A 60,948-nucleotide genomic window follows, 5' to 3' on the forward strand; every position below is an offset into this window, starting at 1 on the left:
TGTCATGCAGAACCTTGGCACGGATGCATATTTCAAATATTCATTTCGCCCGTCAAATATCTCTCTAATAGTCTGCAACTTATCTTCGCCTCTGCTTTTCCTCATTCCTGTCGTATTATCAAATCGAATAACCTGCAGTATTATTTTGACTCTATAATACTGTTGAATATTGGTCACCCGTTTAGTTTACTCCAAAGTTGTGAAACATTTTCATTTTTGACTTGTAAAAATTATAATACTAGCAGTCCCAGAGTCTTATTTATTTCAGAGTCATTTTCTTCATTCTGCAAAGCTTGAAAAACTGTGCGTCTTTGGTGGTCTATTTTCTAACAACATCAAATATTTTTGGACGCAAAATTAGCAAAAGAGCAGAAGACAGAATAAAAATTCCGCACGGCACACAGGATGTGACGCAAAATATTACGCCTTCGCATTCTACCCTTTTTAGTGGAATGAGGTTTTGTTTATCACACCTCTTTCAGATTGCATGAAATAAAAAATTTATCCCGATAGGAATTCCCCATTTTCGTATTTTTATCATCTTCTCAGCAAGATGAAGAAAAAGTCGCCCAAGGTTCAGTTCCTCTCCATTCTTTTTCAACATTTTAGGCTTCACCTCCACCGGAGTCACCACTACCCTCTTCCTGTCAGCGCTGTATGATTAGATGCCTAACATGTCCTTCTACAATCTTTAGATGAATGCAATCTAAATGTGTGTCACTATAAGCAAGCCTGTGAATAAAGTGACAATGAAATTTATCAATTTTTTCTTCCACACTTTACTTAGATATGAATGGAATATAACATTGTTTGTGCTACTCCTTTGTTGTGAATTGAGGAAAAAATTAGCGAAGCACTGTCTCATATTATGTTTCTGATATCATCAAGCAATTCTAAGAGCTCAATCATTTTACTAGAATAGCTAATTTTTACAATAATTATAAAAAATGCTTTTTATTATTACCTCAAAAATATCTTGATAGTTATTTTGACTGTAATATCCAAAGGGCGACGCCGATTTCTTAGTTCCTCAACTACACAGTGTATCAATTGTCACTCTATGAATTCAGTCACATCAATACCACATAACACAAAATTTGGTACCACTAAGCATCCTGTGAAGATAGGAATAATGAAATTGCTGTATATCATAGTAGATGAAAATCATTCCTCATCTAACTAATCCATCTGAAGAGTAAACGATTTCGTAAATGTGGTAGATACTGAAATAGTACATTAGAATGAAAGATTATCATCTTTTATATAATCCGTAGAGGTTTTTACTTACCATGTACGGTATCAAAATGTAATTATGGAGTTAAAATTCTTCAATGTCTTCAGTTAGATAGTTGGAATAAAAGCAAATGTCGGCAGGCAGCAAGACCACTCCAGCTTGCGAGCGTAACTTCTGACTGACCACCACGAAAGCACCTCAGATGCTAGATGCTAGAGCAGTCTCACATATAAAGCTGACAGATTATGGGACTGAATGTAGATAATTTACACTGTCTATGCGTCAAACCAGAGTAATTTGCAAAAACTACCCATTACGAAACGATGTGGATACATGTTTGTGACCGTATCACTCTAAATGTGACATTGTAAGAGCATATGAAAGGCTTCAAGCAAATCCATAAAAATTGCCCACTAATTGGTTATAAGTATCGCCTACGACTTTGTTTATAACTACATAAGCATTGAATCTCCCAAAACTACAAAGTAAATAAGAAAATTGCTGATAAGTTGAAATGAATTACCCATAGCATTGAAAATAGTCGACTGGGTCCAATGGACCCAGTCCGTCCACTATGTAACTTTGTAGTATACTATAAAATGTAATGAGCCCATTTTCGTTATTTCTTGCTATGTTTTAGAGGACATACATTTAGGAAAACTCACGGCGTCAAAATCTGTTTCGTGCATTTTTGACATAATTATAAACTTTCAAAACTACCAACTGGGTCCATTGGACCCAGTCCGTCGTTCTAGGGTTAATGGCCTCTGCGGCCAAAATCCGTGAGGGCGCTCGATTCCTTCTGGAGTCCGGATGCCGGTGCGATGGTTAGTTGACTTTGACCAAAAGTCACCAAAATGGTCCTCTTAAGGTCCTTGAAGGCCTTTTCAGGCTGGCGGAGTAAATCGTCGGGTTGTGGCAGGAGACCTTCTCGACTGCCGGGGGGCTGACCGGACAACGCTGTCAGGCGTCCTCAACGGCCGGAGAGTTGGCGCCGGTTGGCGTCGGTGCCGCGATCAGTGTCGCAGCAATGCTGGCTGACGCGGAGCGTCGATGGCGTGTCGGAGGGTGACCAAGATGGCAATGACCAAGTAAACCAGGCAGCTACCCAAGCTCTTAAGGAAGTAAGCATTTGGAGTCATTCCAGAGCAAAAGTGATACCAACAGCACCCGGTGTTCCCAGGCGGTCACCCATCCAAGTACTATCCGGGCCCGACGTTGCTTATCTTCGGTGATCGGACGAGAACCGGTGTATTGATTCAAAATTTTTTTATTGTTCTTTTCCACAAAACATTACAGACAAAAATTTTTTTTTTTTTTTAACATTTGAAATTAGACTTCTTTTTATAAACAAGACATAAAGGACATATGATACCACTAGGTTTGCGATCATCCAAAAACAAAATTCTTTTTTTTTTTTTTTTCCTTTCCCACAGGCCTGGGGACTCGAACGTCCGGCCGAACACAGCAAACTCTCCCCTCACCAGCCGGACGTCGATCCACTAGGCTAGCACTGCTCTTATATTCGGGATAGTAACCCGAGCAACAAAAATTTTCACAAATTCACATATTACGAGATTACAAAAAACTATACAAAAATCGTGAAAAATAAAATAACATATTCAGCATTTAGCTCAACACAGTCACACATTTAAAATATTTATTAAAATTGAAATTTCCCTTCGAGAAAGGGATGCAGTGTTTAAGGATGTTTTAAAATAATGGTATAAACTCCTGTTTCAATTCATGTCTAATGTCTGTGCATGGTATGTTGTTGATGTAATCTGTAATTCGGCCTATGTAATTACTCTTTCTCATTTTCTCCTCTAGACTTACTTTTATGAAGGTGGCAATTAAACCGACAAGGGCATCTCTCTTCGAAGACGGGAAGATGTGGAAATTTAAGTTCATCAAGTCTTTGTTGGATATGTTCCCTCCTCCAAAGGTGTCCCATTTCTTATGTATGGCCTTTAACTTGTGCCAGAAGATGTTTTTCCTTGTACAGCCTAGAATTTTGTGTTCAACGTCTTCTGTGTCTTGACATTTTTCACAGGTTGGAGATTTTGTGATGCCGCACTTGTACCTCATTTCGTTTGTCACAATAGTCTTGCTCATAATGCCGAAGAGATGGGGTCTTTGTTCCGTTGTCAGCTTTGCTTTTCCAAAGTTTCCCCAGGCTCTGGCCCCTGGTAGTGGGGTCCCCAGGGTTTTACTTCTGTCTTCTATCTCTTTTGCGTTTTCTTCCTTAACTGTCTTGTACGCGTATCCTGTTTTGTCACGTTGTTTCTTGATCTCTGCCTTGACATTTTTCAAATGTGGGTTCCTACTACCATGATCTATTGCGCTATCCAGTATGTTGATTCTTGTTCTATTTCCTGTGTTGTATATTTTGCATAAGTTATTTAGATAAATGATTTTAGCTTTTGTGCTGGCATCCTCTAGTCTTAGGCCTCCTTTTTCGTATGGCATGTAAAGTCTAGGTCTTGGTGCTTTTATTATGTAGCCTTTCCAGATGAAGTTATTTGTGGTTTTTATTATTGTTGCATTGTGCTTATTTGGGAGTGGCCAAGTGCTAGCATAGAACCAGAGAATAGGGTAAATCTGCTGGTTTACTATTTTCACTCTCGCTGCAATCGGGAGCTGTTCAAAATGTAGGCTTCCACACTGCCACTTTATTATATTGGTTGCTACATTCCAGTTTTTGTTAATGGTTGCGTTTATGTCTTTTTCCCAGATCATGCCTAAAATTTTTATAGAGTTTGCAATGGTCCAATTGTGAGTGTTCTCAATTTGTTTTATAGGAAGGAGTTTTGATTTTGTTCTATTAATCTTGATGCCTATTGTTTGGTATTTCTTTAAGATTTCGTTTGTTGTTTGTAATTCTTCCTCGGATTTTGTGAGTATTGTGATGTCATCTGCATAGACAATTGTGGAGCAGAGTTCTCCTCTTCTGTGTGTTCCAATTTTCTTTTTGTTGAATTCTCTGATGATAGGGTCCAGTGCCATTGCATATAGTAGCATTGACAGTGGGCATCCTTGCCGCACTGAGTTTGTAACTGTGAATTTTTTGGAAAAGGTATCACGGTATCGGATCTGCGCGGAGATGTTTGAGTATATGTTCTTCACAGATTTTATTAGTGTGGTGGGCAGGTTCATTTTCTCCATGTTATGTAGAATCCATTCAACACGTATGTTATCGAAGGCTTTTTCTAGATCTATTGCAAGGATACCTGGTCTAGTATCCGTGACTCCTGGGGCTGAGATCAGTATATCCCTGAGGGTTGTGGTTGCTTCTGTTGCTTTTCTATTTTTGATTCCAGCAATTTGATTATGGTGTAGGAGCTGCGTGGTTAGATGTTCTATTTTGTTTTTTAATATGTGTGCGTATATTTTATAATCTGTGTTCAAGAGTGATATAGGTCTATAATCTTGTACCTTTTTCGGGTTTCTTATCTTAGGTATTAAAGTTATTATTGCAATCTTCATGCTTTCTGTTGGGCCGTTCTCCTGTAGGTGGTTTAATATCTTGGTGAGGGCTGGTTTGAGTTCTTTCCAGAATGTGAGGTAAAACTCATAAGGGATGCCGTCCGGGCCAGGGGATCTTCCTTTCTTCAGTTTATCCCTTACGTCTTCTATATCATGTTCGGTTATTTTTTGGTTGTATTGGTCTTTGATTTCCGAAGTTAGTTGTTCGTGTATAGTGTCAGGCGGTATGTAACTATTATTCCATAGGTTGTATTTATTATATTGTTGTTTAAAATGTTCTTCCGCTGCGTCGATGAAATCTGCTGGGCTCATCTCTCTCCCGTCTTCGAGGGTGGGTTGGGTGAGTTGTTTTATCTCTATGCTCTTGTTTAGCGTGGCGAGGGTTATAGGTCCCCAGTCGTCCTTTTCAATTTCTTTCTGCCATCCCCTAGCTGCATATTTTTTTATCTCTAGTTCCAGTATTTTTTGTTTTAGGTTTTTTATTGTGTCATATTCCTTGCTTCCGTCATTGTTGATTTTGTCTGTTAGTATTTCCCGGTAGAAATTTATTGTGTTTGTTTCTGCTTCGTACATCTCCTTTGTTGTCTTCTGCAAGAGTTTGGTGATGCTGGGTTTGAAAGTTTTTTCCCACCAGATGGCCGTATCACCATCTACTGCTGGGTGGTTGAGGAGCCTCAAAATTTGGCTGCTTATTTCCTTCCGGGCTTCTGGTGATTTGAGTATCCTATCATCCATCCTCCATGTTCTTGGTCTCTTCTTCACGGTGGCTGAGGTTTGGTTATTTAAGGTGAGAATTAGAGCTGAGTGGTCGGATGTGGACATCGGGTGTGTTTGTAGGTTTAAAATGTTCTGTTTTAGCTGCTTTGAGGTAAATATATAGTCTATCCTGTTTTGAGATGTATGACCTGCTCTTGTGTATCCGGGGTTGTCTCCGTTTATATGTATTGCGGTGTCAATTGCCTGTGTACTGTTTACTAGGGTTTTAAGAGGTTGAGAAATTTGGTATTTGGTCTGTTCTGTGTTTGCACTGCTATCGTTTTTCCTGTAGATTGCGTTTAGGTCTCCTCCCAAAATTGCTTTTTTGTGAAAGCATTGCATATAAGGAGTTAAAGTTTCCATGAAGAAGATCTCCCTTTCTTTTCTTTTTTCACATCCTGATGGTGCGTAGGCGTTTATTATCGTTATGTCTTTGTGCATGATGCTCAGGATCCTTCCGGATTCATGATATCTTATATTCGTTCCTGGTAGTGCGTGTTTCATTAAGATGCAAATTCCCAAAGGGCCATCTCCAAAATTTTCGTAATTTTTATAACAGGGATCAGCCCAGACAGCGTCTCTATGGATTTCTTGTAATAATATTACATCTGCTTGTAGTGTTTTAAATGTGTTTATCACTATGTTTATTTTTGCAGGATTTATAATACCCGCTGTGTTAAATGTTACGATTTTCATGAATGTTTTGACGTGATATAAGTTTACCATCATATCGTGAAAAGGAGAAAACCAATAACAGACAAAAAGAAGATACAAAATTTAGTAGGAGAATTGAGCGTAAAAAATACATCTTTGAAAGTCCTTGCCTGGGTTCGAACCTGCGTTTTCCCACAGGTCTTGGCAGTATCCCGCGACACATCCCCTGGGCTAACTGGGCGCATGAGGCAAACACTGTATTTTTGGTCTTAAAACTTCCTCTTACTTTTTCGTGTTCATTTGTTTTTAAATTGAGCTCGTAATAGGAACACCTTATGGTCAGTAATACCAATAAAAGACACAAGGAAGATACAAAATTTAGAAAGGAAATTGAGCGTAAAAAACACATCTTTGAAAGTACTTTCTTGGGTTCGAACCTGCGTTTTCCCACAGGTCTTGTCAGTAGCCCGCGACACATCCCCTGGGCTAACTGGGCGCATGAGGCAAACACTGTATTTTTGGTCTTAAAACTTCCTCTCACTTTTTCGTGTTCATTTGTTTTTAAATTGAGCTCGTAATAGGAACACCTTATGGTCATTAATACCAATAAAAGACAAAGGGAAGATCCAAAGTTTAGAAAGAAAATTGAGCGTAAAAAACACATCTTTGAAAGTCCTTGCCAGGGTTCGAACCTGCGTTTTCCCACAGGTCTTGGCAGTAGCCCGCGACACATCCCCTGGGCTAACTGGGCGCATGAGGCAAACACTGTATTTTTGGTCTTAAAACTTCCTCTTACTTTTTCGTGTTCATTTGTTTTTAAATTGAGCTCGAAATAGGAACACCTTATGGTCAGTAATACCAATAAAAGACACAAGGAAGATACAAAATTTAGAAAGGAAATTGAGCGTAAAAAACACATCTTTGAAAGTCCTTTCTTGGGTTCGAACCTGCGTTTTCCCACAGGTCTTGGCAGTATCCCGCGACACATCCCCTGGGCTAACTGGGCGCATGAGGCAAACACTGTATTTTTGGTCTTAAAACTTCCTCTTACTTTTTCGTGTTCATTTGTTTTGAAATTGAGCTCGTAATAGGAACACCTTATGGTCAGTAATACCAATAAAAGACACAAGGAAGATACAAAATTTAGAAAGGAAATTGAGCGTAAAAAACACATCTTTGAAAGTCCTTTCTTGGGTTCGAACCTGCGTTTTCCCACAGGTCTTGTCAGTAGCCCGCGACACATCCCCTGGGCTAACTGGGCGCATGAGGCAAACACTATTTTTGGTCTTAAAACTTCCTCTCATTTTTTCGTGTTCATTTGTTTTTAAATTGAGCTCGTAATAGGAACACCTTATGGTCATTAATACCAATAAAAGACAAAGGGAAGATCCAAAGTTTAGAAAGAAAATTGAGCGTAAAAAACACATCTTTGAAAGTCCTTGCCTGGGTTCGAACCTGCGTTTTCCCACAGGTCTTGGCAGTAGCCCGCGACACATCCCCTGGGCTAACTGGGCGCATGAGGCAAACACTGTATTTTTGGTCTTAAAACTTCCTCTTACTTTTTCGTGTTCATTTGTTTTTAAATTGAGCTCGAAATAGGAGCACCTTAAGGTCATTAATACCAATAAAGGACAAAAGGAAGTTACAAAGTTTAGAAAGAAAATTGAGCGTAAAAACACATCTTTGAAAGTCCTTGCCTGGGTTCGAACCTGCGTTTTCCCACAGGTCTTGGCAGTAGCCCGCGACACATCCCCTGGGCTAACTGGGCGCATGAGGCAAACACTGTATTTTTGGTCTTAAAACTCCCTCTTACTTTTTCGTGTTCATTTGTTTTTAAATTGAGCTCGTAATAGGAGCACCTTAAGGTCATTAATACCAATAAAGGACAAAAGGAAGATACAAAGTTTAGAAAGAAAATTGAGCGTAAAAAACACATCTTTGAAAGTCCTTGCCTGGGTTCGAACCTGCGTTTTCCCACAGGTCTTGGCAGTAGCCCGCGACACATCCCCTGGGCTAACTGGGCGCATGAGGCAAACACTATATTTTTGGTCTTAAAACTCCCTCTTACTTTTTCGTGTTCATTTGTTTTTAAATTGAACCCGTAATAGGAATACCTTATGGTCATTAACATCGAACATATAGATAAAACCCGATTTGCATTTTCTATTTTAATCATTTGTGCATAGTTGTATCTTATCAAAACACATTCTCGTTTCTTGCCTTTGCTTCGCCATTGTGATGTGTCAGCCTGCTTTGTTCCCGCTGCTCGGCATTCCTCGCACCAAAGTGGGTCACGTAACGGGATTTCTCCGACTCTAAGGCTAAAAATAGCCCTCGGTGTCGTGTTGCTCCGGCCTCTGCAGCACGGGCTGCCAACCTTGGTGTGTAGAATCTCAGCTCTCGTCGATTCACCGGACTTCTTGCTCCCGTTTCCGCTCCCCTGGCAAGGCTGCATCTTTTGTCCTGTAATAAATTTTGAGAAATTGATATCAGTACAGCGTACTTTTCCTATTTCCCCCAACCCCCCCGAATTTATGTGTGATTTTCTGTCTTTCATTTCTGTTGTGCCTTGTGTTTTTTCGTTTTATTTGGCTCTCTCTTTTCGGAATCAGTGTTCTGTTTAAGAAATGCTTTTTTAAGTGTTTCTGTTTCACTTTGTAGTTTTGTCAGTCTATGTAAACTCATCTGCCCCCTTCTTGTTGCTCCTGGTTCTTCTTCTTCTTCTGTTGTTTCTTCGTCAGTCTCCCTCCCCATGGTGAAAGTAAAACCTTTCGGCCCGGGGAATGAGGTCTTGGGAACGGTCCATCCCTCTTTCGTTTCGGTCTCTTCTTCCTTGTCTTCTTCGTCTTCTATAATTATTTCCTCGACCTCCATTTCAGCATTTGATGTGTTTGACGAAGAGTCGTCTATGTTCCTCTCTCCCTCTTCTGTGCCTCCTCCCGACCCTGTCGGCGACGTTGAATTTTTTCTTTTTCCTCGCCTTCCGCTGTTTCTTTTTCGTCTTCTTCGTGTTGTGTTATTGTCCGACTCCATATTCACTGCTTCCGGAGTAGCTCCTGCACCCTCTGTTTTTCCACTCCCCCCCGAAACTTCTTCGATGTCACTCTTGTCTACTTTCTTCTCAGTCCCTTGTTGCTCTTCCACCGCCGGGATGTTTCCCCCCTTGGTTTCTTCTTCTTCCTGCGTGTTCTCGCTTTGCTCCCGCACCGCTCTCTCCACCTCTTCTTCCATTTGAGTCTGTTCTTTACCTATGTCACTCACTTCCATAGGATCTTCCCCCCTCACCCTCACGGCGTATGTAGAGTTGGTGCCCACACTTAGTATAAGTGGGCAGTTTATCCTCAAATGTGATGTCTCCCCACACCTAGAGCACGTCGGCTTTTGCCCGTAATAATATATTGCTGCTCTGTATCTAGCCACCTGTAGATACGACGGGATGTCTTTTGTGAACTCCATTTTGACGCTGCGGGCACCCGTGTAAGTGCCCGCTAACGTTTTGGGACCAGCCCAAGTGTTTAATTGGTAGTCGATTATCTTTCCGTAAGGCGCAAGTGCCTTCAACACCTCCTCCCTCGGTACCTCGATATTCAGCAGGTGAACTTTAACAATTGTCACTCTTCTACTCGCCGATGTTATCTTAACCTCCCTGTTGCCCATCTTCCTTGACTCGCCTGCGGCGAGTATTTCTTCCATTTTTCCCTCCGTCTTCAATTTCAAAAAAACCGTTCTTCTTTTGTTTGTTATTACTACCGCTACTGCCTCTTCGGATCGAACCCCGAGCTCTGACATGATGAAATCATGGATCTCTAGGGGCTGTGGTGCTTCAAAATTCTTCTCAAACTCCAAACATAGGGTGTTAACCTTTGGGTATTCCATGGCTAACCCCTGTTGCACTAGAGTTTAAACTTGTTAAAACACTGTTACGTGTGTCACACGTTTTTTAGTCGCGTCACAAGGTCGCAAAACTGTCCGAGCCCGCACTCAGCAAGCAAGGCTCCCGGCGATCGCAGGGTGCGATCGCCGGGGCTTAGAACCGGTTCCGAAATCCACGAAAAACAAAACACGATCGGGAGCTCTCTCTCTACACGTCCTCTCGCCTCGCGTATTCAACGTGGTATGATTCACAAGGTTTTATTAGTCATAATTCACAGAGTACAACAAATTTCAAAACACTTTAGAAAATGAAAGAAAAGCAATAAAAAATAAAATAAAAAGGCACCTCTGGCCAAAGAAAATACAAAGAAATTGAGGAAGTGTTTTAAAAAGACATAAAAAATAAATGGGCAAACTTGCTATGAACCCCAAACGGCACTGGGGTGCTTAATGTGAGGACAAAAAGTCAAAAACATATCAGGCCCATATCTTCTAGGATGAAAAAGTCAATGTCATTTCACTTGTTTATTATTTTTTTTCTGGAATGGGGTAGAAACTCACACACTTTTTTTTTTTTTGTTTTTTTTTTGTTGGCAGCCTAGCCGGGGTCGAACTCAACAACTTCCAGAAATATTTCCTTAAGGAAATTCTGGAAGTGCGGTGGAGCGCCCGCAAACGACGCCGTAGTGACGAAGCCCAAAAGGCCTTTACCCACTGGCTTTTTATTAAGAAGAAGAAAGATGAATTTACTTATTATGGCCGAAAGAACATAGTTTTTGAAGGAAGGAAAGAGTTTAAAATTAAGCGTCATAAGATTAAAATCATCCAGCCGGGCACAACTTCCAAAGGAATCTAAAAAAATAAAATCGATTTAATTGCCTTCCATGCCCTCGGGCTATCTCCACAGCCGAGGACATGGTGTGGCAGGTCGTCCATGTGGTTACATGCAGGGCAGAGAGGCGAGGTGGCAACCTTCATATTAAATAGATTAACCCTTGTGGGCAGAAGGCCCGCAATCACGCCGAACATCGCGCTTGCCACCCTCTCTTCCAACCCACATGCCGCCCAGTTCCTCCACGAGTTGGCGGAGGGGGGCGCAGGGCCTCCCTCCCCTTCCCCTAAAACCCTCGCGTACAAACGCTTGACTTGGAATGCCTCGCCCGGGCGAACAAGATCGGCGATCGCCCGCGCTGATGCGAGCGATCTTTTAAACTCGTGCGAGGCGGCACTGCCGGCGGCCCAAGCGGCCTTCAACAACGCACTCCTCTCCGGCGAGTCCCCACCCAGAACCCTGAAAGTTATCTTACAAAAGATAACCCGCGATTTTAAGTCGGCATTAATTAGGTCGAGCCCCCCCTTACTCCGAGTAAGATACAACTGTTGCCGTCTAACTTTACGCGGCATTTTATGCCATATCATATTGTTTGTGTGTTTAATCAGTTGTGCGTGGTGTATTCGTGTCAATGGGAAAGTGTGTGCCACATACCAAATCTTGGGATAAATCAAAGTATTTATGATTCTAACCCTCGCCGTCAGGGGCAGGGAAACACAAGTATATTTACCCACATTAAATCTTATGGTCTTAAGGACCTCTCCCCAATTACGGTCGAGCATGGCGGGAACTGATTTCTCCCACCATATACCTAGGATCTTGACTGGGTCCTGCGTCACCTCCCAGCAGGGATTAGGCGGGGGTGTCCCCTGCAAGACTATCGCTTTGCTCTTGGCGTGGTTAATAACCACTCCCCCCGCCGTGTACGCCTCAATTACTTCACGAGCAGTTTCCATCTGTTCGTGTCTGTCGATGAAAAGAGTAATGTCATCGGCGTACACAATCCCGGTATAAGTCGAGCCGAAGCGCTCAACTCCAATCCCCGCCAGCTGTAATCCTCTAATTAGAGGGTCCATGGCCACCGCGAAGAGGACCATGGACAGGGGGCACCCCTGACGGACTGAATTCCTTATTGGAAAGGGCCCAGAAAACCCTCCCCCAACCCGAAGACAGGCAGTGGCGTCAGTGTACAATAAATTAATAGTTTGAATAAAAACCTCCGGAAAAGCCATCCGTTTCAAGACAGTTAAAATAAACTCGATTCTAATAAAATCAAAGGCTTTGCTGAGATCAATAGCTAAAACTGCAAAAAAACGGTCATGGGTTGGCGTGATTAAAAGATCTCGTAACAAAGCCGTTGCATCCAGGATGCTTCTTAAACTGGATACCGCATACTGGGATTTGTGTAAAATCAAATCGGCAACGGCCGAGATTCTAGATTTTAAAATGCGAGTAAAAATTTTAACATCACAGTTAAGGAGGGCGATCGGCCGCAGATCGTTACACGACTTAGGCCGATCAGTCTTTGGCAACAAAGTAATCACGGCGGTCCGCTGACTTGGAGCCAACTCGCCGCCGGACAGATAAAAAACATTAAAAATCCGCGTCAACACGGGTGATAAAATGTCCCAGCATGCAGAATAAAACTCATACGGCAAGCCGTCCGAGCCGGGTGACTTACCCTTGGGGAGGGAGCGAAGAACCAGCTCCACCTCCTCCCCTTGGATCGCGCTCTCGAGCTCGAGAGAGTCTCTTTCTGTGAGGGTGGGCAGGACAGGGAGTGGGGGGCAAAGCTCCTCACTCCAGGCAGGGTAGCGGTCGTAGGTGCGTTTAAAATGGTTCTCTGCCTCAGGCAGAAGTCGCTTAATAGAGGCAGTGGCGGCTCTGTTTTTAATTTTAATGACTCGTTTCAACTCAGAAAGAGTGAGAGGGCCCCACCCATCTCGCTCCAACTCCCTCTGCCACAAGCGAGGGGAGTAGCGCTCAAGCTCGTGATTTAGAATGATTTTCTTTAGTTCACGCAGCATAGCATAGAAATTACTGGGCCTCTGGTCAGTAAGGATCAACTCCTTGAGTGCCTGACGATAAAAAGTAATCGTCCTTTGTTTGGCCTTTAGCCACTGCCTCGTGATGTTGCGCAGCATTAAAATAACTTTGGGCTTAAAAACATCCTCCCACCATTTCACAACATCACTATCCGGGTCGAAGGCGTCAGCCAGCTGAGCGACCTTCGCCCGGATTTCCTCGCGACACTCACTCACCTCCAGGAGAAGAGTGTCGAAGCACCAAGAACGGGAGGTGGGGGTGACGGGGTTAGGGGAGGGAGGGGAAGGGAGAGGTCAAGGGAAAGGGCACAGTGGTCCGAAATGGACACCGGCAATAAATTAGGGGTTCTGGGAAGGGATTTCAGGGCTTTAGATAAAAACAGAAAGTCTATTCTCGATCTCGAGGTTGGGCCCGTGCGTGTAAAAGGCACGGTGGCGGAATTAAAATCTAAAAAAGTATCCGTTAAACACACGGAATCAATAAGAACTTTAAAAACCCGGCTCGGAGGCTCCACCCTCCCCCGGGAAGACTCGCGATCCTCCCCGCGATAAATACAATTAAAATCCCCCGCGAGGATGGCTTTCCCTGTAAAAACATGCAAATATGGCAACAGTGTTTCATTTAAAAATATATCCCTGTCCACCCTCCGCTCAACATGTGCGGGAGCGTAGACGTTTACCACATGGACATCTAAAACACGCAGGGAAGTAATTCTCCCTGAGGGGTGGAATCTTACACTACTAACCGGAATGCCGGTCTTAACTAAAATAGGTTTGCCACGGCCCGGCCCATCACAATTGGTGAAGGACCGGTAGAGGGGGTCAGGCCAGATCACCCCCTCCATGGTATCCTGTAAACATGCAACGTCAACATTATGAAATTTTAAAAAATTTATAATGACGCTTATCTTAAGGGGGTTAAGGACCCCCGCAATATTTAGAGTTAAAAAGATCATTGTGGAAGCCAGTGGGCAAGTACACTTACGAACTGTCAACAGGCATGCTGCGGAGCGCGATCGTCATTTTCTTTCGCCGCGATCTTCTTTTTGCGGACCCCGATCGCGAGCGGCTACGGCGTGAGGAAGTCTTCGCTGCGTCGCTTGTCGGTTCGTCACTCCCGCTGTGTTCAGGCGTCGTCTCCGCCTCGCTGCCACTTACCCCCCCGCTGGGAGGGTCGGCCGCCTTGGAAGTGGAAGGGGCGGTCTCGTCGGCCACCGTCGTCCCATCCTGGGTGGTGGGGGAAGGGATGGGGGCACTCTCGCTGATGTGGGAGAGGTCTGAGAGGGAGGGGTGGGGGGAGAGGGAAGCCACGGACGAGGTTGGGGAAGAAACCAGGCTTATTTCAATTGGTTCACTTGCCATTTGAGAAGGGCTGTCCTTGATGGCGTAGTCGGTGTCGTCTACGGCCGTGGCAGCGGAAATTTCCACTGCCTCGTCGTCCGAGGCGGATTCTTCGGGGGGGGGGACCACGGTCACGGAAGCCACAATGTGCTGCCTTTCTTCCCTGGCCGGGGCCTTCACGCGTTGGGGGAGGGGGGGGAACTTTCCGGCTGGTGCCGAATAGATCCCGTCGCCAGTGCCGTCGTGCGTCTTTTGTTTCTTAGCAAAATCAGCGGCACTCTCGGGGACAATAGCAGAGGGGGAAGGGGGTCGTTTGGAGGGCAGGGCACCGGAAACAGCCGGGTCATCCTCCATGAGGGCCAGCTGGCCGGCAATGTCGGCAACTAGTTCCTCGTCCTCGGCAGGGGCGGCAGTTGCGGCTCCCGCGACGTCCGCAAAACGGCGGCCGATGTCATTTCGCGGGCAATTGCGCCGGAGATGTCCTTCTTCGTGGCACCGGGCGCACGTCTTCTTTTGTCCTTCGTATAATACGAGGGCCCGGTGCCCACGGATGCCTAAGTAAGACGGGATGTTCGTCTTTACAGCGACCTTAGCGAAAAATGTGCCTGTTTTTGTGCCCGAAAGGACATCCTTTCCCCGCCATACTCCCTCCCAGCAGGCCTTTACGTCACCAAATCTCTTTAATTCCTCGATAACCGCCGAGATAGGCATTTCAAGCGGGAGGCACATTACCTTCACTAGGACTGGTGCCTCCTCCGCCGAGTCAATTGTGGCGTCCATGACGCGCGCCGCGTTCGTAGGGAAGGGCAGCGTCCTGGTTCTCTTCTCCAGAATTCTTTTGAGGGTTGCGTCATCCTTCAACTTCAAGTAAATAATCCTTCGATTAAAGGCGATTTGTACGCCGACGACTTCTTCAGCCGCGAGGCCCAATGTACTCCTCACGAAGAGGTGGACCTCTAGCGGCGTTGGAAAGCGACTCTTGTCATCGGTAGCGATGACAAGGGTGTTGACTCTTTGCACCTCCATGGTGCGTATGGAACTTTGGGGGGGGCAGAAACACTTGTAGAAAACACAGGTGCGTCAGTAGCCCTGCCCGGCGCAGACTGCGCGCAGGCAGGAAGAGTGGCACCCTCTGCCACTCACCGAGCACGTGAAAAAAGAAACACACTTCTTGTGGAAATAGCACAAAAAAGGAAAAAACAGTCACACGAAACGTCCGTCAGCACCTCGACACAAAAACACAACGCCAAAATCACATGTTGAAAAGTTCGTCAAAACACGTTCGGAAAAAAACAAGTGCCGATCGCCGGCGAACCGAGATCGGCGGTTGGAGCGGCCTTATCGGCCGGGAGAGTTCAGGCGGTCGGGCTTCCCGGGAGCGCAGCCAAAACACGTCCGCTCTCGAGGGATGGCCGTTGGCACCGTTTTTCCCTTGTGAGAAGGGTTATTGCCGATATTACGGGAATTCCGTCTCCTCCGAAGAGTTCTTGTAGATACTCTAGATCGAATTCCGCATCTAGTCCTCGAACTAGAAAGGACATAGTTCTCTCTTCAGGTAGCGCGTATGAAACTACTTCAGCCTGTTCCTTGGCCAGCAGTTCTTTGAGGGCAGCATGATCTTCCAGGGTGTCGAGGTGGACTCGCGTGAATTCACGGCGAATATCTTGCCGGAACTCTCCCTTGACGACGGATTAAATTAGTTCTACTGACTTTTTGTAGTCAGAGATCCCGTAAATTAGGAATGGCGGTGGCCGTTGGCGTCGTGGGGGACGCTTAGGAGCTTCAGGTACAGGTAGGATGGCTGCATCTGGTGCCGGCTCTTCGGTAATTGCCGATTCTTCTGCATTTGCAAGGGGAGCATACTTATTGTTTGTGACGACCTGCTTGGCGGGTTGCACAGTGGGCGGAGAAGCGCGGCCTCTCTTCCTTTTAGTTTTCTTGAGGGTAAAAAATTCTCCAGAAGGAATATATGCTTCCGAAACGTCCATGCGGTCCTGAAAAGGGCCTTTCAGGATCTCGTTAGGGCCTTCTAGAGAGTGCTGCATTGTTACAGCTGAAGCAGCAGAAGCGGTAGACGCATTTTGGCCTCTTGGGAAGAGGTTGAAGTAGATAAGGACCCCAAGAGGGCCGGTGTCAAGGACCTTAGAAGGGCCGTTGAGCTTTCCTCGCTGTTGACGGAGGCTGGTGACTCGGGGGAGTCATATGATGGTGGCGCTGTGTTGCTGTGGCCTTGGCGCAGGTCCTTAGCTGCCATTCGACTGCTGTAAAGCGTCGGATGGCCGTCAAATGATGTCTCGGTGTCACAGCCAGTTGACCGAGATGGTGAGCCGGTGGATGCTGTGGCCGCCATGGATTCCATGGCGGCCAGATGATTCGTTGGGGAGGGCTGTTTGGGGCCTAACACCCTAACGAGGGGACCCGGCCGTGTCCCCCAGGCGTGCAATGAGTTAGACTCTAGTGCCTGGGGTAGCGGCCGAGACAACCTGGGAGTGTCGCTTTGGGCAAAGGCACCACTCGGAGGTGATAACCACAGTGACCGGGTTCGAAAGGTAGGTACGAGCCCAGTCAGCTGCGGCCCCCCGGGCGCCCCTTTAGCGACGGGACTCAGGAGTGATGTCTCTGCTCCCGACGGAAGCGGAGTGCTGTGGCGTGAAGTCCAAAATCGTTGTCCGTGAAGGCAAGGTCAAGCAGGTGGCGAAGGTCCAGGCGAGCGGAGTCGAAAACGGTGGCGTAGTCGCAAGAGAGCGGCGGCAAAGATCAGATTAAGCTGTGGTCTTTTAATTCGGCATATGCACTGATGGAATGGCATTGTTTGCATATATACGGAATATATGAGGACATTATTCCATTTATATGCTCATTTTATGTACATTTTATGCACAATTTATGCCATGGATGTGGCATAAAATATATTCGTATATAATCATGCCCATATATACCATTTATATGCACCTTTTATGCACAATTTATACCGTAGATATGGCCTTAAATATGTTCGCATATTATGCCCATGTATACCATTTATATGCCCTTTTATGTACATTTTATGCACTATTTATACCATTGATGTGGCTATAGGTATATATGCACATATTATACCCATATATACCATTTAAATGCTCCTTCTATTATATTATGCACATTTTATACCACTGATGTGGGCTACCATATAGTTGCGTATTATGCACATATATACCACATCTACGTTCCTTTTATGCACATTTTATACCGTTGTTGTCTGCTAATATGCAGTTGCATTATATATGAAAATTACATAAAAATAGTGATTTCTGGAAAGGAGGAGAAATTTAATGAATCATTCATCTAGAGACAGCATAGGTATATTGCCCTAAAACAGGGCACAATCCTCCTACCTCAGCGTTGTATCACAAATTTACAAATATTCAGTTAGAGTCCTATATCATCGCCAATTTGGTAGAAATGACATCTAAAGGCAAACATTCACCCTTCCATTATCGTCACTCATGAAATTGTGATTAGAAAGCACAAAGTATGTCACACGAATTCACAATCGCAACACTCGCGATGATTCCTTCCATAACATCTGCATGGGTGAACATCTACGGTCTTTTCTCAACGAATGTATTATAAATGGTCCAAAATGTGAATCCAAGCCACAAAAAGGTCTTCTAATCCCATAATTATATCTGTTATAGTCATTGAGTTGTGGCGAGGAATCGCGAAAACGATGTAAACAAGCCGTTCTTGAAAATGCACTCCTAAACAATAAAGATAATATTGTCACTAATAATCACAAATTAAAAAAAATATATGCATATATGATCAAGTACGTGATATCTTCAAGGTGAAAAAGCAGCTCCCCAGTCAGCACAAAAGATATTTCACCCCATTTTTACCCAAATTTTACACGGGTAAAATTGTGGTAAGAGATGGGTAACCTGCATGGTAACAGGTAAAATTAAGTGGTAAAATTCGGGTAATTTCATGGTAAAACACGGGTAAAATTCGTATTTTTTCCGGGTAAAACTTTCCAATGCGACATGAGAGCCATCTGTGGAGCTTTAAAATAAATAAGATGCCACCCCCTCTGTTGGCGCTATTGTGAACTAAGTGTGAATTGCATTAATGCGTTATAGGAATTTTTTTATTTTAGTAATTATTTCTCTTCAGCAAGTGGTTATTACCTTTTATATATGTTGTATCTTATATTTTGTTACTTTTAGTTATCAATAAATAGGTATTCTTCAGTGTGAATGTCGACGTTGTTCGCGAAATGAAATTGAATTGAAAAATACCTGTAACTAAATTTATAATTATGACATCTACAGTAGGAAATAACCACTTGCAGAAGAGGAACAAGGTGAAAAATAAACTTTATGTACAACATAGGGAAGTACTTAGGTACCCGTTGAAAGAAGAATGACCGAAATAAATAGAAACAGAATTTTAAATTGACGGTTTAATACTAACAAAATTATTTATTTTAATTTTATACAAGAATAATATTAGACTTGGAGAAAGTTTTCTGTTGAACAGTCGATCACATTGTCTTCCACAACATATGCCTCTAGACTCCCTATCCCCTTTCCACCACTCAGGCGCAATCTAGCCAGCCTTAACCATTCCCCAATGCTCTTCTTCATCATTGAAATGTCGATTTCTGGGCCATTTCTGTTTTTCTCTTTTACAACATCATAAATCATGAAAATGATGTTAAGACAATATCTGTAATTAAAAACAATTAATCTGGTAAATCATCAAGTTTAATGACAATGCTGATGTACAGCGTCATTAGGCAAATGTGATATGCTTACCAAATATTAATCCGATCAATCACGAGAATTCCACCTCAAAAACCACCTTACACAAGGACTTCCCCTTCATACAGAACTTCAAAGCCAGTTCATTAGTCATCAGTGATGCCTGACAAGAGTACACTGTTTTATTCAGGGCAGAATTGACATTTTTATGGGATAGCCCCGGAATAAAAGCCCAGAAGATTGATCCTTCAATAGCTGGAACTAAGTATTAATGGTTATGCATTAGATGGTTAAATCAATGTCAAATGATGAGAAAGAAAACAAAAATGATAATTAATAATAGTAGAGGGTTACCATATACTTTCTGATTTTTGGAGATGTTAACTCATTTTGTAAAGACTAATTCATCTATGGAATTGACCGGAAGAGAATAAAGTTCTCTAACATCTTCAGAGTCTTCACGGTTTCCTGATCATGCATTCAAATTATCTAATTTTATTAAAATTGTATTTATAGCTACCTCCAAGCAAGAAAGTTTTTGGAGTTCCATTACCATGTGTTCCACCACCTTTTTTTTCTAAGTTATCATGGCATCGGCAAAAATTTAAAATACATAAGAAGAAAGCATTAAAGTTTGAATAAAAAAATTATTTTTCTCTCACTAAACAAACTAGACGCAACATCAGCAAAACAAATGCCAAATCATATTATGAATGCTAAACTCTTGAACCATTATTTTCCCAATCACCTGACCGGTTCAGGTGCATTTCCTTCTGAGTCTGGGAATGCAGGGGTTCTTTCATTCTTTCTACTCTCTGAATAAGAACTTCTTCATTGGTCTCCTCAGATGTCCTAGAAGTGACCGAAACTGCTTTCCCAGGAATGCCCTCTTTGAGGAAACACCCTGGTGCAATAACTTAACTGCCTGCAACTTTTTCAGACGGTCTTCATGATATTTATCAATCTTTTTTTGCACCATCACAGCAGAAGGATCTAAAAAAATTAATTTTCAATATAAATTACCTCATCTTTTGAAAATACACAATTCAGAAACTAGAACATAATAATTGCCACATTACAATCATTATCACTGACCCTTCAAGCCATTATTTTGCCTGGCTTTGCTAAGTGGTACTGCCTTGGGAGCTGGGGAAATCAGTGGTACCTCTCTATTGACCAGAACATCCCCTTGAGGGGTCTTTTTAGATTTTCCAGTGGTAGCCTTTACTGCTCTGCCAGGAATACCTGACAGAAAACCTTCATTGGAAGAAACACCCTCATGGGATGTTTTCATTCCCCGCGAGTTTTTTTTAGATTTTCGTGAGTTTTTTTTCTTTATCATTAATGGGGCATCAGCTGCAATATAAATTTTTGATAGAGATAAATAATCTTTTGAAAATAAAAATGATGAAAAATTAACCTCTTTAAACCTAAAAAATAAAAGCATTGCATAAAAGGGTATTTGCAGATTTTAGGAAAGCGATCTTTAAAAAAATTAAACGCTAATTATGCCTAATCCCAAGTCTGAGAATAGCGAGGTAATTGTTTAGTGAGTCATCAGTTATTAAAATTTGCAAAATTTATGTTGCCCTGAAATAGCAGGGAGACACATACACCTAAACGCGATTTTTTAAAACCACTTCACCATAAGGTACCGCCACGAAATTCGCGTGAGTAATGCCTTATTACAGCGCCTATGCGCCACTATGTGGAGAACACAGAATTTGTAATCTATATGTGAGTAATAGGGGATAATTAATTGTTCCCGTAAAGCTAGAGAACTGGAATTTTTATTTTGGGTAGGCAAAAAATTGTATGCAGGAAAACCCCTCGAAATTTCACGCAGCTTCCTATAAGACCAGCGAAAAAATTATTTTTTTTTTCTGTAAATAGCATGTTTTTGTTATTTTCGCATATTTCAGCAGTAACTCCGTTCTCCTATGACTCATCGCTAAGGAATTTATTTGGATGATTGTGACCGTAGCCAGTACACTCATGAAAACCCCTGGAAACCCCCCGGACCGCCTTCAAAACATCGTCATAGGCTAAAATACCACAATCACGGCTACCATGCGTCGACATACTGCCACATTATCCCCCGGCAGCCTTTGTAAACGATAGGGGATAGCTGGTAGTACGCAATGCTTGGTGAAGAGTTAAAACCCGGGCGGCGAAGCTGCCCCCACTCCACGAACGACGGAGCCACTCCGAGGAGTCAGAGGCGCGGAAAAACTCCGAGAACCCGCGGGTGGCGAATCCGCTCCAGCACAAGGAGCAGCCGAATGAGCGTCTTACGAGGGGGAAGGGCGCCGAGAACCCTTGGGCGGCGAAGCCACCCACAGGCGAGGAACGAAGAAGCCCTTCCGAGAAGTCGACGTCTCGGGGGGACATCAGTAAAACTTGGGCGGCGAAGCCGCCCCATCACGAGGAAGGGCGATGCCGTTCTCAGGAGTCGACGTCTCGGGGAGACTCGGATAACCCTTGGGCGGCGAAGCCGCCTTTCCACGATGAACGGCAAAGCCGTTCCGAGGAACTAGCGCGTCTCTGTCTGAGGGCTGCCTCAATACCTGGGCGGCGAAGCCGACCCCAGACGAGGAACTGCGTAGCCGTTCCGAGGAGTCTCGGGCGGGACGGCGAAGCCGTCCGTTGGGGGCAGCCGGCGAAGCCGAAAAAAGCCGGTTTTCGCAAAAATAGAAATTTGTTAAATGGCAAGTGGGTTCAACTCAAACCATTGGCATTTTAAAATTTAGGGAACGATTTCCTCAGTTTAGCCATTCAAAAAGACTACTTTGACAACAACTGCAACAGAATTTAGGGACCCACGATTTGTCTTGGTCACTAATTTTACACCTCAAATAAAGTTCATAAGACTTTCACACAATTGCAGTCAACGCTTTCCTTTGGTCTTTAAACATTAAATCTCCACAGGTGCTACCAAATGAATTGTCAAGATATTTGCAGGATCGCTGAATGAAAGCGAGAAAACACTTTGTCGCTCGCAAAATGCATGCTGAATCGAACACATGCTAGAAAAATAAAGAAAGAACTTGGAAGTTTATAACCCGACAGGCAGGAAAGAGTGTGACGTACTGAATAGACCACTGATTTATTTAATAAATGAACATTATCAAGTGCGACAGCCAAGGCACTTTAAACGTGTCCAAGCGTGTCAAAACATGTAGTGAATAACTTTTGCAGTGTATTTCCCAACGTTTTCCAATGTATTTAATGGAAAGGTCTCAGCTCTTACTTAAAAAGTAAGGAGGACAACGAAGTCAAATCAAGAGCCCCCAAACGCTGTTACAATAATATTTTGACAAATCTGATTTGTGTTCAGGTTTTTTTGACAGATCTTTACACCACTTCTTAGAGGGGAAGGGGTATATGAGTGGTATCGCTTGTATACCCCCACCCCCTCTTATATTTTACGTCATACTGATCCTTTACAAAATGGGGATTCCTCCTGCTGTCACTTTTCGCATCATCTCCAATGCCACTGCTCTATGTCGTTCCCATGATTGTCAAACATTGCACTGCCATGGCTCCATATGGGCATGCATTCCGATTGGCTGAAATGAGGTTTCAGTGACGGTTACAACAATGGGAAAAGCACCAAACGAGTGATGGCAATCCTCTTCGCTGGGGTGATCGCGAAAAACAATTGCGCACCATGCTCACCACAGAGTCATCACTTGATTTGACATACGGAATGATTGCTGAAGTGATCACTCACAATTGACAAAAAATCATCGTGTGATTCATGATTTAATGATATTGGAATAATCCGCGGAGGACTGAATTTGTGTCGTAGAAAAACTGCGCAAAACAAAGCAGAAGTACCTACGCTCACCAGGTCATCAGTGGCCAATGGGTCTGATGCATCATTTGAAATTCCAGCTGGATCTGACGTGTAGAGCACAGGAGAGTTCCCTTCACTCGGAGGGTCTTCATTCTCATCTTTTTGAGCAAACTAGAAGATAAAGCTGAGTGCCAATCATAAAAGGTCAAATAATAATAAAACATAGCAATAATAATGCAAATGCTAATAAATAATTACAATAGACCTCCTTTTTCACATTTGATTTCATTAATTTCTGGCCCAGATGAGGCCACCACCCAGCCCCCTCCTCTGGACCAGGACACGTGAGAGCCTAAAGCATGTTGGCACAAGATTTTAGTGACCAACTACTATAAAATGGCTGATACGACCAGTTTATTCGGCACACCTTGGTGTGTAATGCTTCTCCATTTGCTAGCCACAGCGGAAGTGGGTAAAGTCTTCTCCTTCCAACCTAGAGGTTACATGATCGCATCCAAACTTGGTGGTTTTCCCCACCCAGGTCTTGGAATACATGCCTGTGTGGCACTTATAGTGTACCTCCCCCAAAATTTCTGGAACCCCCCCAGAAATACCTCCGAACTTATCCGCAGAACTTCGCGCATAAAGTTCTTAGCGGTCCTAAGGTTTTTCGGGCAAAGGCCCTTCGACACAAAGTTTCGGAAACTCTTAAGTCTCGGAGACTCTAAGTCTCGGAAGTCATGACTCCGGAACTCAGCCCTCCGAAATCTGCCAAACGAACCAGCCATACCTGGAGATCAAGAATTGTATAGGTAGTGCGGCGGAGGAATACTTACTCCTTGGCAATCAAGGGGAAATGGCTGCTGAGGCACAAGTATGCAGTTTGGAGTGAGAAGTACTACCGTTGTCCTATCACATCTCTCTCTCCCTCCAACACCCCATCCAACTATTTCTCTCCCCTCCATAAATTCCAATGAATTGCCTCTATCGGCCATCATCCGACTTGGTGATGTCTCCAACCCAGAAGATTGAGGGGGAAATTCCGGCCTGTACGCGGTTCCCCCCTCCGGTTCCCTACCCCGGCTGGGATGACGGATGTTTTGCAGTGGTGCCAGTCAACAGAGGCGCCTTCAGTGCAGATTATAGCTGATTGAACATCGCCATATTACCCCTCCACTCCATGGCAAAATCTCTCCCCTCCACCCTGACACGTCTCTTGAGTACGCAAACCCTCTCTTTTGCTCGGGCGCTTGTGGTGGACGGATGGTGTGACTGATATGGGTGATTTTAGCAAAATTATACAGCTTGTACCTAGTTTGGTAATGTTTCCTACGGGATCATTAGTTATCATAGTTTTTTCTGTAATAATTCTGATTTTGATTATTTTTACTTCTAATAGATATTGATTTAAAATAATTCATAAATTTTTGGACAATTGTTTCATGAGTGCTGATTTCTTGTTTGTGGAGTCTTTCCCTGAACCAGGCCCTTGTGACCGACGATTGAAGTTCCAAATGCATGGGGCTTACGTGCACAATCTCCAGGATTTAACGACGCAACGCCGCAAGGTATATGAATACCTCGCAAACGGTGAAAAAGCAGGCACATAGTTTTCTCGGCCGAAAACCGGAATCCATTTTGCTGAGACCATGATTACAGCTTGTTAATGGTCATTTGTAATTGCCTTCCTGCAATGGCGACTCTAGACGATCGGCAAAATATCGCCAGATCGTCCACAAATAATGATCCCGTACCGGTTCATTAATACATTCCACTACATCATCGATTGATAGGGCCAAGATACATACGATACTACATAAAATGAGCTGAGCATAGCGCTGCACTGGGACAAGCGAGTTGACAAGAGCGTTTTCTGCCCCAGAATTAATTAGTTACCAAAAAATTTCCAAGGGTTTTCAGAGAAATGCAAATATTCCCTGAGTTCCTCAGGACTTCCTTAAGAATGCTTGGTTTTCAGGGTTGCTGGATACCCTATCAAACTAAGTTAGGATCACATCTACCAACAACAGACCTGCCAAAGTTCTTTTCTTCTCTGCCCCATCCCAGCTGAGTTGAGATGCAACATTGTCAGTCATAAACCGTGTTAATATTCTTTTTGTTACAACTGCAAGATGAATTCCCCCTACACGACTCTAATAAGTTACCTGTAAAATAAATAAACTACATGGTAAAAAGTAATCCATAAATGAGTTAGGCATAACTACTTTCATGCGAACAAGCCTACAATATTAATTTCATGATTTTTGGCCAGGTTCAGCACTAACTTGATGCCACAAAATTATTTTCATGAAGTTTATAGTAAACCAACAAGTCAAAAAGACATCTCAAGCATGAATATTAAATGAAACATAATAAACTAGGACTTAAAAACAGGCCTACCATATCACTCTTCACCGACTCATTGCCAAGAGATCCAATCAATTGCTCCATATATTCCATCGTCCGCTGTGGAAAATTTTATGGTATTGCTCGACGTTTTTGTGCTGCAAACCCCATCAAGTATTGCTTGAATTGATTCACTGTTCCGAGCTGTAGTTGCTTCAACACAGCTAATTCTCTCAATGTCTGTTTCCTGTAATTAAGGGAAAAAATAAATTGTAAATTTCACAATTTAAATAGATGATTTCAGGCTTTAATACGAAGTAGGCTCAAATCAATTGAGGAATCCGAGTAACTAGCAACAAAATAAGCGCCTAGTAACATTCAAATAAGTGATACAATTTCCGAGGGGGAGGGGGGCCTCTTCGCGGCTGGAGCGATGTTTGTTGCGATCGGTCTCTGTTAATGATAGCTGCTGGGCTATGTCCGCCACCGTCTCTTCATCGTCGGCATGTGCAGAGGCAGCCGAGGCCGCCACATCCGCGAAACGTCTGCCGATTTCGTTTCTTGGTCTTTCCGGATGTGACCCTCTTCATGGCAGCGGGCACATGGTCTTCTTTTGTCCTTCATATAAAATAAGAGTACGGTGACCGTTAATATTCAGATGTGAAGGAATGTTGGTTTTTATCACTATTTTTGCAAAGAAGGTTCCAGTTCTCGTGCCCGCAAGGCGTTAAGATGCGCACCTTTCTAGGTAAAAATTTCGACGGAAAAGTGTGAGTCGTTCTCCTTAGGGTGTGGAAAAAATGAATATGTAATACCAACAGCACCCGGTGTTCCCAGGCGGTCTCCCATCCAAGTACTATCCGGGCGCGACGTCGCTTAACTTCGGTGATCGGACGAGATCGAACCGGTTTATTGTTTCAAATATTTTTTTATTGGTATCTTTTTTTCTAAAACAATTTACAAAGGTATTTTCAATGGGTTTGGTTTTCATCATTAATTTAAACAAAGTTGTCACATACGTTGGATTTGTAATGTGTAGTTTGCGAAAACAAAAAAGAAAAAATAGGTACATGTCATTACATCAGTTTTTTATTATAATACAGTACACTTATCTAAATAAATATAAATATTGTTTTTATTTGGTACAGACAATAAGTTAGTCAAGTGAAAACCATACAATGAAAAAAGAGAAAATAAACCAGAATTTTAAAAATCAAAAATACAGAACAAATAATGTTGCATGTGAGAATCGAACTTATTATCTACATCTCAATGGCCGCATGCGGTAACCACTAAGCCGTTTTTTTATTCAAGGTATTTATTATTTCAAGTTTTTAACAAGTACATAAATTCATGAGAAACTGATATTGCTTACATAAAAAAGGAAGGAGAATTGCATATAAAAAACAATTCAAAATCTGAAGGCGTTAATAATTGCTTGTTTTTGTTTCTATAAGCCCTGAAGGAGCAAAAAGAAAGGAAAGGAATGAGCACAACAATAAGCAAAAAAATGAGCATAGAAAAAGAATCTTTCATATGGGATTGCAGTCTAAAAATACAGTTCATAGGAATTTAGTGGTAAGTAGATCACTATTTAATGATTTCAAGTTTAGACTAGGAATGTTTTTGTTGTTTTTTCCAATTTGGGTATAACACTACCCAGGATCATGATCAACAATGTCATTAAAAACATTCTTTAGAAATGAACGAAAGTTCGGCGGTCCGCCAGATGGTGGTGCACACATCATAAAACGTAATAGTCCTTCTCCCACTGGCTTTTTATGCAGATTTAAGAAAACAAATTTAGAGATGATGGCCGAAAGAGTAATTGTTTTAAAGGAAAGAAATAATTTAAAATTTAGAGTCAGAAGTTTGAAATCATCAAGCCGAGCACAACTAGAAAAGGAGTCTAAATTTAAAAAAATATCTCTGGTAGCCTTCCATGCCCTCGGACCATCCCCACAGCCAAGGACATGGTGGGGCATATCGTCCATGTGGTTAAACACAGGACAGAGGGGCGTGTCAGCCAGTCCCATCATATGTAAATTTACCCTCGTGAGCTGAAGGTCCGCAATCACGCCAAACACATTACTAGCGACACACTCCTCCACCCTGCATGCCGCCCAGTTCCTCCACGAGTTGGCGGAGGGTGGCGCAGAACCCCCCTCCCCTCCCCTTAAAACCCGTTCGTACAAGCGCTTGACTGTGAATGCCTCGCCCGGGCGAACAAATTCGGCGACCGCCCGCGCTGATGCGAGCGATCTTTTTAACTCGTGAGAGGCGGCGCTGCCGGCGGCCCGTGCCGCCTTGAGCAACGCACTCCTCTCCGGCGAGTCCCCACCCAGAATCCTAAAAGCGATCTTACAATAGATCACTCGCGCTTTTACTTCGGCATTAATGAGGTCAACCCCCCCCTTATTGCGACTAAAATACAACTGTTGCCGTTTCACCTTGCGCAGCATTTTATGCCACACCATGTTATTTATGAGTGTAACGAGTTGTGCATGGTGTTTTCGTGTATGTGGCCATATGTGTGCCACGAACCAGATATTCGGATAAATCAAAGTATTAATTAATTTAACCCTAGCCGTCAGGGGCAGGGAGACACAAGTATATTTACCAATATTAAAATTTATTGTCTTAAGGACCTCATCCCAATTATGCTCGAGCATGGCGAGGATTGGCTTCTCCCACCATATACCGAGAATCTTGACTGGATCCTGCGTCACCTTCCAGCAGGGATTAGACGGGGGTGTCCCTTGTAAGACGATTGCTTTACTTTTTACGTGGTTAATTACCACTCCCCCCTCCGTGTACGCCTCGATTACTTCACGAGCAGTTGCCATCTGCTAGTGGTCGTCGATGGAAAGAGTAATGTCATCGGCGAACACAATTTCGGTAAACTTTTAGCCAAAATGCTCAATGCCAACCCCGCCAGCTGTAATCCTCTAATTAGAGGGTCCTTGGCCTCTGGAAAGAGAGCCATGGAAAGGGGCACCCCTGACGGACTGAATTCTGAATTGAAAAGGGCCCTGAAAACCCTCCCCCAACCCGAAGACACGCCGTGGCTTCTGTGTAAAATAATTTAATTACATTAATAAAAAAGTCAGGAAAGCCATTCGTTTTAAAGCAGTTAAAATAAACTCGATCCTTATAAAATCAAAGGCTTTGCTGAGATCCATAGCTAAGACACAATAAAAGAAATTTTCGTTTGGCGTGATGAAAAGATCTTTCAGCAAAGCCGAAGCATCCAGGATGCTACGTTCTTTAGGGACTGAATACTGGGATTTATCTAAAATCGAATCGGCAACGGCCGAGAATCTGTTTTTTAAAATTCGAGTAAAAATTTTAATATCACAGTTTAGTAAAGCGACGGTCGTAAATCGTTGTACGAATTCGGCCGATCTTTCTTTGGCAGTAAAGTAATCACAGCGGTCCGCTGACTTGGAGCCAGCTCGCCGCCGGAAGCATAAAAAATTAAAAATCCGCGTCAACACGGGAGTTAAAATATCCCAGCATGCAGTATAAAACTCGTAGGGGAGCCCATCCGAGCCGGGTGACTTACCCTTGGGGAGGGAGCGGAGGACTAACTCAACCTCCTCCCCTCGGATCGCGCTTTCGAGCTCGAGAGATTCATCATGCGGGAGCGTGGGTAGGACGGGGAGTGGGGGGCAGTGTGCATCACTCCAAGCAGAGTAGCGGTCGTAAATGCCTTTAAAATGTCCCTCCGCCTCGCTTAAGAGGCGATCCATGTTTGCAGTGGAGTGTCTATTTTTTTTTATCACTCGCTTGAGTTCGGAGAGGGACAGCGGGCCCCATTCCTCCTTGTCTATCTCCCGCTGCCAGGTGCGAGGAGAGTAGCGAGCGATTACGTGGGATAGAATGATGCCTTTTAGTTCTCGCACCATGGCGTAATAATTATCAGGCCGGCGAGGCAAGGTAATGATTTCTTCCAAAGCCGACCTATAGAATTTGATTGTGGCCTCTTTTCGTTTTCTCCACTGCCTGGACATTTTTTTCAACAGGAGGGTAGCCTTGGGCTTGAAAAAATTCTCCCACCATATGATTACATCCTTGTTTGGGTCAAAGGAGTCAGCCAGCTGAACTACCTTCGCCCTAATTAACTCCGTGTACTCAGGCATTTCTAAGAGGCGAGTATCTAAACGCCAGAAAGGAGTTGTATTAGGAGTGACCGGGTAGGGGGGGTAGGGGTAAGGAAAGGTCTAAGATTAGGACACAGTGGTCGGAGAGGGACATTGGCAATTAATAAGGGGTTCGAGGAAAGGATTTAAGGGCTCTGGATAGAAAGATGAAATCAATTCTCGAGCGAGATGTTGGGCCCGTGCGCGTAAATGGCACCGTTTCGAAGTTATAATTAAAAAAAGCTATCTGTTAAGCACACGGAATCTATTAAAATTTCAAAAGCCCGGCTCGGAGGTTCGACACAAGCGCGGAAAGATTGACGATATTCGCCGCGATACAGGTATGTACAGCTAAAATCCCCCGCGAGAATGGCTTTCCCTGTAAAAACATGTAAATACGGCAACAGTGTTTCATTTAAAAACAAATCTCTGTCCACCCTCCGCTCAACATGCGTAGGAGCGTAGACGTTTACCACATGGATATCAAATACCGTTAGGGAGGTTATTCTCCCTGAAGGGTGGAATCTAATATTGCTTACCGGAAGCCCGGACTTAATTTACACGGTTGTACCTCGGCCCGGCCCATCGCAATTGGCGAAGGACCGGTAGAGGGGGTCAGGCCAAACGATCCCCTCTAATGACTCTTGTAAACATGCAATGTCTATGTTTTGTGTTTTGATAAAATTCAGAATTAAATTTCTCTTAAGGGGATTATAAATCCCCGCAATGTTTAAAGAGAGAATTTTCATTACAGGCCAGTGGGAAGAAGAACTTACGTGAGGGGTGAACTTTGTTGGGAGTGCACGTCGTTCTTCTTTTGTTTGTTCGTTTTTTTTTCGCTAGGTGGCCCAAAAGCTTCCGTGCGAGGGAATCGCCGATAGATGGTGCTAGTGGGTGTTTGCGCGTCCAGCATTACGAAATTGCATTGAACCAAATACAATACTTCATCGCTGGAACAACGAATTTAAAATGCCTTAAAACTGAATTGAACACTAAGAAGCAATTTAAAAGCCTTTTAATTTCATTGACAGCCAGTTAGAAAGTCCATGTACAGAAAACATTGCCTTTAGAAGAAATTGAAAATGAGATGTTGTCGTCTGCTAGCAGTCGTATTTTATTAGCTCTACTTCGTAAAAAAGAAGTTATTTGCGTCCTGATCATCATATATTTATCGCTAACGGCATACTGCCTGACATATAATTATCAAGGTATCGGTCCCCAAAAAAAAATTGGCGATACAGACAATCGAGTCGGCGTTTCCTCCTCCAAGGAACTCCAGCGCAATTATGCTGAATGGGGAAATAAGTTTTGGCTGCAGAAATCTCCTTTAAACTCTCATTAGGTCACCTTAAACAGGCAATCCTAAACTGGTAGCTACGATGATACGGTTATCCCCGATTCAGAAATTACAAGATCCGCAATGAGAAAAACTGGCCCAAAATTAATTACTGAAAGCTTCACATAACGACTCATATTAAGATTAGATTAAGACTTAATGGTTATTCTGAAATGGAAAATGTACGTTTGAGAACCCTAATTAAGACTTTAGGCACAACAAAAACACCTTGCTAAATTCTTAACCCAAGAAAGTCACAGAAATACACATCACAAGATCAACCGAAACAGCAACCAATGTAAAGGAAAAGGGGACGGTAGGGAAGGGAACGGTAGTTGAAGGAAGTGATTGTTGTTAAATTTAAAATGCATTTATTCATGAAAGCACAAGCACTATCATTAACACTGTACAGGCGAGCTTAAAGGATAAGGGCAAAGGTTGGAAGTGTGAAAAATGTAAATAAATCTCGAAGTTCATGAGGATTTGAGGGTTTTCCACGGTTGTGGCAGTATCACTTCCACCAAAAGATCTGGAGATGAATGACCGCCTAGAAACAGAAATTTTTCAAAATTAGGCAAAATTTAAAAAAAATATATTTAAAAAATGAGTTGCAATCCTAGGTCGTATCAGTTATAAATGTGGAATGACAGTACTTTTACCACAAAAAATCTCCACAGTTAGCTTATAATGGCGTTACACGAGGTTATGTCACACCAAAAATGTGAGGCTTTGAGGCACGAGAAAAATATCATAATGAAAGGGTGGGGCCAAATTTTCGATTGCAAATATCAAGAGCTAAATTCATCCTTTCAATTCTTAATATTACCACCATTTACTCTATTCTCATGATTTCCTTTTTTATTACAGATAGTAACCCCTGCCCCTTTTCAGCAAAAAATATCCTGACCACATTACTGTTGTTGCACTTTGTTTACAACTACAACAATTTCTAAACTGCAATGGCAGCAAATCCACAAAGTAAAAAAATATGAAATTAATTATACTTCAACATCCGTAGGCGGATCACCGTTAGTCCGTGTATATTATTGTACGCTAAACAACATCAATACTTGCATAAAATGAGCATGGATGCAAGCATAACTATCGCTAGGGCGCCATAAATCTTATCCCACCAGATAACAAAAGCTACCATTATAATTTCACTGTCATTAAGTCCTAAAACTAGAGTAGGATGCACATTAACACTTTTACCATGATCGTAAAAACATAAATTCTCTGCACAACTGTATCTAATAGGAATGAAACAATACAAGTTTTCAATTCGTGGTGGAGCGATATTTTTCCTCCTCTTTCTGTACTGACACAAAATTCTTCACTAAATATCTAAAGCCATCAATTAATTGCAAAGCGAGCTACGAAACCACCGAGTTTATGCAATTGTAATTAAGTACAATAACACAATTAGTAAAAACTGATGGAACTATGCCTCCACGGCAACATGGCATGATATTATTTCGGTATTATGTGAAAAACATGAACCATTGATTTCCCGCGAAGATAAAAATAAAAATTTCCGTAAATAAATATCGGATGCTTTGCCATATCCTCTTTAAAAACAAGTGAAAGGGCATGCATGGAAGAGTAAACAAAGCCGCCATTGCAGATACTGCAGTATTTCCGCTATCTATTTGCACCGCTAATTTATTCTTAGCGAATAACACATATTTTCAAATAAAAAACGAGGTCACTGAGATCTAAAACCACGAAAAAATTACCAAATTAACGATAACAGAGCCATAAAACTAACATCGGTAACCCACCGCATTTTAAGTACTTACCACTGCTTTGAAAAAACTTTTATTTTCAGCTCAGCATTCCTTCCTGGTTTTCCTGTATCTTGTAGAATTATTAGACACATATCAAAAGCGCGATGCACGAACCATCTTCAAATTTAATAGCTTTTTAGCAATATAACACATCTTCCAAGTGATGAGCTTCGCCGGTTCACCATTGAAATGAATGTAACAGCAACGCGATACTGGGCGCGCGACAGGCTCGCAGCGCCACTCTGTAACGAACTAAAAAAATTGAATAACGTGGGAGGATTTTGGGGCCAGCCAACCAGCGGCGTAACAGCCGAGTTGGAGGGGGCTGTTTTTTCGTCTCGACGACCCGCTATGGGATCGGCTGCGTCGCCCGTGGCCACCCGTCGGCTGCTCTTGGCTGCTTCCACCTTCTCTCACACCCCGCTCCGGCTCGCCATCACTGCCACTTAGGCTCCCGCTGGGAGGGACAGCCCCCCGGGACGGCGAGCGTGAGGGGGAAGTCGTCGCCTGGCTCCGCCATGTTGAGGGTGAGGGATGGGATGGGGTCGCTCTCGCTGACATGCGAGAGGTCGGAGAGGGAGCTGTGAGGGGAAAGGGAGATAGGGGAGGTGGAGGGGGAAGTGGAAGTGACGAGGCTGATGGTAATTGCCTCGTCCGGGGTAAAAGGGTCTTCGATTGTTTCACCCTCATGTTCCACTGCGTAATCCTCCACGTGCTCTGAGGTTGGTTCCGCACCACTGGTGTCAGTGGGCACTTCCTTGGGGGGCTTTGGGTCGCCCTCGTCATCAGACTGCTGGTCAGGAGACTCGATGACCCGAACAGACGCGAAGAAATGACGCTCCGCATGGTCAGGGGCCGGCACTCGTTGGGGGAGGGGGGGAAGTTCTATGGGCGTAGAGTATGGACCTTTGGGGCATCGTCAGCTGTTTTTTGCTTTTTGGTGCTCTCGGGGTTGAGTTCAGGGATGATGTCAGCCGGGGAGGGAGGTCTCTTCGGGTTCGGGGGGACAGGCTCTGACGGTTCTTCCTCCATCGTAGACAGTTGCTGGGCGATATCAGCCGTTATCTCTTCATCGTCAGCGGGTGCAGAGGGGGAACGGGCCGCCACATCCGCAAAAAGTCTTCCAAAGTCGTTTCGCGGGCAGTTCTTACGAATGTGGCCCTCCTCGTGGCACCGGGCACATGTTTTCTTTTGCCCCTCGTAAAGTATCAGGGCCCTGTGGCCTCTGAAATTGAGGTAGGAGGGGATGTTCGCTTTAATCACCATTTTCACAAAAAAAGGTGCCGGTTCTGGTGCCACCGAGGAGGTCCTTCCCCCTCCACACCCCTTCCCAGCATGACTTGATTTCGCCAAAACGCCTGAGCTCGTCGGTGACCACCGCGATGGGCAACTCGAGCGGCAGGCACATGATTTTGACCAAGACTGGGGCATCGTCCGTGGAGTCTATATTAGCCGTCATAATTTTCCTCTCCTGGGTGGGAAATGGTAGCGTTTTCGTCTTCGTCTCTAAAACCTTCTTCAAAATATTTTCATTTTTTAGCTTCAGATAGATATTCCTTCGGTTGTAGCCAATCTGTATCCCGTCGACATCCTCCACCGCGAGGCCCAACGTCTTCTTGACAAAAACGTGCGCCTCCAGCGGCGTAGCGAATCTCGCCGTTTCTTCCGTAGTTATTACGATCGTGTTAGTGCGATTGATTTCCATCATCACACTAATATGAGCACATTGGGGGGGAAAATCACCAAGCAAAATGGGGAGAAAGAAAAGGAAATCACTGGTGATAAACCTGCCCGGCGCAGACTGCGCGCAGGCAGGGGCGGGCACACTCCGCTACTCGCCAAAACACAAAAAAGTAACTAAAACACCACTCGTAGAATAACTAAGGAAAACTTGCAAAAACTGTTTCACTATGGCTAACTATAGCCCGTAGGTCAGTAGAGAGAAAATCACAAAATCACATAATTGCTTCGGAAAAATTTCCCGATCGTCAAACACAGGAAAAAAAAAGACGATCGCCAGAACGGGCGATCGTCGCCTCGCGCGGGCGGCCGAGGCAGGCCTCCCGGCCGGGAGTCTTATCTCGGGTTCGGACTAACAAGAGCGCTCCGCAAACACGTCCGTCTGGTGTGGCCGTTGGCGAGTAAATAACCGAATCCTTAAAAAGTTATCATGATCGTGGCTACTTGAGAATCGATGGAAGATGTGGTTTCTTCGCGAGTGTGTTTGCATTAAATTCTGTTGGATAGCTACCACTTCCAGGCAGTAGTCCCATGATGCTTAAGTAAATCTCAATGCCATTATTTCTTGTAGTCGATCTTTGAAAATGTGTTACTGAAAAATGTCCTCAGTAACGGTGTGCTTGTTGGTGTAATGGCAATTTATTTCAGCTGTACTCGCTTTGTAAATGTGGCCTGTTGTTGTGTCGGTTGTTTCATGATAGATGCAACACAAGGGTTGCATTTATTTATTGAAAGAATTTAGTAGGCAATAGGGGATTATGTAATGCGAATAGGAAAAATAGTATTCTCCGAAGGGAATCATTTTAAGAAAGATAATGCTTGGCGTTCGAAATTCTTCATCTACATTTTCCGGGCTTGACGGTGTTAAGTCCGGTTTCTGGAGTAATAGGTTATGAATGCAACAAACCAGATGCAGAAATATTTGCTTGCAATGCAGTGTGTGCAAAATCGTCTCTATTGTTCGTGGAACAAAATCTTTTTCGCTGTATTATTAATTTCTTTTTTTATTTCATTTCTCTCTCCCAATACCAAGGCAGGTAATGAATTGTAGAATAGTGAACGGTGCGACTTGAAATCGTTTCATTGGAAGGAAATGTGAATAATTCCATTGTGCGTGAAACAAAATGTTATGCAAACCCTTCTACGCATAAATTTCGAAGGAAAAGTGTAATTCGTTCTCCTTAGGGTATAGAAAAAAATAAAAAGTAATACCAACAGCACCCGGTGTTCCCAGGCGGTCACCCATCCAAGTACTATCCGGGCCCGACGTGGCTTAACTTCGGTGATCGGACGAGAAACGGTGTATTTTTTTTTTAAGAATTTTTTTTATTTACAATCAGATTACAATCATTGGTAATAGTATTACACAGTTATTTCCTGAGCATTTGTCTTTGGAGAAAAAACCAAGAGAAACCAGTTGATTCCGGGGGCCCGGGGATTCGAACGCCCGACCTGGCCCACTCGGCCTTGTTGTCCGTGAGTCGGGCGCCGATCCCCGAGGCTACCGTTCACTTATTACCAATACATCAGAATTTGAGCCTAAAAGATTGAATTCCTATGGATTGTTCTCTGCAGAGGTCTTACATTGTTTGTCTTGCTTAACATATTTACATACATTTCATACAAGTATCCATATAATCAACTAAAACATAGATAAAACTAAAGGTGACCTCTTTAGAGTATAAGATTTTCACTGGATTTACAACACAGTGGGTGTTGTTAACATTGCATATTTGAACGTAAAATTTATGAGTCTAATACATATTTACAGTTGTTAAAAATTATTATTTTTGGTTACACATCTTGTTTGTATTATGATTTAAAAGAAAGTGATCTGCTTTTTTTACTTTAACAACTTTTAAGCAATTGTTATCAACATTTTAACATCCACAGGGTTACATTATCTAATCATCTAATACAGTCATAAGAAATTTTCTCTGCTCTTCGATCATCTTTATTTTGTTACATTCATTTTTGTAGTTGTTGAGGCTTAAGGACTCTTCCCTAATCAGTGTTACATAATTTGCTATCCGTGCACATATAATGTTGTTTCTTGCGTCTGGGATAAGTCTGGGAAGTCAAGTGTCAACAGCTGTTTGTCGGTTGCTGGGGCGCCTCCAAATGCGTCCCAGCATCTGTATATCTGCTTAATTTTATTCCAAATTCTTTTGCCTTTTACACAACCAATAAATGTGTGTGTGTTGTTATCTATTTTACCGCATGTTTGACAGTCTGGCGAGTTGATTAGCCCGCACTTGTGTCTCATTTCATTTGTTATGTTTATCCCTGACAGTATTTCATAAAGTGTGCTCTTCTTCTGGATGTTGGTTTTTAGCTTCTTGAAATTTTGCCATGCTCTCCTTCCAGGTGGTGGGTGTTCGGTGTTTCTTCCTGCTTCCTCGACTTCTTCTTCCAGTAACGTTTTTACCGGTATGATGCGATAGTTGTTTTGTTTGCGAAATTGTGATATTTTCTCCTTTAGGCCTTTGAGAAATGTTACGCGCTTCCCCCTTTCCATCGCCGCTTCCGCCAGGTCAATTCTCTGCTTGTTCTGCGAAGCGAAGGCTTTAGAGTGGCTATTCATTAATATCAGGTTTGCTTTCTTTTCCGCATTTTTTAATCTGAGTCCGCCTTTTTCTTCGTTTAGGTACATTAACCTTCTTTCCTTTTTGATCAGAAAGCCATTCCATATTAACATATTCGTAGCTCTTATTACTTTTGCGTGCGTCTTCTTGGGCATGGGCCAGACGTGTGCCACATACCACAGCACGGGATATATTTGTTGATTTACATTCCTGATTTTTTGAAGCAGGGGCGTATTACTTTGGCTCAATGTGAAGCATTTGTGCCTGATTATACGGAGAGCTTCTTCCCAGTTGTTCCGGATATTATTTGTGATGTCCTTTTCCCAGCTTAATCCCAGTATTTTTATTTTCCTTGCTACGTCCCAGGGTAATTTTCTCTTGTTGTCTTCCTTTTCGATTAATTTAAGGATTTTGGTTTTTTTTTGGTTCACTCTTATTCCTACCGGTTCGAATTTTCCCAGTATTTGTTTTATTTTTTCCAGTTGGTCTTCGTGATCTGCAAAAATTGTAAGGTCATCTGCGTATACTATGGACGAATAGCGCTCCCCTCTTCTGATCGTCCCTATTCCTTCTTTGTGTATTGCTTTCAGTACTGGATCTATTGCTAATGTAAATAATAACATGGAAAGGGGGCAGCCTTGTCTCACCGAATTACGTATACGGAATGAATTTGAGACGTTGTGCAGCCATTGTACTCTTGCGGTGGTATCTTCATATATGTTTTTTATAATTGTTGTGATGCTGTCGGGTAGGTTCATCTGTGTCATTATTTTGATTATCCATTCGAATCTAATTAGGTCAAAAGCTTTTTCCAGATCTATAGCTGCTATTACCGGGGATTTATCCAGAGGTCCGGGGGATGATAGTAGGAGGTCTCTGATGATGGTCACAGCTTCTATAGTACTTCTGTTGCTGAGGCCTGCGTATTGATGTTGGTAAAGTAATGGTGTGATTAAAGGTTCTATTTTGTTTTTAATTATATGCGTGAAAATTTTGTAATCGGTGTTCAGTAGTGAAATTGGTCTGAAGTCATCTATGGTTGTTGGAGTCTGCAATTTAGGTACCGGTTTGATTATGGCTTGTTTCATTTCTGTTGTTAGTCCTTGCGTACTGATCTGGTTGAATAGTTTTATTAAAGCTGGTTTTAGTAAATCCCAGAATTTTATATAGAATTCATAGGGGAATCCGTCGGCACCTGGTGATTTTCCTCTTTTTAGATTAGGCTTGATGTTGTCTAAGTCCTCCGCTGTTATTCTCCCCTCATGAGTCTTCTTTTTTTCTTCCGTCAGTCTGGGTCCATCTGGTATTTGTGGTGCTGCATCATCAGTCCAAGTGTCGTACTTGTTATATCTCCTCTCGAAGTGTGCTCTCATTCTGTCCAATATTTCCTCTTCCCCTACATCTGCGATTGGCTTCGGGAGTATTGCGGACTTCACTTCGATTGTTCTTCTCAGGGTGGCGAGGCTGGTCGGGGTTTGCTTTTCATTGTATATTTCCTGTTGCCACCTTCTGGTTGCGTATTTTTCTCCTAATTTTTGGATTGTATTCTTCAGCTGTTTTTCTTCTAAGTTGTTTCCTCCGTCTCTATGGTTTTTTTGTAGACTGTCATTTAGGCATTCTCTGTAGAAGTTGAGTGTTTTTGTCAGCCTGTCGTCCTTTCGTTTGATTATCCTCTGTATTGTAGTCCTCGCTCTGGGTTTGAAGATTTTTTCCCACCAGTTTGCAGTATTGTGGTCCAGTGCTGGGTGGTTCAGGAGTTGAATTATCTTTTCTCGTATTTCTTTTGCGGCTTCTTCATCCTCCAGAATTTCTGCCTTCATTTTCCAGTTGTTTTTGCGTCTAATTATTTGTGTATAATTTCCTGTGTCTATTTCCGTGATTATGGCGTGGTGGTCTGACCAGGTCATTGGGAGGTTTTTGAAATTTTTTATTTTGTGTTGCAGATTTTCCGAGGTAAATATGTAGTCTAGTCTATTGTATGAGTGGGTTCCAAATCTTGTGTACTGTTGTGAGTTCTTTCCTTTGATTAAACCGGTATCTATTGCTTTGGTGCTGTTGATTAGTAGGTGGAATGATTTTGACACTTGGTATGTTATTCGGTGCTGGTTTGCGTTGCTGTCTTCTTTTCTATAAATCGTATTAAAGTCTCCGCCCATCACCGCGTGTTCGTGAAAACAGTTGACATAAGGTATTATATCATTATAAAACAGCTTGTCCCTTTCTTTTCTGCCTAAGGCGCCTGAGGGTGCATATACATTAGTTATGTGTATGCCTTCTGTTTTGATGGCTAATATCCTTCCTGAACTGTGTCTGCGGCAATTTGTTGTTTGTAATTCTTTTCTTACGCAAATTATGATACCTAGGTTACCCTCAGCAAAATTTTCATACGTTGCAAAGTTTACATTATTCCATTTCGCCTCTTTATGAACCTCCTGTAACATGATAACATCAAGTTTTTCCTCTTTAAACGCCCCCCAGCATGCGTTTATTTTGGAGGGGTTTATTATACCCGCCGTGTTAAAAGAAGCGATTCTCATTTTTTTCTTTCTCTGTATGCAGTGGATTTACTAATCTGCATCGCAGAAAATTTAGGGATGCAAAGCAGAGTAATTTCCAAAAACAAAAATATCCGGTATATACCATAATAAGGAAAGAGACAATAATAACTAAATCTAGACACATTTAAAACCCGGAAAAAAAAGAAAAAAACCAGAGTGAATATAACAGGTTTTTGCCGGGATTCGAAGACCCGACTAAGGCTTTTCCGTTCCACTAAGCACCGCCTTGCCCACTGGGCTATGATTCACAAGGTTTTATTAGTCATAATTCACAGAGTACAACAAATTTCAAAACACTTTAGAAAATGAAAGAAAAGCAATAAAAAATAAAATAAAAAGGCATCTCTGGCCAAAGAAAATACAAAGAAATTGAGAAAGTTATCTGAAAGGACATAAAAAATAAATGGGCAAACTTGCTATGAACCCCAAACGGCACTGGGGTGCTTAATGTGAGGACAAAAAGTCAAAAACATATCAGGCCCATATCTTCTAGGATGAAAAAGTCAATGTCATTTCACTTGTTTATTATTTTTTTTTTCTGGAATGGGGTAGAAACTCACACACTTTTTTTTTGTTGGCAGCCTAGCCGGGGTCGAACTCAACAACTTCCAGAAATATTTCCTTAAGGAAATTCCGGAAGTGCGGTGGAGCGCTCGCAAACGACGCCGTAGTGACGAAGCCCAAAAGGCCTTTACCCACTGGCTTTTTATTAAGAAGAAGAAAGATGAATTTACTTATTATGGCCGAAAGAACATAGTTTTTGAAGGAAGGAAAGAGTTTAAAATTAAGCGTCATTAGATTAAAATCATCCAGCCGGGCACAACTTCCAAAGGAATCTAAAAAAAATAAAATCGATTTAATTGCCTTCCATGCCCTCGGACTATCTCCACAGCCGAGGACATGGTGTGGCAGGTCGTCCATGTGGTTACATGCAGGGCAGAGAGGCGAGGTGGCAACCTTCATATTAAATAGATTAACCCTTGTGGGCAGAAGGCCCGCAATCACGCCGAACATCGCGCTTGCCACCCTCTCTTCCACCCCACATGCCGCCCAGTTCCTCCACGAGTTGGCGGAGGGGGGCGCAGGGCCTCCCTCCCCTTCCCCTAAAACCCTCGCGTACAAACGCTTGACTTGGAATGCCTCGCCCGGGCGAACAAGATCGGCGATCGCCCGCGCTGATGCGAGCGATCTTTTAAACTCGTGCGAGGCGGCGCTGCCGGCGGCCCAAGCGGCCTTCAACAACGCACTCCTATCCGGCGAGTCCCCACCCAGAACCCTGAAAGTTATCTTACAAAAGATAACCCGCGATTTTAAGTCGGCATTAATTAGGTCAAGCCCCCCCTTACTCCGAGTAAGATACAACTGTTGCCGTCTAACTTTACGCGGCATTTTATGCCATATCATATTGTTTGTGTGTTTAATCAGTTGTGCGTGGTGTATTCGTGTCAATGGGAAAGTGTGTGCCACATACCAAATCTTGGGATAAATCAAAGTATTTATGATTCTAACCCTCGCCGTCAGGGGCAGGGAAACACAAGTATATTTACCCACATTAAATCTTATGGTCTTAAGGACCTCTCCCCAATTACGGTCGAGCATGGCGGGAACTGATTTCTCCCACCATATACCTAGGATCTTGACTGGGTCCTGCGTCACCTCCCAGCAGGGATTAGGCGGGGGTGTCCCCTGCAAGACTATCGCCTTGCTCTTGGCGTGGTTAATAACCACTCCCCCCGCCGTGTACGCCTCAATTACTTCACGAGCAGTTTCCATCTGTTCGTGTCTGTCGATGAAAAGAGTAATGTCATCGGCGTACACAATCCCGGTATAAGTCGAGCCGAAGCGCTCAACTCCAATCCCCGCCAGCTGTAATCCTCTAATTAGAGGGTCCATGGCCACCGCGAAGAGGACCATGGACAGGGGGCACCCCTGACGGACTGAATTCCTTATTGGAAAGGGCCCAGAAAACCCTCCCCCAACCCGAAGACAGGCAGTGGCGTCATTGTACAATAAATTAATAGTTTGAATAAAAACCTCCGGAAAAGCCATCCGTTTCAAGACAGTTAAAGTAAACTCGATTCTAATAAAATCAAAGGCTTTGCTGAGATCAATAGCTAAAACTGCAAAAAAACGGTCATGGGTTGGCGTGATTAAAAGATCTCGTAACAAAGCCGTTGCATCCAGGATGCTTCTTAAACTAGATACCGCATACTGGGATTTGTGTAAAATCAAATCGGCAACGGCCGAGATTCTAGATTTTAAAATGCGAGTAAAAATTTTAACATCACAGTTAAGGAGGGCGATCGGCCGCAGATCGTTACACGACTTAGGCCGATCAGTCTTTGGCAACACAGTAATCACGGCGGTCCGCTGACTTGGAGCCAACTCGCCGCCGGACAGATAAAAAACATTAAAAATCCGCGTCAACACGGGTGATAAAATATCCCAGCATGCAGAATAAAACTCATACGGCAAGCCGTCCGAGCCGGGTGACTTACCCTTGGGGAGGGAGCGAAGAACCAGCTCCACCTCCTCCCCTTGGATCGCGCTCTCGAGCTCGAGAGAGTCTCTTTCTGTGAGGGTGGGCAGGACAGGGAGTGGGGGGCAAAGCTCCTCACTCCAGGCAGGGTAGCGGTCGTAGGTGCGTTTAAAATGGTTCTCTGCCTCAGGCAGAAGCCGCTTAATAGAGGCAGTGGCGGCTCTGTTTTTGATTTTAATGACTCGTTTCAACTCAGAAAGAGTGAGAGGGCCCACCCATCTCGCTCCAACTCCCTCTGCCACAAGCGAGGGGAGTAGCGCTCAAGCTCGTGATTTAGAATGATTTTCTTTAGTTCACGCAGCATAGCATAGAAATTACTGGGCCTCTGGTCAGTAAGGATCAACTCCTTGAGTGCCTGACGATAAAAAGTAATCGTCCTTTGTTTGGCCTTTAGCCACTGCCTCGTGATGTTGCGCAGCATTAAAATAACTTTGGGCTTAAAAACATCCTCCCACTATTTCACAACATCACTATCCGGGTCGAAGGCGTCAGCCAGCTGAGCGACCTTCGCCCGGATTTCCTCGCGACACTCGCTCACCTCCAGGAGACGAGTGTCGAAGCACCAAGAACGGGAGGTGGGGTTGACGGGGTTAGGGGGGGGGAGGGGAAGGGAGAGGTCAAGGGAAAGGGCACAGTGGTCCGAAATGGACACCGGCAATAAATTAGGGGTTCTGGGAAGGGATTTCAGGGCTTTAGATAAAAACAGAAAGTCTATTCTCGATCTCGAGGTTGGGCCCGTGCGTGTAAAAGGCACGGTGGCGGAATTAAAATCTAAAAAAGTATCCGTTAAACACACGGAATCAATAAGAACTTTAAAAGCCCGGCTCGGAGGCTCCACCCTCCCCCGGGAAGACTCGCGATCCTCCCCGCGATAAATACAATTAAAATCCCCCGCGAGGATGGCTTTCCCTGTAAAAACATGCAAATATGGCAACAGTGTTTCATTTAAAAATATATCCCTGTCCACCCTCCGCTCAACATGTGCGGGAGCGTAGACGTTTACCACATGGACATCTAAAACACGCAGGGAAGTAATTCTCCCTGAGGGGTGGAATCTTACACTACTAACCGGAATGCCGGTCTTAACTAAAATAGTTGTGCCACGGCCCGGCCCATCACAATTGGTGAAGGACCGGTAGAGGGGGTCAGGCCAGATCACCCCCTCCATGGTTTCCTGTAAACATGCAACGTCAACATTATGAAATTTTAAAAAATTTATAATGACGCTTATCTTAAGGGGGTTAAGGACCCCCGCAATATTTAGAGTTAAAAAGATCATTGTGGAAGCCAGTGGGCAAGTACACTTACGAACTGTCAACAGGCATGCTGCGGAGCGCGATCGTCATTTTCTTTCGCCGCGATCTTCTTTTTGCGGACCCCGATCGCGAGCGGCTGCGGCGTGAGGAAGTCTCCGCTGCGTCGCTTGTCGGCTCGTCACTCCCGCTGTGTTCAGGCGTCGTCTCCGCCTCGCTGCCACTTACCCCCCCGCTGGGAGGGTCGGCCGCCTTGGAAGTGGAAGGGGCGGTCTCGTCGGCCACCGTCGTCCCATCCTGGGTGGTGGGGGTGGGGGAAGGGATGGGGGCACTCTCGCTGATGTGGGAGAGGTCTGAGAGGGAGGGGTGGGGGGAAAGGGAAGCCACGGACGAGGTTGGGGAAAAAACCAGGCTTATTTCAATTGGTTCACTTGCCATTTGAGAAGGGCTGTCCTTGATGGCGTAGTCGGTGTCGTCTACGGCCGTGGCAGCGGAAATTTACACTGCCTCGTCGTCCGAGGCGGATTCTTCGGGGGGGGGGGACCACGGTCACGGAAGCCACAATGTGCTGCCTTTCTTCCCTGGCCGGGGCCTTCACGCGTTGGGGGAGGGGGGGGGGAACTTTCCGGCTGGTGCCGAATAGGTCCCGTCGCCAGTGCCGTCGTGCGTCTTTTGTTTCTTAGCAAAATCAGCGGCACTCTCGGGGACAATAGCAGAGGGGGAAGGGGGTCGTTTGGAGGGCAGGGCACCGGAAACAGCCGGGTCATCCTCCATGAGGGCCAGCTGGCCGGCAATGTCGGCAACTAGTTCCTCGTCCTCGGCAGGGGCGGCAGTTGCGGCTCCCGCGACGTCCGCAAAACGGCGGCCGATGTCATTTCGCGGGCAATTGCGCCGGAGATGTCCTTCTTCGTGGCACCGGGCGCACGTCTTCTTTTGTCCTTCGTATAATACGAGGGCCCGATGCCCACGGATGCCTAAGTAAGACGGGATGTTCGTCTTTACAGCGACCTTAGCGAAAAATGTGCCTGTTTTTGTGCCCAAAAGGACATCCTTTCCCCGCCATACTCCCTCCCAGCAGGCCTTTACGTCACCAAATCTCTTTAATTCCTCGATAACCGCCGAGATAGGCATTTCAAGCGGGAGGCACATTACCTTCACTAGGACCGGTGCCTCCTCCGCCGAGTCAATTGTGGCGTCCATGACGCGCGCCGCGTTCGTAGGGAAGGGCAGCGTCCTGGTTCTCTTCTCCAGAATTCTTTTGAGGGTTGCGTCATCCTTCAACTTCAAGTAAATAATCCTTCGATTAAAGGCGATTTGTACGCCGACGACTTCTTCAGCCGCGAGGCCCAATGTACTCCTCACGAAGAGGTGGACCTCTAGCGGCGTTGGAAAGCGACTCTTGTCATCGGTAGCGATGACAAGGGTGTTGACTCTTTGCACCTCCATGGTGCGTATGGAACTTTGGGGGGGGCAGAAACACTTGTAGAAAACACAGGTGGGGTCAGTAGCCCTGCCCGGCGCAGACTGCGCGCAGGCAGGAAGAGTGGCACCCTCTGCCACTCACCGAGCACGTGAAAAAAGAAACACACTTCTTGTGGAAATAGCACAAAAAAGGAAAAAACAGTCACACGAAACGTCCGTCAGCACCTCGACACAAAAACACAACGCCAAAATCACATGTTGAAAAGTTCGTCAAAACACGTTCGGAAAAAAACAAGTGCCGATCGCCGGCGAACCGAGATCGGCGGTCGGAGCGGCCTTATCGGCCGGGAGAGTTCAGGCGGTCGGGCTTCCCGGGAGCGCAGCCAAAACACGTCCGCTCTCGAGGGATGGCCGTTGGCGAAGTGTGCACCCTGCGCCCTGTGCCCTATCCGCCCTTACGGGATTTTGTGCCCTTCGTGCTCTTCGAGCCGATGCCAGCGCCAAGAAGGGCAGTGGCTACTGCGTGAATGATAAACAAATGAGGTATGATACCCGCGAGCCCGCGAATGCTGATTTTATCCTTGCAGATAAACGTGGTTGCAATGGACGCGGCTGATCAATTGGCACTTTTAAACCATGTTTTAGCATTTAATGCTATCACTAATGCTATTTTTCTCCTGATACGGGCCAGGAGAAGAAATATCGAGGCTTTAATGGCAAGGATGCACGAGAGAGAGCGAGAAAGAATGGTAAGTGAGAAATGGAAATGCTGCATGGTGGTTAACATTTCATTAATCGTGTGGATGGTTTACGTATATCTGATCGAATTTGATTATTGATACGGCCGTATTTTTATTACAGCAACGGGCTCGGTATTGCATTAGCGACTTGCCACATCGTGGGGAAATATGGGAAATACTAAGGGGGAACGAGGAGAAATGCCGGATTCACCTCAGGGTTTCCCAACAGGCATTGAGGCTCCTGGTTTCGAAAATGGAGAGGAAGAGACATGGTTGGGAGAATGAGTTGGAGGTAGGTATCGTTGACAGAAAGGATGTTGTATCGTTGTATGTTGTTGCATGTTGTATCGTTGGAGCATGAAAATGCTGCCTGTGCCGACTGAGTATTGTATGGAAAATATTGCGAAGTCCCTCGTAATCTATCAACTCAAAAATGTTTTAAGTGCAATTGAAATTTCCCAAATAATCTACCCGAAAACTCTGGCCTTAGGTCTTATACCGCGTCCTTGACGTCCACCACCATTTATGTGCATGGTTTGAGTGATTATGTTAACTTAACAACTTCATAAACGTTTCTGATCGGCAAGATGGAACTTTTCTGTATTTCTGAAAATAAAGTATAGCAATCAATATTTTGCTTTCTTTACTATGACGGTAATTATTTGGTCCTCATATGTGACGTCCGTTACAATAATTTAGTTTTAGTGTCATTATAACCTTATTGATTCTATTGGTCTTTTTCAACTTTTCTGATGGGCAAAGTGGAACTTTCCTAGAATTTTCTGGGATCAAGCGTGAAAATATGTTGCTTTATTTACACATGAAGGAACCTAATTGGTCTCTTTTATATTTGTATTGAAGGCTATCATCTTCCTCTACTGGTTGGCCTGTGGGACCTCATTCCGGGTCATTTCAACCACATTTGATGTGCCTCGCAGCTCGGTACATACTGCTGTGAGGAGGATGTTGGCGGTGATGGAGGGTTTATTTAGGAGTGTGGTTACACTGCCCACTCATCAAGAGCTGGAGGGAATCGGCCTTGATTTTGCGGCCAAAGCTGGCAGTGACACATTTTCGAAATGTGTTGGAGCCATTGATGGCAGCCATGTCAGGGTTTTCAGTCCTCGAGGCATGAACGAGGCGTACATAAATAGAAAATTATTTTACTCGCTGCAGATGCAAGTGCTGTGCATAGGCAGTGGTAAGATTATTGACTTTTATGCCGGTGAGTGCTGGTATCTTACACTCTAAATTACTTTTGAAGCAACAAAAGACATTACTGTGGATTGTGGTAATCCCTAAGAATGATGATTTCTGATACACGAGTTTTTCCTTTATTTTGAGGTTAATTATCAGGAAATTGATTTCTTTCAGGATTTCCTGGGTCTGTGCATGATGCACGAGTGCTCAGGCATAGCTCTCTCTATTCCAATGCTCGTTATCCTCCGGAAGGGTACTTTATTATAGGTGATGGAGGGTATCCGTGTAGGCTGAGACCCATATGCCTCATGGTGCCATTCCGTGCTCCTCAGAACCGACTGGAAACCCTTTTTAACCATAAATTGTCCAAGGCACGAATAGTAGTAGAAAGAGTGTTTGGAATAATGAAGACAAGGTGGAGGTGCATATTCACCAAGACGCTGGAGTTGAGGGTTGCCCAGGCAGTCAAAGTTATCACATCCTGTGCTGTAATGCATAATATATGCATTACAGCAGGGGATGTCCTTCTGGACCATGTACGTGTTACTCAGTTCTAAATTCGAGTATTGGAAGTTACTTCACTGTAATTCACTATGCAAGTTTCTAACTATAATGAATATTTTTCCCTTGCAAGACAACATGCAGCAGCGGCAGCGAAATGGGTTGAGGGTGGTAGAGGGCGATGTTCCTGGGGAAGGTTTCAGGGAAAGGCTGGTTGCCTCATTGCAGAGGGAAGGTGAAGCTCATTAGCTGTATTCATCTGTTCATTCTATGTTCTGTTCTGTTCATTGCAATTGACTGTTGTACATTTTATGCTATTTATGGTTGCAGTAAACTAATAACTGTCAAGGAATAAAAAAAATCTTGCTCATATTATTTTTTTCATTTTCTCTACCAAGCCAAATTCAAAAAAGACTTGCAGTTTTTATATTGTTGAGCGCATCAATCAGTGAAGTACTGAACTTCTTGGCTCGCAGGTGAAGTTCTCTTTATTAATCCAATGAGGTGATGTTTCACTTCAGTAACAAAGGCCACATCATAGTTAAGGTCATCGGATATGAAACAGTGAGATCTTTCTTAAGGTAAATCAAGCAAGGGACTATGATGCATAATAAATTGGTCTAGTGATAACTTTGAACTTCATCCACAGTTAAAAGTTTTGACTAAAATCCATTATGATAACTGCCATTTCATCACTGAAACGAAATTAACCCCTTCTGTGTATACTCATTCCTACTCACACTGACTTTATCTTTAGCACTAGGCATCTCCCAAGGATTCTAGTGAAGATAAATCCGGGTCAATATTTTAATTTTACCATATCGGCTCCTTATTCTTAATCTTAGTTAGCAGGTCATCCAAGTTGGCTGCCTTTTGCTAGATAAGTTGACTCACTCTCATCTTCATCACTACTTACGTTTTCTTTGGATGGGTTCACTAATTTCAATGCACCATATAGGTACTTATGAAACAAGGAGACGCTTAGCTTATGTTATCTTTCTTTTTCTTCTTAACTGTCAACTGCGAGAAGCCAAAAAATGTAACTTCAAAGGAGAGCAGTCTAAAGCATCCAAGCTGCAATTTGCTAAGGTATGGGACTCAGAAATTTACTCACAGGACCCTTATGTTTGTGTAGCTCTTTTTCTGACATTCAGAACCGACTTCTTAACCCATACTGTCTCTACTCTGGCTGAGATCATAACCAATTATGTAACTCCTTCATAAGATTTATCTTGAAATCTACCATGTGTAATATTTATATAGGTGCAATTATTTCTGATTCCCTGCTTACTGCTCAATGGAGATACATAATGGTGTCCTGAATATTCTCAGAGCTGAGAAGTTTCTTTCTTTGTTCTACTATCATGAAATACTTTGAAGACAGACCTCAATACAAACAAGAGATATTAAAATATACGCTGGGTTATCAGTGGCACTAACACGAGTCACTTATTCTGAAATTCAAGCAGGATATCACTATATGGCTGAACCATACGAATGAGAAATTATTTAACTTTATTTACACTGAAACTGGAGAAAACTTTCTTATGTCACTCCCTACCTTTACATTTTTAAAAATACTATTCAATTCCCCATGGAGGAGATAGCTGTGTGGTAATAGTCCGGAAATTATCATGAGATGACTTACCCTTTTAAAATCTTGATTTAAACAGGCAGGAAGGCTAAAGTGCAATTAGTGTAATACCTAGAGGGGTCTAATTGGTGCTAAGAATAATATACTAACAGCTGCCTATAAGTTTGTAATTATCCTAACATTTGGAGCCTACCCATTAATGAATGACCAGATTTATCTTCAAATAACTATTTGATACGTCAAGGGAAGTGCAGAATATAAACTGACCAGGGACACATCTCAAACTAGTGCATCAATTAAAAAATCTAATCAAAAAAGTTCCATCTTCATAGAAGCATGTAATTACCTTAACATTTGGAGCCTACCCAGCAATGAAAGAGATTTATCTTCAAATAACTATTTGATACGCCAACGGAAGTGCAGAATATAAACTGACCAGGGAGACATCTCAAACTAGTGCATCAATTAAAAAATCTAATCAAAAAAGTTCCATCTTCATAGAAGCATGTAATTACCTTAACATTTCGAGTCTACCCAGCAGTGAATGACTAGATTTATCTTCAAATAACTATTTGATATGTCAAGGGAAGTGCAAAATATTTAATGACCAGAGAGACATCTCAAGCTAGTGCATCAATTAAAAAAATCTAATCAAAAAAGTTCCACCTTCATAGAAGTATGTAATTACCTTAACATTTCGAGCCTACCCAGCAATGAATGACTCGATTTATCTTCAAATAACTATTTGACATGTCAAGGGAAGTGCAAAATATAAACTGACCAGGGAGACATCTTAAGCGAGTGCATCAGTTAAAAAAAATTAATCAAAAGTACCACCTTCCACAATAACTGAACAGTAATGAAGTCTTATGTACCTTACCTTTACACCACCTCCCTCAGATTTCAACAGCCTTGATAGAGTAGCCTGAAAATTTTAACTCCATATACTCTGAAAATGTTTTACCTCATCGAATTGAAGGACCATGGGACAGAAAATTTATCCAGGCTAATGAGACCAAGCCTAATGACCATAATGTAGTGAATGATTTTAAAATGTATATGGTTTAGTAGGCATATAGGAGACTCCATTCACAGCCGAAAAACATAATAAGAAAATATGAAGGGCAGTAACAACAATCAAGGCAGGAAAATATTTTCTAAAATGACAAGTGGTTTCAGTGAAGAACTTTCAGTCTATCATGGAGCAAGTTTAGTTAGTACTAGAAATTCCACATGACAATGAACATCCACATCAACAGACCATGGAGACACCTAAATCCAAGTGAGGAGGGTAGCTAAACATAAAAGGAGGACCATTACAAGAAAAAGGAAACAAGCAAATACATTTTATCTTTTATTTCTTATCTCATCCAAAATTTCCTTAATTCCATCAGCAACCTCCTTTTGAACTTTAACAAGTTCCCCTATTGACCTCTGCCAGACCCGATCACTCTCCCGAAGATATGTAAGGACTTCCGAAGACTCCTCCCTCCCACGCTTCTGTCTGGAAGGAGTTTCCTCGATGGGTCTGGTGGAGGTCAATTGGGGAACAGGCTGGCTTCTTCCTCTAGATGGAGTATCTTCCCCACTATCCACTATCACCGGCGGCGTTATATTGTGCTGAGCTGATAATATGTTATCCATGGCATCATAATACCGCCATGTTAGCGGCCCCTTATCTCCACCCTCTGTACTGACCCCACTCCTGGGGTATTTACATTTCTGTAAAATAAAAGTAAAAGTTTGTTTAGTTGATTTCAGTTCATTTCATACAGGCTAAAGCGTAAATTCAAGATCGATTCAGGGAAAAATACCAACAAAGTAGCAAGCATTGGTACGGGGCCAATTGAGTGTTGTCACAAATAAATGTCAGATAGGAACACTTAAGATCAACAATGAAAGGTTCTCATAAGGAAATAGATATTGTAATTTATATGGTACCACAAGAGAGGCAACATGAAAGTGGATTTCTGGAAAATATATTTAAGAAGCATTATAATGAATGAGCAAGAGATATTTTTGAAGAATGTAGCCAAAAAGGCATGAAGCAAATTTTTTACATGATTCATGATAAATGGGAACTGAAAGGAGAATTATCAGGAATGTATAAAATTCACAAGCTTATGTGGAATATGAACCAAATGCTACATTAATTAGCACTTAATACTTGGAAGAGGAATTTGCTCACTGAAGAGGGTCACTTAAACATAAAATAAATGGTAAAGAATCTAAAAATATCTATCATAGGTGAATACCTTGTATCTGTCCACCAAATTCTCCCACTTCTTCTTCAGTGACAGATGCCCACCGGGATACCCTATGTCTTTGGCCACTTTCCTGAAATATTAATAACCATTACAAATTTCACCAGGTAAATGGATGAAATTATCTTTTCCAGACAATGAATGATGTAAGCACTTTCAACATACCCATAAGCAGTAGCTGCAGAACCTTTTCTTCCCGTGAACAGAGCAGCATTGCTTTGCCTCGCAGCTATGAAAAGCAGTGTCCTCTCTTCTGTCCCTGCAGGAGATGATAGAGTTACATGTAAATGGTGATGAACATAACAGAATAACGAGAAATAAGAAATGAAATTTCAGTTGGTAGCTATCATATGTAAATGTACTTTATAAAAAGGAAATAACTTAAATTTCGAGAAATTCCATTGAATTTGAATGAGTTACCATCAATTGCCTTCTTCAACACTTGTCATTTAAGGGCCTTCTTAGTGGAATTTTATATGAATTTGTACAACCTGATAGCACGTCACTTTAATCGTTCGAGAGACATGGTAAGCCCATAACTATAGTTCTATAGAATTCTATGGAATCACCTCAGCGAAAAACGTGAGACACATAGTGGAGGAAAATTCACCGTCGTTGGTGACCAGCATTTGCCCATTAACCATACGTGAACTACACGATCTATGGTACAAAATAAAGCACATGACACCAACGCAATAAAAAAAGGACTACAAAAAAAACGATTGAAACAGATTCCCGTCCAAATAACGGATCTATCCCAGTGAATTCTTGTTCAATGTAATGACTCTAAAACAGAGTTAGACGTAAGAACGATACGAGAATAAGGAGAAAATAACCATTTAACTAATTAGTAGGCATATTTAATTTCATTGCCGGCAATAGAAATTGTGAAGGTATGAATATTACGTTCATCTAAGAAAGTGGTTGTTAACTTTCCTAGCACGTTGCAGAAAACGAAAGCACAAAGCGTGGAAGAAATGAAAATTCCCATTTTGGATAGTAACATTATTTACATATAGATACATTTATTTATTTTTAAGAAGTGAAACTTCAACCAATGGAAGCACATGGCACGGAAGTTACAATGTACGCAAATGCGAATTTAAAGTTACCCTTTGCATTATCTAATACCAAAGCACTTTTAATTACATATGTTACAAACATAACTTATTAAATAGCATGAATACACGCCGATGCATGAACACAGAAACGCAAGTTAACCTTTACTACCCAAAAGTGTGACCACATGGCTCGGAAGCAGCAGTATCATCGATACAAACGAGAAACAATTCCTTTAATGCTCATTACTACGACGAATACGATAGAATATGAAGCAGAATATACGTTAAATAACAGTTTTGCATTTACATTAAGAAGTTATAATGACGCGAATATCCTCACAACGTCAAAGTCAACGGAACAGGATTTTCGCTTATTTACTAATTAATTCCTTTCGATTAAAATGAAATATTAAACATAACATGTTATAAGATGGATTAAACATTAATTTAATGAAGCATACAGTATTAATCGGGTACTTACAAATCCACTCCTCGGGTGTGCACATCTCCGAACCACTCGCCATGACGATCACCTCGGAAAGGGCTCGTAGGTAGGATTCACACGCACTTCAAACCCTTCTCCCCTCATGCCCTTCAAACCCTTCCTCTCGGTGGATTGGGACGACACTTCCCTGACGTCACTTCCGGAATGTGACGTCAAGTAGTGCACGAAGGGTGCATAAACGTGAATTGGGACACGGCCTCACTTACTGTTGCCGCGTGTTGGGAATTTCTCCGCCGGTCGACCGCAAGCCAACGCTGCTCTCCTCCCTGTACGCTGTAAGTAGGTCGGCTAACGGTGCTTTCCTTGGGCTGTGGCTAAAAATAGCCTCCCTCTCTCCGTCGTGTCGGGCGCCGCAGCACGGGCTGCCAACCGTTGAGTGTTGAAGTCGCAGTCTATCAGCGTCAGACTCCTCGTGCCATGCTTTGCTCCTGCTTTCTTCAACCTGTAAAATAAAGAGAGACATTTTTTTAGGATAATTGCCCTTCGTCTCTTCCCCCCCTCCCTTCACTTTGCAGTAAGCCTGCATTCTCTTTTTTTTCACTACGAGTCTGAGTTTTTCCTCCATTCACGGAGGTGTTTGTCTTTTTTCTTTTTGCTTTCACTCGTCTTAAATGTCAATTTCGACATCGATAGTCCTCGTTGTGGTTTATGTCTTTCACTAATTCCTCTAATTAAAGATCTCGATCGTCCTTCTCTCTCACTGTCACTATCGTATTGTCTCTTTGTGATGTGGCTCACAGACGGTTCACCCGGTAAAACCATGCTGAACACATTTCCTTCCGTGCCAGCACATTTGAGGCTGATATCCTTATATGTATCTTCGTTCTTATTCTGATTAGCTATCATCGTGTCTATGTTTGTATCAGCAATTGAGCGATCGTCCATTATTATTATGTCGTCCTCCGGATTTGTTGGTACTGGCGTTGGTGTGGATACTATTATCTCTTCTCCAACGCCTTCCTTCTGACTCGTGTTGCCTTGTTCGTCTTTGTCAGTTCCCTTCTTCTGCCTGGTTCGGTGTTTTCTTGTTTTCTTCTTTCCTTCTTTCTTCGAAGTGCTTTCTTCGGAATCTTTCTCCTCCTCCATGAAGATTTCAGAGTCGGAGCTTGTGGCAGTAGTTTTTGTTTCCCTGCTTTCTGCTGCGCTTCCTACGTTTCCTGATGAGTTCCCATGTTTACTGTTTTCTTCTCCTTCTGCTGGGCTCTTTTCTGCTTCTACTTTCTCTGCAGTTTCACCACTCGTACCGTTTATGTTGGCAGGCCTGTCTGTCCTTTCTTTTCCTTCTTGTCTGGTCTCCTCCTCTATCATCATCGCCTCTTGTATTGCTCCCTCTTCCATCTCCGTCTGTTCTTTTCCGATTTCCATATCTTCAATTGGGGCCTCCATGCCTCTTACTCGCTGAGCATATGATTGTCTACCCCCTTGCAGGAGCAGAGGACAAGCTATTCTCAGATGATCTGTTGCACCGCACCTTGAGCAGGTGGCTTTCTGTCCGTTGTAATAGATCGCGGCTCTGTATCTCGCTACAGTTATGTAGGATGGTATCTCTTTTTCAAGCTCCATCTTCACACTCCTGGCACCGGTATAAGCTCCTGCAAGGGTCTTAGGCCCCACCCATTTGTTCATTTGATAGTCTAACACCTTGCCGTATGGTTCTAGGGCTTTAACTATCTCCTCTTTCGGCACCTCAACGTTGAGAAGGTGTACCTTTACCATAGTTATCTTCTTACTGGCCGATGTGATGAGGACCCTCCTGTTTTTCCATACTCTCCACTCTCCATCCTTCAATATGTTGTCCATTAATTCATCCGTTCTCAGTTTCAGAAACACTGTCTTTCCTCTGTTTGTTATAATTACCGCTACAGCGTCTTCTGCTTTCACCCCGAGCTCCGACATGATTAGCTCATGGATCTCAAGGGGTTGCGGCCCTTCTTCGTAATTCGGAAATTGTATACATATAGTATTCACCTTTTGATACTCCATTTCTAAATCACTGGGTTGAATTCAAACTTATTCTTCGTAAGAAATTACGGAAGACAGGTTGCGTGTAAAACACGCAAGTCTGTCTTAGCACCCTCCGCCTTACACTCCTTCCACTCAATTTCAAAGCGCACTTTCACTAGGGAGCCCGAGTAGCCTCGGCTCCCGGCGATCGCGAGCACGATCGCCGGGGAGCAGTCGTCCGTGAGACCGTCGGTCGACCCAAAACAATTGCCTATCGGAGCTCTCCGTAAACACGTCCGTCCGCTCTGTGTATTCAACGTGGTATTTTTTTCCACAGAATTTTCCCTCTTTTATTTTTTATATAAACCGTTTGGAGGTCTGGGGATTCGAACGTCCGGCCACACACACTGCTCACCTCTTCTCCTCAGCCGGACGCCGATCCACCAGGCTACCACAGACAAAATGCTTTTCAAGATCCATTTGGACATTTAAAAAAAGTTATTTTCCAGTTTTAACATATATTACTTACAAACAATAGAATTGTAGCATGTATTATTTCCACCTTGTATTTAAGTATCACATTTATCGCATTTCACTGAGATAATCTTCACGATTAAATTTTTATCCTGGGGACCTGGGGATTCGAACACCATCCCAACTCACACTCCCCAACTCACCAGTCGGGCGTCGATCCACCAGGCTACCCAGGGCGACACAAACACATCACGTAACCACCCATTTCATTATTCTCACTCTTTTGTGGTCTCTTCGTCCGTGACAAAACACTTTTCTAACCACCAACCACAATTTCAAAAGACATCAGAATATACAGGAAAAACACTTACGATTATACTAAATTAAAATAAATAATTCATTTCATAAATACCCAACACTGACATATATTAGATATTTATAGATCAAATATTATATTCAGAGAGGTACAAACGATAATACAATAAAATTCCTTTTCCCAAAACAAAATACAATTAAAATTGGTAAAATTGGATCAGGAAATCCCTTGCATCTTTGTTCAGTGCTTTAAATTCATCCTCTTTTACATTCTTATTCACTACAACATTCCATTTCAAAATTTCATAACAATATCTTGCAATAATAAAAACCATTATCTCTGTCTTATACGATGGAAACAATAGGAAATCTAGTTTTATCAGTCTGATACCATCTATATCATTTTCACCAAATAAGTTTAAAGTTCTGAACGTTTTTTTTATTTTGTCCCATTAATTTTTTATCTTAGGGCATGTTATAAATTTATGTCTTAGGTCCTCAAGGGTATTGCAGTTTTCACGATTCCCTGATCTGTCCAAACCTATTTTTTGAAGTTTTTCTTTTGTAGCTACCAACTCATTTATCACATTGAAAATTGCCAGTTTGTAATCTATTGGCATAGAAACTTTTTTAGATTACCCCAGTTTGGCAGTTGAGATAAGTTCTGTGATATTGAGCTTATAATCTTCCCTACTGTTTTTGTCCTTTCGTACGTGAGATGTACAGTCACTTTCAAAAGTTTTAGGACAAAGTTTGTGGCGCCACTTCTTCTTCTCAAGAAAATTTAGTTTCCCTTACTCCATTTGTTTTCCTTGCTCACGCACTGCAAATATTTCGCTTCCATGTGAAGATATATGAACAAAGAGGGAGAAGGTACTTGCTAAATTTATCGTTTTGTTTCGATCTTTGATGGATATAATGATTAATTTCGTGTGCATAGTCTGTGTCCTTGCTCCGGTTTTCACTGCTGGTCAGATATTATGTATTATAAAGACCTCAACGTCAGATGTCGTGGTGGCGTAGTGGAGTTAATGCGACGTCGTCATAGTAAAGGTTATTGGATCGATTCCCCTGCTCGGAATTATGATATCAACATTTTTTTCCTTGGTAACTCCTTTTGTATTCAAATAATGGATTTCAAATAATTTAAATTCGCTCTAACCGTTACATACATTTTTAATGATAAATGGTAATATACCTACAAGTTAAGAATTGGGCAAGGGTTGACGTATCATTTTAATGGATTGCTAGAACACATTTTGAACGTTAGGGATTTGCAAAAGGGATTAGTAACCGTAACCGGACGGTAAGGGGCGCATTCAAACCCAGCGTTGGTATTAACTTAATGATTTTAGATTGGCGATGAAGGGTCATACATAGCAGTTGATTATTGCATTTGATTAATTGGTTTAGAAAGCTGTTGATTATTATGATTTTCTGCAATGAGCACCATGCTTCATCACACGTCTCTTGAGACGGGTGATAAAGCAGTGTTCATCACCACAAACCTCAGTCTAGGGATTCGAAATAGAGATTCGAAATTAAACTTTTAAACGCACTATTTATAAAAATTCCCTGGGCAGGACCCCCGGTATGGGCTTCCCCAATATTTTTTATGAGACGGCACCCCTGCATATATATCATTATTAAAGATGGCGGAAATAAGGAACACGCCAATATTTGAATCCTCTTTCAAGTACTGTGTACTTTCAAGTACAAGGCGAGCGACAAATAACTTCACTTGCGCGTTCAGAGCACGTTAAAAAAGATAGGGAGTAGAGAAAGCTGGCATCGGCTTTCTCTTGTTCTTAACGAAAGGCGCCAAGGGTCTGAACGTCACATGCGACGGACAGATATTTTGTACTTGCAGTGTTACCCACACACCACACAGGATGGGAACGACATTCAACAGAAAAATGTCCACCACCACCAAATTTTTTAAAAAAGCCCTCGGAGAGTATTACATATGCACTGTCAAAACGAAAATCTGTCTCCGTGAAATTACCCACTCATGCTATACACTTACCGAAGCAGGCATATAGCGCTAGAGGGTAGTAGAGCTCAATAACCCACTGCAACTCTTAAATAGTTTCAAGTTTTCCTAACTTAACTGAGAATCGTTCAACAGATAAACCTTTAAATATTGAAAAATGAAAACTAAAGGACTGAAGTAAATTCTATTACCATGACAAATTATAAAATGAATCCCAGGTAAGTTAAATTTGTGGATATCAATTATCTCTCCCCGAATGATCAAATAAAAATGACTTAAAGTGAAAATAATAATTATATAAATAATCAAAAATAATTACTTATGAACCCAAAAACTTATGGAAAACTTTAAAATTGTTAATTTTATTTCCGTGTTTTGTTCAGTACATACGCATAAAAAATAATTGTAAATTTTCGTAAAAATCTTTTATCGACCAATAAAAGTGAAAAAATCAAAACATGACACAAAAATGGCAAAGCTTGCAAATTATTCTTCGGAAGGCGTAAGTGTTGGTTTATCTAATTAATAGCGAGTATTACCGCCATTATTTTCCATGACCGCCTCCAGTTTGGAGCTCATTGAACGAACTAAATTCTCGCACACCTGAGGACGGCGTCCAATCGATTGCCATATTTGGCGCACATGACCAACTAGCGCATCCAGATTGCGCTCATTCCCAATGTCCCATTCTCTCACCACTACACTCCAAAGGTTTTCTATGGGATTCAAGTCTGGGGAATTAGATGGCCATGGCAAAACATGAATCCGTGGATGCTCCTTAAAAAAAATTAGAAACTATATTTGCCCTATGGATTGGGCAATTGTCCTGGACGAAAGTCACTTCCTCGCCAGGCGGAACGACCGTTTCAATATACGGCAGAAGATGGTTCGTCAAGATTCCCATGTACTCCTCTGCATTCAGTCTTGGAGACGTGGAAACTATAGGCCCAGGCCCTGCAGCCATCATTGCACCCCAATAACCGTCATTGCACCCCAATAACTTTTGCTGAGGCGTCCTGAGTTATTCCTTGTAAGGATGTGCCGCTGATCGTATCTATGAACGTAATATGTTCATGTTGTATTAATCAATTCCATCATGATTGACAAAACAATAGAAATAAATATTAGCAATTTAAGAAATGAAAGAAATGCTTTCATACCGTGTATTCCTTGTTCTATTCTTCCTTCCTGATTGCTGCGGAAAGTTTTTTCGTCCGCGAAAATCGTTGAGTCCCAAAAAACCTGGTCGTTTACTAAATTATTTCTGCTAAAAAACAACCTCGAATGCTTCTGCTGCTCAGTTAAGAAAGGCTTTAGGGCAGGTTTGTGGTGTTGTATGCCATGCGCAATCACCCGCCTTCTAATTGTTGCGTAGCTGAAACCAAATTGCACCTCCCTGGAAATCGCAGCTACTCCACCAACACTGAGAGGTTTACCCTCAATCAAATGGCGAATCCTGTTGCCCTCCAAATCGTTGGTGGCCCGAGGTCTGCCGCTTCTCCTTCAGGGATTCGTCGCCTTCCCTAAAACACTGTACCCAGTAATGCACGGTATTCCGGGACAAATTGAGCTGGCCAGCTACTTCGGCAACTGTTTTACCGCCCTCCACCATGCCAATTATCTGTCCGCGTAAGGCTGGACTCAACCGCGTGCTCCTCTGCTCTTCCGTAGCCCATAAGTTCAAGACTGGTTCTGAATTATCGATGAAGTTGTTTCTGAACCACGTGCTTTTCTTTAGTTCGCTGTTCCATGGTTCACGGTTCACAGGTCTTGTTCCCATGATTACCACTTCAAAACCATGGATATCTTCCATTCCCACTCATTAGAAATTCGCAGCATGGATAAGTGGTTAGAGCGTTAGTTTGCTGATCTGGAGTCTTAGGTTCGTATCCCCACCGAAGCTAATATTTTTTCTTTTGCAAATTTTTAATTTCAGCGTATTTACTGTCATAATTATTATTCAGTAGATACTTATAATTTATAAAGGGCTTAATTTGTTTTTTTATGCAAGCTGACCCGGCGAACTTCGCACCGCCTAGTAATCAATGAACATTTATTTGAAATAAATCAACATTCAGCCCTGATGATGAGTGCCGAGACGGTACTGGAAACGTTGGCCGTTATAAAAACATTAACCCGGTGGGAATCCCGAGAAGAGTTTGCCGAGAAAGTGTAAAATCATATTTCATAATGAACATTTTGGTTATAGCATTTATAAATAATGAGCGGTGGAACCAATTTGAATCATTTTTGACTTATTATAATACCGTAAGGAAAAAAATCAAAAAACTACAACAATTAGTATTACAATTGCTTGTCAGAAAGGCATTTTCTCTATCTACATTGGGTTGACCAGGGCATGTTACGCAGAATTTCTTTCTGTGAATTTTCTAATTTTTATGTTTTAATTTATCAAAATTTAGATATTGTGGTTTTATAAAGCAGTTAATAACGTCCAAATTGTGGCGAGCCATTTATAACTCGGTTTGGTAAAAGTGCACTCCGTAAACGTGCCCCGTATGTAAACGAACCTGAGTGTACACTACACATTTGTGTTTATTCTGCAATAGCACCTTCTGATATACAACAGTTTTTGCTTTGTTATTAGACGCACGAACAAATGAAGCGGATAGTTTACCAACACTGAACATGACACATATAATTGTTCATGAGAAAAACATGGATTTCCTAAATTCAGACTACAAACACTCAACGGTTGACATAGTAATTAGCTAATCATCATCGCGAATGAAACAAGAGGCCGAAATTTGAATTTATTTGAACTCATAGGGCATATCAAATGGGATCATGGGAATCCTTGGAATGAGAATATCCTCATCTTTGAATTTTCCTTTGAATATAACCGCGTGAATCACATTGATTATCGGTTTTTTATCACCTTACATGTTCCATCGCATATTTTAGGTTTCAAAGGTTCATGACCACCGAGTCAACTTTCAGCTGTATATTGTGCGGTGGTAAGCCAGTAGTCACATCTAAGAAGTTTAAAAATGCAGATGGATAGTTGGTGACTTCATCTATTTTTGTAACACAGTCAATAGATTTGAGTAAATGCAGATTACCAATTATTTGCAAATTTCGAAGTTTTGAAGAAGTAATCCACATCTTCGTCCTGACCCGCCAAAATTGCTCGCTCGCTCTAAAACTTGTGATTATTGTGTTCATCAGTCATGTTCAAGAGCACTTTGTTGAGGAGTTTGTCTTTCGATCAAACGAAATTGCAAAAATGCCGAGGATATGAAATAAATCCGCTCGATTCGTCGACAAGAACACGGCCTTTACCGATAGTGAAAAATTTTTATGAGGCTCAGTCATTAAATTGGTAAAAACAAAACAGATCATGTAGTAAGTAGAATGACGGACTTGAACTTGAGCTGTTGAAGTGTTGCCAATTCCTAAAAATGTCCACTAGCATCCATATTAATTTCTTCCATGAACTGATATTATTTTTAAATATTAATTCTGCTATTCGAGGTTGATACGGATCCAAAAAAATCTATTCATCTAGAAAATCCTTCAAATATATGTAGCCGTTCTCGAGTTATAAATAGTGTAACTAACACGATTTACGACTTTTTTTATGAATATAAATATACTTAGATTAAATAAATAAATAACATAGAAACACTGAAAAAGGGACACTCACAAAATGTTTTTCAGACGTTTCTATGGGGTGACCCACCATTCTCAATGAGTGAGACAGGACTGCTGATGTCTTCTGTGGAGTTTAGGGTGGGGGGAGGTTGAAGGGGTAGGTGGAGGTGAGGGGGAAATGGGGAGGGATTGGCTGGTGGCAACTGAGCGACGTTCACGTTCAGCCCAGGCGATTTGAACGCTGTTTCCACCCAGGTGTGCTGGGTGAATTT

At 42.8% G+C, this 60,948-nt stretch overlaps 2 protein-coding genes across 2 annotated transcripts; one reads left to right on the forward strand and one right to left on the reverse strand.

Moving 5' to 3' along the window:
* Positions 1-44,934: 44,934 nt before the first annotated feature.
* LOC124173228 lies at positions 44,935-47,260 on the forward strand. Its single transcript, XM_046552757.1, has 3 exons — positions 44,935-45,219; positions 45,332-45,502; positions 46,072-47,260. Exons 1-3 carry the CDS (start codon positions 45,016-45,018, stop codon positions 46,459-46,461), a joined length of 765 nt encoding a protein of 254 aa, XP_046408713.1. The 5' UTR covers positions 44,935-45,015; the 3' UTR covers positions 46,462-47,260.
* Positions 47,261-49,846: 2,586 nt separating this feature from the next.
* Positions 49,847-52,528, reverse strand: LOC124173230. Its single transcript, XM_046552759.1, has 4 exons — positions 52,312-52,528; positions 50,935-51,028; positions 50,761-50,842; positions 49,847-50,227 (listed from the first exon to the last, which is right to left on the reverse strand). The coding sequence occupies exons 1-4, from the start codon at positions 52,352-52,354 to the stop codon at positions 49,853-49,855; spliced, it is 594 nt and encodes a 197-aa protein (XP_046408715.1). The 5' UTR covers positions 52,355-52,528; the 3' UTR covers positions 49,847-49,852.
* Between the last annotated feature and the right edge of the window lie 8,420 nt (positions 52,529-60,948).

This window comes from Ischnura elegans (assembly GCF_921293095.1).
Source record: "Ischnura elegans chromosome 13 unlocalized genomic scaffold, ioIscEleg1.1 SUPER_13_unloc_4, whole genome shotgun sequence".
Lineage (NCBI taxonomy): Eukaryota > Metazoa > Arthropoda > Insecta > Odonata > Coenagrionidae > Ischnura > Ischnura elegans.

Excerpts from the sequence above, each read along its gene's own strand:
- LOC124173228 (XM_046552757.1), top strand. The coding sequence starts at position 45,016 with ATGATACCCGCGAGCCCGCGAATGCTGATTTTATCCTTGCAGATAAAC. Across the intron at positions 45,220-45,331 it reads AGAGAGAGCGAGAAAGAATG|CAACGGGCTCGGTATTGCAT; the intron begins GTAAGTGAGAAA and ends TTTTTATTACAG. Across the intron at positions 45,503-46,071 it reads GTTGGGAGAATGAGTTGGAG|GCTATCATCTTCCTCTACTG; the intron begins GTAGGTATCGTT and ends TTTGTATTGAAG.
- LOC124173230 (XM_046552759.1), bottom strand. The coding sequence starts at position 52,354 with ATGGCGAGTGGTTCGGAGATGTGCACACCCGAGGAGTGGATTT. Across the intron at positions 50,843-50,934 it reads TCTGCAGCTACTGCTTATGG|GAAAGTGGCCAAAGACATAG; the intron begins GTATGTTGAAAG and ends TTAATATTTCAG. Across the intron at positions 50,228-50,760 it reads ATTTGGTGGACAGATACAAG|AAATGTAAATACCCCAGGAG; the intron begins GTATTCACCTAT and ends TTTATTTTACAG.